Here is a 53350-nt window from a genome sequence, read left to right as displayed (position 1 = left end):
AGCTTTTATGGCACTAGACTGTAAAGCCATAAACTTCATACAATGATTTTGAGTAGCTGTGATATAACTTGTAAGTATATCAAGTGTAAAGCAACAGTAGTCAAGATCAGACAGTGATAGAGGTTGGCCTGAGTTGTGTACTTTGGCTTTGGGGCAAGGAGTCTTCATCTTTTCCTTATATTCCACACAAACGACTAAAGTCTGCGTCAGGTACGAAGTGGAGCATTCTGAGAGAATACTTTCTGGATTGGTAGAATTAGCTGCAACAATCTTAAAGCTCATTTATAAAACAAAACTTAAGTTTCCTTTAGTTATTAATAGAGAGACAATGAATTAGAGTCTCATCAATTAGCTCTTATATTTAGAACCGGAGGTAGTATATTGCAGAAATCACATCAGGAACTTTATCTGTATTTTTTGTTATAATCACGGCCCATTCAACAAGAAACTACGTCATTTGTTAACCATACGGCCGATACAACATAGGAGAAATGATTATGGTTTGCATGAGGTTCTTGCTGTGTATACTACGGTTTTGTTATTCTTTTCTGCTATAATTGCGCTCTGTCCCGACATTGTTTGAATAGTCCATCTGATGTTAGATTTCTAGTTGATCAGATTGTTTCCATGCCTCATAGATTCTAATCACACCCAGAACAGAGGATTGATGAGTCTGTGATTTATTATTGTCTGTGTGAAAATCTTTTTATAAATACATAATAATTTAATTCTTTTCACTGGCCAATGGCTAGATTACACCACCCCCCCCCACTTTTTGACTGTGACTCGGTCGTCACGCGTCTTGCATGGTTGTTAGCTTTATTGGTTGCTGGCCACCGACCATATGCTGTGTTTTTTTAATCCTCAGTCTGAGTCATTTCTCCACAAATGAGTCAACTCGTGTACTGTTTTGGAACTCAGAGAGCAATAATTGAGTCTCCTTCCGGCCTATATATATGGATAGAGAGGACGTAATGGAAGACATATAGGCAAACAGGGAAGCTAATTAAGCATACTCAAAAATGGGGGTATCATTCAGTGAGATCAGAAGACGTGTGGTGCGTGATGGCCATAATCATGTTCATATTCTTGGGGTTTAGTGGAGAAAGTGAGGGGTGCTTGAAAGAAGAAAGAGAAGCCCTTCTGAAATTGAAAGAAGCTTTCAATTATCCAAATGGCTCTTCTCTTCCTTCTTGGAATAACCAAACCTTCTCTGCAGATTGCTGCACTTGGGAGGCTGTGAAGTGTGACAACTCCACTCATAGAGTCATAAGCCTTTATCTGAACAATACAAGACCTTATGAGTTGAGACACATCAAATGGTCACTCAATGCTTCTTCTTTTCTCCCCTTCATCCAGCTTCAAGTGTTGTATTTGGATGGGAATTACTTGTCAGGTCACCCTCTTTCTTTTAACTATTCTATCATTCATGCATACATATATGTATACACACACACACAGTACATAGACATACATTGCTAATTAAGACCGACATTTTTATAAGCATTTCGAACTGTGATTTTTGAAGATGTAAAGGCACATCGGTTACAGTAAAAAATTAGGTAAAAATGATTATGATCATATCATTCATTGCCTTTTATCTCGTTCATTTTTGTCGGTTTCCTCTTTTAGGCCGCTGATTTGCCAGGGTAAGAGTCCATTCTAGTTCTAGCTAAATATTGTGGATAATTTCTGATTGGAATAATGAAACTTTCGTCCCTCAAATTTGCTTCACTTATTGATTTGGTCCATGAAATTTAATTAATTGTTATAAATCAAGTCCTAAAGTTTTGTAATCATACAAAATTAGTCATTATGGTTTGAAGATATATAATCCTAAACGCACATGTGCTATCACTAACCATTAATTCAAGGATGATAACCCTCACTTTGCTTTATTTATGAAATTTGAACCAATTTTTTATATTTTCTCCCAATAATTATATGTTATATCACTTCATTTATTCTCTCTCATACTTATCTTTTTCTTACTCAATTTCTCTCTCATTCACCATTTTATTATTTTTGGAAAAAAATACATTTTTACATATTTATTGCCTTTAAGCAATTTCAACAAACTATATAATCTACATAATTTAATCATTTATATCTTAATTATAGATAGCAACAGAGGGAGTAAAATTGCGTATGAAACTTTAAGAACTTGATTGATAAAAATTAAACTTCACAAACCAAATTGATAACGGAGACAAATTAAATTTGAGTACCAAAAGTTTTATTACTCTTTTTTTTAAAAAAAAAAATCAAGTAAGATATTTTAGAAAATGTTTGAGATACTAAACGTCTTGATTCGTGTTGTAAATATTTTTTTAAAATAAATTAGAGGCAAGATGTTTTCTTGGATATATAGAGGGGCCCAAAACAAGGTTAATAAAAACTACATTATCAAACTTTCACTTCATGTTAAATTATGAAGAGGATGATGATATTAATTATATGAATTATTTTTTATAATTCTTTATACCCACTAACATTCATAGTAACTGATCACATGTTGTTTGTGGAGCAGGGCTGCTTGGCGATATCAGGCTGGGGAACTTGGAATTGTTGAACTTACAATTCAATATGTTGAGAGAATTCCCATATTTCGGTGCTAAATCTTTGTCTTCTCTATTATAGTATATTTTGAGGGACATATGTAGTTACTGAAACGTGCATCAAATTAAAGCATATCTATTTTTAGAAAAAAGATTACCGGGCCATCATTTTAAGAAAAATGCTAAAAGGAATATATAGACAACGTCTTCTCCATTAAATATATGAAAGTTTCGATTTTTTTGTTCTTGATTTTGTTGGGAAGTCGAATTATTTACCTTTGCCACATAATGATCTCACCTGAACAATTTATATGCCTTTATTTAATTGAGAGAATTGAATGAAATGTCAAAAGTAAGAGATAAGATGACGTTTTCTTACTTAGCAGATTCATTAGCAATAAATTTTAACAACACTTACACACAAACACACAAATTAATTTGAAGGAGTTGTGGCTTAACGCACACATGTCCATTTGGCATTTGACAGACCTTTCTCATTCACGTAATCTGAAGGAGCTGTGGCTTGATGCTAATTACTTGGAGGGCAGTATTCCAGAATCTATTACGTCTCTTACTTCCCTCACCACATTGACATTAGACAATAACAACCTGACTGGATCATTGCCACAAGAAGGTATGCATCATATTTTATACATCAAATTTGCTGATAACAAATTTTTATTTTAATTAAACAGTCAAATTTTCCTTGTTCCTGCAAATTGAGTCGACTGTTCAATGAAATCGATTTCCAATCCATCTCCTAACTGGCATGCGGCAATAGTTTAAAATAATGTAGTCAAAACAAATAATAGTTGACATAATAATAGTAATAATGATAATAATAAGAAGAAGAAGATGGAACTGTATTTACACACATGGACAGGCTAAAACTAATAAAAGGAAATGGCTTAATCATTTATTTTCACTTATATTTTTGGGCTCAATATTGAGGTTTTTCCTGGGGCCCAACTTCTTAATTCGTACATACCCACAAATTAATTTAGCCCACGTAAACCCTTTTTGGAAAAATATAGTATAATTTCATATCCATTTGGATAAGAAGAAAAGTTGAAAGGAGAAAAAATAGAGAGAAGAAAAAATTAGGAAGAAAATATTATCATTCCTCTTACTTGGATAGATGAGAGAAAATAGAGAGGAAAGAAAAACTAAAATATCCTTATCAAAATATATCATATTTAAAATTGAACCAAATTAAATATTGCAGTAGAAAAATTATACTAATATTAGCATCATCAAATCATTTAAAATCAAATTATTTGGTTTATATATTTTCAAATTATTATATTTTAAAACCAACTTATTTAATAAAAATATTATTTTGAGATACAAAATAAAAAGCGAATCCTTTTTTAAATATAATAAAAGAAAATAAATATAGAGAGGGAGAACTAAAGAAGGAGGAAGGTAGTCACGTAAATCTTGTTTTTCTTTCCAAATCTCTCCAGATATGGAGAGAAAATTTGGAGAGAAAATGAGACATAGGGCTTACCTCATTTTTTCCCCCCACTTTTTCTTCCTCTCATATTTTCTCTCCTACCAACTTGGACAAAACTCATTTCTCCTCCCATTTTTCTTTCTAGTTTTCTTTTCTTCATAATTTTCTCTCAATCTAAGTAGGAGGTTAAGCTATTACTTCTAGTTGTATAAATTTTTTAATTAATGGACTAATTAAATAATTTTAATGAATAAAAATGGTATGTTGCAGGAGGCTTGTGCAATCTGAAGAATCTTTCCCTATTGAATCTTGCGTCAATGAATTTGAGGGGCAACTTCCTGCATGCCTTGGCAATTTGACGTCTCTACGTACGCTTTATCTTAATAAAAATCGTTTTGAAGGAACATTTCCTTCCTCACTTTTTCATGCTCTGAGGTCCCTAACAGCAATTTTTCTTTCTGATGACAATTTTAGTGGTTCCTTTTCACTCTCTTCACTTGCCAACCACTCCAACCTTAAAGTCTTTAGCATCTCTTGCTCTAACGCCCATCTAAAGCTTGAAACTGAGAATCCCCCATTTATTCCTTCCTTCCAGTTGAGGCTTTTTAGAATCCACAAATGCTCTCTAAATGAAGCGAACAATAAGACAATGCCTACCTTTCTTCTTCATCAATATGACTTGCTGGCTCTAGAACTTAGCCACTTGAACATTTCTGGGACCTTCCCGTCATGGCTTTTGACAAACAACACGAGATTAAGTTATTTCAATCTGACGCACAACTTGTTCACTACTCCCTTTAAACTCAATCCTGCCTCAAAACTGCTTCAAATGGAGTCCTTTGATATTTCCTCTAACCCCATCAGAGATGAAATGCCATCTCATATTGGATACATTTTTCCCAACTTGATTTCTCTTAATATGTCATCAACTTCATTGCGAGGTTATTTTCCAGCTTCAATAGGTGAAATGAGACAATTGAATGATCTTGACTTGTCAAATAATAATTTATTTGGCTCTTTGCCTCAAGAATTTGGTCAAGGGAACAATGAATTGAGATTTTTGAAGTTGTCAAACAACAACCTGAGTGGCTCATGTCTTCCCATAGGATCAAATTTCACACATTTGTTGTCTCTTGATCTCAACAACAATAACTTCAAAGGAAAATTTCAAGGTGGCTTCATGAACAGTACTGGATTGATAATGTTGGATTTAAGTGCCAATCAACTATTTCGTGAAATACCTAGCTGGATTGGAAAATTTCAAGATTTGAGTTACCTCATTTTGTCACAGAATTCTTTAACACGTTCACTTCCAGAAAGCTTTTGCAACTTGACCAAACTTTCATATTTAGACCTTTCTCACAATACATTAAGTGGTTCTTTGCTAAGTTGCCTGAACATGCCATTGTTGATGTATCTACATTTGCAGGGCAATCATTTCATGGGATCTCTACCTTCTACTTTGGCTAATTCTTCCTCATTGTTGACTTTCGATTTGATGCATAACAAATTTTCAGGTCGAATTCCAAGATGGATTAGCTCATTCTCTAGTTTAAGGGTTCTCATGTTAAAAGAAAACAAACTTGAAGGCTCTATTCCGACACATTTATGTGAGCTCAAGAATATTAGATTGTTAGATCTTTCTCAAAATAAGCTTTCTGGAGGCATACCATATTGCTTGAATAACATCGGATTTGGAAACATGGATGCAGCAAGTGAAATCGAAATAGGAAGTTTTATTGTGTCCTGGACTACAAGATCGTCTCATTACCGTTTTGACAGTATTACCGGTAAAGTTTTTGTACCAAAAGAAAAACAAAATGTTACATTGTGTAAAGTGCAAGAAGTAGATTTTACAACAAAAAGCAGGTATGAATCTTACAAGGGAAGCATTTTAAATTTCATGTCTGGGTTGGATCTCTCTAGCAATCAATTGAGAGGTAAAATTCCTTCAAACCTTGGATACTTAAGCACTGTCCATGCTTTAAATTTGTCAAACAATCAATTGGAAGGGCCTATTCCAGAAACGTTTTCCAGCCTCAAGCAGATAGAAAGCCTTGATCTTTCACACAACAAATTGACAAGCCACATTCCTACACAACTAACTCAGTTGTACTTCTTGTCTTTCTTCTCAGTTGCTCATAATAATCTATCTGGAATGACACCTGATATGAAAAATCAATTTGCAACTTTTGGCTCAGCCAGTTATGAAGGGAACCTTTTTCTATGCGGTCCCCCTTTGCCGCAAAATTGCTCAATAGGAGGGAGAAACAGGCAACCTCATCATTTGGATACAGATGATTTTCGAGATGCTTTCTTATGGAGTTTTGTTGGAGCATTTGGGGTCTTTTTTATAAGTGTCATTACAGTTATTTATTTGAATCCTTACATTTTCAATTACAAACTACTTGTATTAGAGAGAGTTATAACAAGTTATTTGTATGAGTGATGGCAAAAAGGAAAAAGGCTTTACTTAGAGTTCAATTAGAGTTCATAAGATTTTGATCATGTAATCGATGGCCTGCTGATCTTTTCTAGAATTACAATAACCAAAAGATTGCTGGTTTCAAGTCTTCTCAGGATCAGAAAGGAAACTTAATTGAAATATTCGAATCATTACTTCTCATGTGTGTGTACAGCTTAGCAATCTCTTTCTCAAAATCCTTCATTGTCATCTCTGTTTCGTCTCTGTCTCTTTGTTCCTATTGTTCATAAGATGATCAACCTAACCTCATCAATATTTTTTAACCATGAATTGCTACCATCCAGAAGAACCTCCTGCTATTTTTACTGTTATACATATATCACAGGCGATTTGTGATCAAAATACTGTGTCGGCAAATGCAGTTTAAGTGATGATTCCTTCAAGCTTCTTCACAGTTTGCCCTGTATCTGACCATTAACTATAATTATTATTGTATATGTCTCTGTAGCTGCATGAGATTAACAATACTAATCAGTGGTGTTATGCTTACCGGTGGTTTCATATTCACCACCAATGGGGTATCCCTCCAGTGATGCTTCTTCTGGGAGGGACGGTGAGATCACAAGTCATCATCAAAATCTCTCTCTTTTTAACTTGCTTTTATGAACTCTTATTGCTTTCTTAATTTCTCTTGCGATCAGTTCCTAATACGTGCATTGTTCTGTCTCGTTTTTTGCTTTTCTCAATTGCAGTTGTGCAACTCTGTGCTGCTCTTTTTTTTTTTTTTGGGATTATTGCTATGTTGAGTCCCACAATATTAATTAGTGATGCAAAAGTAACAAAAAATTCGATGCGAAGTATTATGTTTACTGCCATAGGATACAATTGGTTAGCTGATATTTCAAAATCTAATGTTGGTTCATTCCAACTATACAAACAAATTCCAAGAACTTTTATTGATGAAGAATGGATTATTTCATCTCAATTCCGTGGTTACAAAATGAATTTGTAACGAAACACTTGGATGTAAAAGTACTTTCATAGAAGTTTCTTTTTTTTGAAACAGAGAGCAGTATTTTTGGTAAAAAAAAAAACAGAAAGCAGTACTTTGCGTGTGCATTTAGTGAGGACGTGTCAGTTTTATCGCCTGTGCACAACTAACTACAATTGATTGTACTACCTCCGGTGTGCAATATAAGAACTAGTTTAATTTTTAATTTGATTCTCAATATAAGAGCACAATCTATTTTGTCTTTTATATTTATTCATTTTTTTCAAAATAATCCTTGTAATAGTTACACATGTTAAATATTCTATTAAATGGTAGTTCTAGTAATACACATAATTAGTAAGGTATTTTAAGGAAGACAATACCTATTTATTTCAAATAACTAATTTAACAAACTTCCTTAATTTACTCAAATTAGTTAATTAGCTCTTATATTAAGGACTGGAGGTAGTATATAGTTAGGTGTTTTATCTGTCTAAAAATTTTTAATTAGTGGGAACAAAGGATTTTTCAAGTTTAAAATTATGAAAAACATCGACCTGCTCCACCACAGAATCATCAGGATTCAGTATAGGTTAATTCAATTAACATATATACCTTGTTCTTGTCTTAAAAGGTTGTGAATGTTGATTAAACAAATCGATCATAAATATGTCAATTACCTTGAGCAGAGGAATCCCATATAACATCATCAAGACATGTTACAGCTGTATTTCTAACTTTATGACGAAACTATCTCATTGCTTGGCCAAACACCACCTAAAACTGATAGTTTCTAAACAAGTACGTACGCGATTTATTATTTCAGGCTTAAATCTGATCCTTTCTGTTGTTTCTTTCTTTCTTGGTTTTCTACAAATTCTCTTTAGAACCTCAAATTCTTCGTTCATCCTTGTGGGAGCCATCGTTTGTTTATTCTTTTCTCTCCATTGAGACTATATAAATTACACTATAAAGTAGATCTTATATTTAGGCAGAAGGTAGTATATAATTACCCCTCTCTCTTTTCTCTTTCTTTCTCATCTCGTGCATAACCTGCAACAGATACTATGAGTCAACTAAACCGAGTTTCTGGTTTTTGTAGAATTATATTATTATTCAACATGTTTTAGTTTCGGCACAACAATCTCAATCTACATGATGGAGCTTAGTTTGTTTGATTCTGCAGAAATGTCAAAAGCACAGGCATTGACTTTAAGTGGTTAAGAATATAAAACTTACTGTGTGGTGAACATTGGTAGCAACTGTCTGGATCAATCACAAATTGAGAGGTCACGTACGTTAAGCCCAGTCATGTATTATGGGGCAACGAATCTTCATCTTTTTCTCGTCTTTTACATTATGTTAAAAATGTTGAACCTCATTCATAAAACAAAACTCAAGTTTTTTTTTTTAATTGAAGAAATGACATGTATGGGATATCATATATGCTTCACATGCTCCTATCTCATCATCAGCAACTTTATCATTTATGTTTTGTTATAATCATGACTCGTTCAATACACAAGTTTTGACAAAATAGACAATTACCATAGGATGGCACATAAATTCTCTGTGCACGCAATGCCAGGAACTGAGCTTAGCTTATTGAAGCAGATTTTTGAACTAGATATGCCTCATGCCTACGAGAAATTGATATGTACCCGAGCCTCCAGCTACATTTGGTTTTGCTGTATACTATGGTTTTGTTAAATTTTTTCTGGTGAAATTTCACTTTGTCCCAGATTTGTTTGAATAATACATCAGATGTCAGATTTCTAGTGGATCAGAGCTGTCTCTATGTGTCATAGATTCTAATCACACCCAGAACAGAGGATAGATAAATCTTTGGCTTCTTATTTTTTAACTTCTGAATGAAATTCATTTCATGAATACATATTAAATTTATTCTTGCATTACTTCTGGGGATCACCGGCCATTGACTATATTTCTCCCCTGTTTGTTTGGTTGTGACTCAGTTTTCAAGTATTGGTTGGCTTTACTGAGACAATCGTGATGTGTTTATTAATTTGCCCTAGTTGTTACGCTTTTCTCGGTCTGAGTCATTTCTGCTGCACAAATAAGTCAACTTGTGTTTTGAAACACCGTGGGCAGCTAGAGTCTTCTTGCCGCTATATATATAGATAGAGAGGACGTAAAGGAAGACATACGCAAGCAGGGAAGCATATACTGAAATATGGGGTATTCAGTGAGAGAAGATGTGTGGTGGGTTTAATGGAGAAAGTGAGGAGTGCTTGAAAGAAGAGAGAGAAGCTCTTATGAAATTGAAAGAGGCATTTAATTACCAAATAGCTCTTCTCTTCCTTCTTGGAATAACCTTACCTTCTCTGATTGCTGCACCTGGGGGGCTATAAAGTGTGACAACTCTACTAAGAGAGTCAAAAGCTTTCATCTAAGCAATACAAGACCCTCTGAGTAGAGACACATCAAATGGTCACTCAATGCCTCTTCTTTTCTCCCTTTCCACCCCCTTGAACAGTTGTATTTGGATGGGAATTACTTGTCAGGTCACCCTCTTTCTTTTAACTATTTTATCCTATATAGACACGCATTGTTAATTAAGACTAATATTTTTACCTGCATTTCAAACAGATATTTTAATCACAAAACATAATTTAACGATATTAGTTACAATAATTCATGTATTAATAAAAAAATTAGGTCAAAAAATTATGATCGTATCGTTTGGCATACCGTACTTTTTCATTCCTTTCTTATCTGCTATAACGTAAAACCATTCTGACTAAATACTTGTGGATAGTTTTTGATTGGTATAATGATAATTTTGATTGTCAAGTTTGTTTCAGTTATCGATTTGGTCTTTAAAGTTTACTCAAGTTCCTAATGTTTCATAACTTTTTGTAATTAGTCTTTATAATTTGAAGATATATAATCCTAAACACATATGTGATGTAACCATTAACTCACGGGTGATAACCTCTTCACGGAATGTAGAAAAAATTATTGGTCTGATGAAATCAAATAAAAATATGAAGTTGTGTACGTATGAAGAGAATATTGATGATGTTAATTATACATATGATTTTTTTTTTATAATTCTTTTTACACAGTAACATGTTCATAGTAAATGAGCACATGTTGTTTGTGGAGCAGGGCTGTTTGGTGATATTAGGCTGGCCAACTTGGAAGACTTGGATTTAGAAGATAATAAGCTCACAAAAGTCCCATCATTCGGTGCAAAATCTCTATCTTCTAGATTCTTTTAAATGTCATATGTTAATTGCTGAATCGAGCATAGAAAGTTTATCTACTTTTAGGCAACTTTTCTCAAGTACATTCACGAAAGTTTCTATTTTTAATTGCTTGGCTTTGTTCCGAAGTCAATTGGTATCATATTTACTAATTTACTCATCCACATATTTGCCGTCATATAATCATCTCAAGTTCTCAACCAATGAATTTACGTATCTTTATTTAGAGAATTGAACGGTTAGTCAAACTTTAGAGATTCTTGAGAATATTGAGAGGTGAATGAGATGACGATTTTCTTATGGACACATGACTAAACATGCAAGGAGATAAATGGCCAATAAATTTTGACAATGTATAAAGACTAAGAAATAGCAGAAAAATTTATTAAAACATTTTATTTAGATTAAATGATCCATCCAAATAGCTTCTTCAACATGCCATGATGTGTGTCCATATATATTGTTAGAAACTTGCTCAACGTACATTTCATTTGGCATTTGACATATCTTTCTCATTCACTTAATTTAGTCTCTGGTGCGTGCTTTAGATAACTTGGAGGGTAGTCTTCCAGAATAATCTATTATGTCTCTTGGTTCCCTCACCCACTTGTCAATAGGCTTTGAAAACCTGACTGGATCACTGCCACAACAAGGTACGAATCATATTTTGTTCATGAAATTCTTAGTTGAAATGTGGTCAAAGTAGATAAGGGTAAATTTAGCCCATAGAAACCAGTTTTAAAAAAATGTCAGTTAATCTCAAAATTGAAAGCTTTAAGATCACTTCAAAGTTTTATCAATTTTTTTATTGATGAACTGATTGAATGATTTTAATAAATAAAAATGGTATGTTTTGCAGAAGGCTTGTGCAATCTAAAGAATCTTATAGCATTGGATCTTTCCTACAATGAATTTGAGGGGCAACTTCCTATGTGCATTAGCAATTTGACGCCTCTACGTGAACTTCGTCTTGTTAAAAATCATTTTGAAGGAACCTTTCCTTTCTCACTCTTTCTTTTTCTGAGGTCCCTAGAAGCAATTTTTCTTTCTGATGACAATTTCAGTGGTTCATTCTCGTTCTCTTTGCTTGCTAATCACTCCAACCTTAAGATCTTTGGCATTTCAGGCTGTAACACCAATCTCAAGCTTGAAACAGAGAATCCCCCATTTATCCCTTTCTTCAAATTGAGACTTTTCAGCATCTGCAATTGTAGTCTGAGTGAAGCATGCCTACCTTTCTTCTTCATCAATATGACTTGCGACTTCTACACCTGAGAGACCTGAATATTTCAGCAGCTTTCCCATCCTGGCTTTTGGCAAACAACTCAAAACTAAATTATTTCAATTTGACTCACAACTTATTCACTGGTGCCTTTGAACTCAATTCCACCTCAAGATTGATTCACGTGGAATCTTTTGATATTTCATCTAACCCCGTAGAGATGAACTGCCTTCTCATATTGGCTTCATTTTTCCCAACTTGATTTCTCTTAATATGTCTTCAACTTCATTGCAAGGTCGATTCCCAGCTTCAATATGTGAAATGAGACCACTGAATGATCTTGATTTGTTAAATAATAATTTGTTTGGTTACTTGCCTCAAGAATTTGGTCAGGATAACAATGAATTGAGGTTTCTGAAGTTGTCAAATAACAACTTGAGTGGCCCATATCTACCCATAAGATCAAATTTCACATATTTATTGTTCAGTAACAATAACTTCAAAGGAAAATTTTCAAGTGCTGGGATAATTAATAGTTCTAAATTAAGAAGTTGGATATTAGTGCCAACCAATTATTTGGTGAAATACCTAACTGGATTGGAAGGTTTCACCATTTGAGTTACGTCATTTTGTCTAAGAATTCCTTAACAAGTTCATTACCAGAATGCTTTTTCAACCTAACTATACTTACATATTGAGACCTTTCTCAAACTAAATTCATTGGCTCTTTGTCAAGCTATTTGAACATGCCATCATTGAAGTACTTGCATTTGCAAAGCAACCATTTCATGGGACCTCTACCTTCTACTTTGGCCAATTCCCCCTTGTTGTCGACTTTGGATGTGATGAAGAATAATTTTTCAAGTCCAGTCCCAAGATTGTTGAGTTCATTTTTGAATTTAAGGGTTCTCATCTTGAAAGAAAACAAACTTGAAGGTTCTATTCCTATATATTTATGTAAGTTCAAGAAGATAAGCATATTAGATCTTTCCCAAAATAAGCTTTTTGGAAGAATACCATATTGCTTAAATAACATAATATTTGGAAGGACGCACAGACTTGGGGGACCAAATAGGAAAGTTTAGTGTGTCCTGGACTACAAGGGAGTTTAGCTATATGTTTCACATGACAAATGGTGATGAATTTATAAATGGAGATCACAAACAAGATGTTATATTGTATAGAGACCAAGAAATAGATTTCATAAAAAAGAAGGTATGAATCTTACAAAAGAAGAATTTTACATTTCACGTCTCGTTTGGATTTCTCAGGTAATCAATTGATAGGTGAAATTCCTTCACAAATTGGATGCTTAATACTATTCATACATTAAATTTGTCAAACAATCATTTGAAAGGGCTTATTCTAGAAATATTTTCCAACCTTAAGCAGATAGAGAGCCTAGATCTTTCACACAACAAATTGAGGGGCCACATTCCTACACAAGTAACTCAATTATACTCTTTCTCTGTCTTTTTTGTGGCTCATAATAGTCCATCTAGAATGACACATGACATGAAAAATCAATTTTCAACTTTTGGATCAAGTAGTTATGAAGGGAATTCTTTTCTATGTGCTCCTCCCCTACAGAAGAATTGCTCATCCAGTGATAAATCAATAGAAGGGAGAAACAACCAACCTCATCATTTGGAAGCAGAAAATTTTCAAGAGGCCTTCTTATGAAGTTTTGCTGGAGGATTTGGCGTCTTTTTCTAGGTGTCATTATAGTTCTTTATTCAAACCCTTACATTCGCAATTACAAACTACTCATATCAGAGAGAGTTATAACAAGTTATTTCTATTAGTGGAGGCAAAAATGAAAAGCCTTTTGGTTGTAGTTCATAAGATTTCGATCATGTAATATATGGTGATCAACTGTCTAGAATCATAATAACAAAAAGATTGCCAATTTGAAGTCTCCTCATGATTTGAAAGGAAATTAATAACTTGATATGTTTGAACCATTTCTTTATCTTTCTCTACGTTGAAGTTGATTTTAATTATTAGACTTGTAATGAAGCATTTATAGTTGTTGACCATACGATGAATGGTCCAAGATGAATATGAAGCTTCTGAACTCTGCAACCTTTTTTGGACAAAGGAAGAAATAATCTGAAAAGACTTTCTAATGGACTATGGCGGCTGATCCCTCTCTTGTTTATATATTTGGCTTTCATTTCAAATGGTAAAGCAAAGTAGATAGTATTGTCAACTTTTAGAGGGAAACGCAGAGCATTAAGCAACCTTGGACATGGAAAGTTCGACCCCTTCCCCGAATCAGCCTTCTCCCACGCGCTTTCACACAGTTCATAGCCGCCCAGCATTCACCCACCTATACCGATACACACACACACACACATATGCATTATATTATATAGCATCTCAATCTCATCTCATCTCATTTTCGGGTCTACCTGCATCTTCATATAGTTCAGAAGAGCATCGCATTCAACAACCATGAATCATCATTACAACCAACAAGATCCTCCCGGTAAGTTTTCTCTTCCACAAAATGCTACTAATCTACTATATCATTCTATTGTGTTTGTAAATGGGATTAACATTATTAATTAATGAGATTACATGTTATATGATGAATTTGCAGTGTCATATTCTTCATCGGTGATGGCATATCCGCCTCTGCCGCCTGTGAGTGCTCCTCCACCAATGGGATATCCTTCAAAGGATGATGTTTCTTGGGACCCAAAACAGAGTGTTCGACAGAAGACCACGAGTAGGGGTGATGGCTTCTGGGAGGGATGGTGAGTTGGCAAAATATCTCTGTTTTTTTTTAATGAGTTTTTATTGGTTTCTTCATTTCTATTTAAATTTAGTACCTAATATTAACTTTGTTCTCTCTCTTTTTCTTTTCTTCATTGCAGTTGCGCTGCTCTCTGCTGCTGCTGTGTTTTGGATTGCTGCTTTTAATTGCTTTCTCTGTTATTTGTTCTTGTCAGTCCCTTTTGGTTTCATATTTTTTCTCGTACAATTTTGTACTTCTTGGATGTGTCCCTTGTAATAGGTACTCATCTAGTCATAATTAACTAATTTGATTATATTAAGGATGTTAGTTAAATTAGTTAATATAAACTTTTTTTTCCTAAAACACACAAACATTTTTCGTAATTCCCTATTAATAGAGAAATATCAATAAGGTTAATTTTAAAAAAAATTAATAAACATTTAAAATAGGTCTTATATATAAGACTAACATAAACTCTTAAATTAGGTCATATATTAAGAATTGGAAGAATATTATATTCACATTCTTGGAACTATATTCAAGTTATGAAATTATCAAACTCAGTTTTGCGCTGTTTTCCAAGAGTTCAAGGATGAGAAACAGACAATCTCTTTCAGGTCCAAAACAGAAAATGGTTAACGATTTAATTATAAAAATATATAATATCACAGTTCTCTAAATGAGAAAAGCGTTCAATCTAGATAGTTCATATCAATAGTCACCTTCCATATATCTATATATGTCCCTTAAGAATTCAAGTTCGAACTGTACATTAATATGGCAGTGATATATGCAGCAAACTAGCACCACATGCAAAAGTAAATGTGATATTTTTTAGAGTTAAGGTGTAATTTTGCCTCTCATTTTTTTAGTGATGCAATTTTGACCCTGATCTTTTTTTATGCAATTTAAATATTAGAAAAAAAATTGCACCTAAAAAATAAAAGATAAAGAGCAAAATTACACTTCAAAAATAAGATCAAGGACAAAATTGCACTATTGAAATATCAGGGATAAAATTACTCGTTAAAAATAAGATCAGGGGTAAACATTGCACCTTAACCCTATTTTTTAGCGGCAAAGTAAAATTGGCATATATAAGTTAGTCTTTGTTAAAAATGTTGTAATGAAGTAGCGTTTCGTGTCTTGTGACTTGCTGGTAGCAAAATCAATTGGTCAAGTTTGGCCGCTTCATAAATGCCTAAACTTTACTGCTTTCTCACGTCCAAGTAATTCCCCCAAATACTCTATTACTACTTCCTTGATCTTATAACTGATCCCCCCTAATGGGACGAAATAATTTGTTGTTTTTATAAATGGAGGGAGTAACTGAGTTGTCTTTGGTCATCATCATTAATGTTTTTTTCCCTTCTTCTCATGGTCTGCCTCCTCATCTTTTTTGTGTCCTTTGGGCAAATAAATACAGGGAAACAGAGCAAGAAGCAGCCTTATAAAGGCTATTCACATTCGTATTTCTTCACGCGCTTTCACAATATCATTTGAACCTTCCATTAAGCTACCTTAGCCGCCACCTCCAGCCCATATGTATTTGTGTGCGTGTAACTTAGCAATCTCCTCTCTGTTCCTATCATCAATATTTATTTAAGAACACTGCTTTTCGGATTTATTTATAAGGCCTAAATCACCAAAGTGGGTTGAAGTTGCATTTGGTGGACCCCGGCGAATAAAGCTACTCACAGAATGATTCCTCTCTTGTCTTTGGGTCTCGTTTCAAACGGTAAAGGCACAATTGATAATATTGTCAACTTTGAGAGGGAAATTCAGAGCATTAAGCAGCCTTTGACCTGTAAAGGTCGATCCCTTCCCCAAATCTGCCTTTCCCTCGCGCTTTCGCACTGTTCATAGCTGCCCATGTATGCCTATATGTGTGTGGGTGCATTCTATATAGCATCTCAATCTCAACTTATTTTCAGGTCTGCCTGTATCTTCATATAGTTCATAAGATCATCACACTTCAATATTATTTAGCAACCATGAATCATCATTACAATCAGCAAGATCCTCCGGGTAAGTTTTCTCTTTCACAACAAGCTACCACGGTGCTATATCATTATATTGTGTTTGTGAATGGGATTAACATTATTAATTAATGTGATTATATATGTTATATGATGAATTTGCAGGGTCATATCCTTCACCGATGATGGCATATCCGTTGCCGCCGACTGTGAGTGCTCCCCCGCCAATGGGGTATCCTTCCAAGGATAATGTTTCTTGGGATCCAAAACGGAGTGTTCCGCAATAGACCACGAGTAGGGGTGATGGTTTTTGGGAGGGATGGTGAGTTCCCAAAATATCTGTGTTTTTAAAAAATTTTTAAATGAATCTTCATTTCTTTTCCAATTGATCATTACCTGATATTAACTTTGTTTTGTCTCCTTTTCTTTTTTTCACTGTAGTTGTGCTGCTCTCTGCTGTTGTTGCGTCTTGGATTGCTGCTTTTGATTGCTTTGTTCTTGTTAACCCTTTTTGGTTTCATATTTTTTCTCATACAATTTTTGTGCTCCTCAAAATAATAATGTAAAGGGACGCATTTCTTCGCAATAAGTATTATATTTACATTCTTGGAACTGAATTCAATGTATGAGTTATGAAATTACCAAAACCAGCGCTTTTTCTCGAGAGTTCAAGGATAAGGAAGAAACAATCTCTTTCAGGTTCAAAAAGAAAAGGTGTTAACAATCTAATTATCAAAATATATGATACCAAAATTTTCTAAATGGAAAAAGGGATAAATCTAGATAGTTCATATCAATGGACACTTTTCATATGTATTCCCTTGAGAAGATTTATAGTCCGAAATGTACATTAAGGTAGCAGCGATATATGCAGCAAACTAGCACCACTGGCAAAAGTAAATTTAACATTTTTTGCCAGAAAAGTAAATATAATTAAGGGTCTTAAATATAATACTCATATTTCAATTCACTTTATCCTCCAAATTTATAATGTGTTATCAAAATATCCCTATTGATTATAAGGTATTTCCACTCATGGGTAATTCCAATATATATTATTGAATATGGATAATTTAAAAAAGTCGACATATATTTGTTACAAATAATTAAGTTAACTAATTTTCTTAATCTCCCCAAGTTAGTTATCTCACTTCCCCAACCTCTATGTGTAAAGCGTCTACGTAGCTAAGGTCACCTAATGAGATGAACCTTGTTGTCTTCGATCATCGTCTTCAATCCTTTTTTTTTTTTTTTTTTAACACAGGGAACAGAGCAGAGCATGAAGCAGCCTTATAAAGGCTATTCACATTCATCTATTTCATCACTGCCTCTCTGTTCCAATCGTTCAGAAGATAATGAACTTAACTTCATCAATATTTATGAACCATGAATCACTACCACCCACAAGAACCTCCTGCTATGTTTACTGTTGTATGTATACCATATACGGTCTGTGATCAAAATACTGTCTTTCCAAACGTACGTAGTTCAAGTGGTTCCTTCAAGCTACTTCACAGTTTGCCCTGTATCCAGCCATTACCTACAATTATTATCATATATGAGATTAACAATACTAATCAGCGATGCAAAAGTAGCAAACAAATTCAATGCGAGGTACTATGTTTACTGCCATAGGATACAATTTATTAACTGACATTTCAAAATCTACTGTTGGTTCATTCCAGCCATATGAACCAATGCCTAGAACTTTTATTGATGAAAAATGTATTATTCCATCGCTTACTTCAAGTCCAAAGAGGTTGTGAACGTTGATTAAACAAATATAATTAAATACAGGAGTCAATTATCTTGAGCAAACGATTTTTAGCATCATCAATAAATATTAGGGCTATATTTCTAGCTTTATGATAAAACTGGCTCATTGCTTTACCAAATATACCGCCTAAAACTAAGAGTTTTTGGCCAACTATAGATATCCTTTTCTGTTGTTTCTTTCTCGGCTTTCTGCAAATTCTTCGCCCAGGATCCATGTGGGACCCTTTCATTGAAATTATCTACAAAAAAATTACAGCTAATTATAGCCCTTGGTTTATTCTCCTTCTGTTTATTCTTTTCGTCTCCATTGAGATTGAGACCATATATGCAAATATCATTACCCCTCTCTTTTCTCTCTCTCTCTCAGTCTAGTGCGTAACCTGCAACAGATACTATGAGTCAACTCAACTAATATAGCCAACCACTATATGATGGCACATAAATTGTCTGTGTATTCAATGCCTGGAACTGAGCTTATTGACGCAGATTTTTGAACTATATATCCCTCATGCCTAAAATTTCCGAGAATTTACTACGTACCCAACAGAGCTTAGGTTCTGGTGATCTGCGGCTACATTTGGTTTTGCTCTATACTATGGTTTTGTTAAATGTTTTCTGCTAAAACTGCGCTTTGTCCCAGATTTGTTTGAATAATACATGAGATGTCAGATTTATAATAGATCAGAGTTGTCCCTATGGGTCATAAATTCTATTCACACCCAGAATAGAGGATTGATAAGTGTCTGATTTCTCAGTTTTTAATTGTTTAAAGAGATTCATTTCATACATATTAATTTTATTCTTGGGGATCACCGGCCATTGACTATATTGCCCCACTGTTTGTGTGGTTGTGACTTGGTTTTCAGGTCTTGATTGGCTTTACTGAGACCATCATGCTATGTTATTCTTTACGATGAATATGTCTGAAAAAAAGATCCACACGAACATCATAATCATGATCTCTTATCGAAAATATGGATGCAATGGACGGGAATAGCAATTGTATTATGGGAAATTTGGTGACAAATCCATGTTTGAAAATTTAATTGGCTAAAAAAATCTAAATTTAAATACATGCAAATATGATCTATGAGTGTAACATATCTTTTAATGTATGCAAATGATTTTCGTATTGATGATTGTTCCACATTATTGATGATATGTTGCACTCACTCAAATTTAAGTTTTTTTTAGCTAATTAAATTTTTAAACAACGACCTTTAATCAAATTTTTCTTGTATTATTAATATTCAACTCAGCATATACACACACACAGTAACTATATTGCATCTGAAGCTACCATATCCAAATAACAACATTCGACAGCAAACAAAAAAGGGAGGGGCCAAACTAGCCACCTCTGTTTCACTCACTTCCGCGTTTTGTGGTGCAACCTCGGAAACAAGGACTTGGATCCCCTCCGTGGAAAAAAATTAGTCATTTGGATTATGGTGAAGAAAGCATGATTTTGTATGGAAAGAACATGACTGAGGATTGGTATAGCTGTATGGCAAACTTAGTTGATTAGATTAATTCCCGGAGATTTCCTTGAATGGGCATTCATTTGGATGCCAAAGCGCGAGCATTGTTTTGAGCAGTTATGGCTGTCAGATCAGAGATATAGACACGTCACCGTGTATTATGGGCCATTCTATTATATCGGGGCACGGGGGAGAATTCTTCAGATCCTACATATGAAGGAAAAGTGACCTGGGCTACATTTATCATCAATCATCAATCTATACACACACACACACACACACACACACACACACACACACACACACACGAACGTAGGGTAGCCATTTTGTCAACACGTGTCCAGCCACATAACTAACAATGTGCTCCATTAAAATAATAAAAATTAGAAATACTAGTTCATTTTGTTAGCAGGCTATTTATATCTTATAATTAGGCTTTCCCCTATGAATATATTCTCATAAAAGTAGAATATCCAACAACTTTTCTTTCGACACGTGTCCAACCACTCAACTAACGGATTCTTCTATTAAAATACTACCTCCGGTCCTAATTATAAGAGCCAGTTGACTAATTTGAAGAGATTAAGAAAGTAAGTTGAGTTATTATTTGTCCTAAATAGGTGTTATCTTTCCTAAAATATCCTTGTTAATCAAGTGTATTGACTAAAACTATTATTTTAGAATGGCTATTTTGAAGAAAAAAAAGTATAAATATGAGAGACAAAGTGGATTGGAGTCTTATATTTAGGACCAAAATAAAAGTCAAACATAATCTTATATTATTAAGGACCGGAGGTAGTATTAAAAATTAAATTAGAAATATTAGATTATATTGTTATTAGGCTATTTATATCATATAATTAAATTTTTCTCCATGAACACCTTCCCAATAGCATCTTCCAAAAATTTTGCAAAAATTTCATTTTGCCAAAATGACATGATTTTCGCAATTATAGAAGTTATATCATTTCATTTTAAATCTAAAATGTAAAATAAATAATAAATATTTTTCTTATAAAGATAATAATACATTTTTAAATATTAAATCTTCAAATATTTTAGTTATAAGACTGAAATGTAAAATAATTTCATTAAATAAGAAAAATGAGTTATTTATTCGAATTTAAACAACTTAAATAAATATATCGAGAAATTCAATGTTATATCTTTTTATTTTATATCCAGCCGCACACAACTAACCGTTTCTCTAATTAGAATATTAGATTATGTTGTTATTAGGCTATTTATATCATATAATTAAATTTTTTTTCCACAAACATGTTTCTAACAACACCCTTAAAAAATTCCACCAAAAAGAGATTTTTCATTTTCTTGAAAAATCATATGGTCACTCCTAATTGTTTTATTATAATTAAGAAAAATATTAAATGTCATTAACTCTATTAAAATGTAGAGTTAATATCATCTTTAATCCTTGAAATTCAACTTCATTTTGACTTTAATTCCTAAAATTTGAAACTAGTAGTTTTAATTCATAAAATTTGATCTCATTTTGATTTTGATTCCTGAATCTTAACATCAATGGTTTTGGTTCATAAAATTTGATTCTTATTTTAGAGACCAAAATTATTTAGGCTGATCAAAATGAAGTTAAATTTCATGGACTAAAAGTATTGGTTTTGAATTTTAAGAACTAAAATCAAAATAAAATCAAATTTAAAAGATCAAAATTAAAATAGGATCAAATTTTAAAAATTAAAATCTCACTTTTTAATGACTTTTTAATTTTACTCATCTTTAATATGTGCGGATAACAATTCAAACAAACTTGTAAATTCCAAATACGAGGTGATGCGCGAGAGGAGACAGTAGCATGCGTTGGCTAAAAACACGTTTATCCATTAAACATGGGACAAATTAAAAAAGTTCCACTGTACGCCTTCCGGCCGTCGACTTGGGAATTTCATTAAATGAGTAAATAGTATAACACTAAAAGGGTGATTGGATGGAAACCAAACCATAGTTTCAAAAGTATTTTTACGGTTTACGAAGGAAATATGTGAAGGAGTTTGTCTCGTTTTGCGGAAAAGTCATTCTAAGAAGCACTTTTGAGGGTTGTCAAACACCCCCTAAGGGCATTTTGGAACATAAAATCAATTTACAACACAATTAAGGAAGCATAATGAGAAAAGAGTAAAATATTCAACGAGAGAATAGGTGCGGTGGGCCAGTGGCAGTTGTCACCCTCGTCCTTATGACTATTTTATCATTCATGCATATAATGCACACATTGTTAATTTTTTTAAGCTGCAAAAATATATACATTGTTGATTAAGATTTGGGAAAATTCTAATTAAATCCTCTTAAAATATTAAAATTCAAATTAAGACCTACATTTTTAACAAATTTTTAATTAGGCTAAGAGGCTTTATTAGGAATTTTTGAATGTTATCAAAAGAATAAAATGTCCTTTCATAATTTAAAATAATATTTTTTTTGAAAACAAAAAATTAAACCATGAAAACTTGACATTATGTAGTATTTATTTATAAAAAAAAGTCTCACATAAGAAAATTTGAAAATACTAAGATTAGAAAATCGACAATGGGTAATATAACATTTTATACTAACTCTAATATATTGATGAGAGATTTATGGGAACATGGACATACTAACTCTAATATATTGATGAGAAATTTATGGGAACATGGACTTTTTTTTTTCCATAATGGGAAAAAGAACCTTTTAGTTGCCTGATTCCAACTCCATTAAATTAATAATTTTTTGAAGAAATTTTTTTTTATAGTTAAAAAAATCAGAATCTCAATGTATTAATAGATTTTAGCATCAAATTTGTCGTTTCTTTCTTAATTACTTTTCTATATCTATCATATAAACGTTCTTATGATGTTATATCTTATAATCTCATTACTAAAATTCATACCAATAATTAATATGAACTTGTACTAAAGATCTAGATAATTTTTCCAAGATTTGATAGGACAAATGAAATAATATGAACTTCTTAACATAAATTTATAGAAAAAAAAAGATACATTTTAGCCTTTTAACAATATACGGTCATCACTGCAAGAACACAGGAAGCTGATACATCATCTGACAGCATCTCAAACAAAAAAAAGAAACTAGGTCATAAATTAATTGGTGCAATTACCAATTTGCTAATTTAAAGGGGCATTTTATTCTTTTAAAAATATTTAAAAAAATTTAATAAGACTTCTAGGCCTAATTAGAGATTTGTTAAAAGTGCATGCCTTAACTTGAATTTTGATATTTCAATTAGATTTAATTAGGATTCCCCCTTAAGATTTTTAGATCGTTATAACTATGATATTTTAATCACAAAAACATTAATTAGAAGATATAGATTTTGGGAGTGATTTTGAACATAATATATTTTGCCATAGAGATTAGAGTGTTTTAGTCGTTAACATATTTATTCTTCTTTTTTTTTTTTAATTTTCTCTCCTCCATCTAAACAAGGGGGTTATAATATCTTTCCTTCCTCTAACTTTCTTTCCTCCTATTTTTTTTCCATCCAAACACGGCATAAACATGTTTGAAATTTTAATCATTTTTGTAATTTGTTCCCTCATTAATTATATTATTGCGTTTATTATCTCTCACACACCTCTTTTTTCTGCTCATTCACCCCCTCTCTCCATAAGTATGAATAGTTTTTTCAAAATCGAAATAAATTTTTTACACATTTATTACTTTAAACCAATTTTAACTAATTTTTTACCCTCATGTTTTAGTTATTCGTATCAGAATTTAGAAATTTAATTGATAAAAATTAGACTTTGTCTACTAAATTGATAACTGAAGGACTGAATGAAGATGATTTTTTTTTTAATTTGAAGTGGCTTTGGTATGCGTCTCTCCCCCTGTTGTTTTTTAACACATGTGAAATAAATCTCATATATAAAGCTAATATTAACTCTTTAATGACGTTTTCTATTAAAGACCAGAAAAGTATAATCTTTTTAAGACTCCCCTGTTCGCATGTTCAACCCAATATGCATGTCACCCCTTTTTTTTTTTTTTTAATGAACCCAGTCATTATATTATTCTTGGTACGTACATAGGAGACTTTGGCAAGCTCAAAACCTCAAATTCGCGTTTTATTAGATAAATTCAATTCAATGAATTATTATCCTGATTAGTCATAACTGAGTGAATAAAACTCAATTTTAATGCAAAATAGTAGATGCGGAGCCCTTGTAACCTTATGGTACGAAAGACCTCCCGTAAGTGGAAGGTTGTAAATTTGATTTCACTTGTAATCTCATATTATTGCTGTTCACCCCCTAATATTGTGCAGTGATTATTGCCGGTAACTGTCAGGGTCACTCTTAAATTGAGAGGCTACGTTAAGCCCAATTATGTATTTTTGGGGCAACGTAACGTATCTTCATCTTTTTCTATTCTTTCTGACTAAACGACTCCAAGTCTGGGTCAATTATGACAACGCTGAACCTTGCTTATGAAGCAAAATTGTAGTTTTCTTCAATTGAAGAAATGACATGTATGATATATATATATATATGTACGTATGTATGTATGTATGTATATGCCATTCACATCCTCTTTGCTCATCAGCAACTTTGTAACTTGTCTTCATCATGACTGATTCAACACGGAAACTACTTTAAATTCCACTCACAATTATAACTTTCTGGTAAATAATATTCTTGTGGATTAGAAATTAGCATGTGAGGGTGATAGACGTTGTCGGGATCATCAGAAATGGAGAGCCTAAGCCCTATCGTGCATTTTGGGAGAGCATATCTTGACCTCTTCCTAGTTTTCCAGATTAATTAAACTGGTTAATAGTCCATGTCAGATTATTTTGGGATTTAATTTTCTAATGTTACTTATATTTAATATATATACCCATAATTTCTAAGAAATAAAATTATATATTCGTGTAAAAAATTTAATTGTGTTCCTTATAAATAAAATAAAATGAAATCTTTTCTTTTTAACTCATAAATAGAACCACACACGAGTATGCATTTCTTAGTTATTTATATCTTATATACAGAATTAAAAAATTTAATTGATAGAAATTAAACTTCATATACTAAATTGATAACCGAAGCAATAAATGGAAATAATTTCTTTCTATTTGAAGTGGTTTCGATATGCATCTTACTTTTCTTTCTTTCTTTCTTGTTTTGTTATCTTACTGCGATTCCCCTGTTTGTATGTTCGACCACTTCAAAGTTGATTGTGGTTAATTCCTTACCCTCCGGCCGTACAAGGACCAACCATTATTGCCTACATGAGGCCATGTACTATGGGTTGGTTAAATATTTTCCACTAAAATTGTGCTTTAATTTGTCTCAACGTTGTTTAAATAATTCATCAGATATTTCAGATTTATTTGTTTCATTATTCCATGACATTCATTTTATAAATGTATATTAATTTTAACCTTTACAAGTCTTGGGCATCACCGACCATTGACTATATTGCCCCCCCGCACCACAGTCGTGTTTTTTCGGTTACTGCCCAACTCGATCGTTACGTTTTTCTGAGTCTGAGTGCTTTCTCGCCAAATTAAAGACAACTAGTGAGCAACATGAACCTCCTTCTGGCCTATATATATAGAGATATAGAGGACGTAATGGAAGACGTAGGCAAACAAGGAAGCATATGCCGAAAAATGGGGTATTCTGTGAGAGAAGATGTGTGGTGGGGGAGGGCCATAACCATATTCATATTACTATTAGGGTTTAATGGAGAAAGTGAGGGGTGCTTGAAAGAAGAGAGAGAAGCTCTTCTGAAATTGAAAGAAGCTTTCAATTATCCAAATGGCTCTTCTCTTCCTTCTTGGAATAACCAAACCTTCTCTGCAGATTGCTGCACTTGGGAGGCTGTGAAGTGTGACAACTCCACTCATAGAGTCATAAGCCTTTATCTGAACAATACAAGACCTTATAAGTTGAGACACGTCAACGGGTCACTCAATGCTTCTTCTTTTCTTCCTTTCAACCAACTTCAACAATTGCATCTGTCTGGAAACTACTTGTCAGGTCACGCTCTTTCTTTTTAACTATTTTATCATTCATACATGTATATACACAGTATATTACATAGACACATATTGCTAATTAAGACTTTCATTTTTATAAGCGTTTCGAATAGTGATTTTTGAAGATGTAAAAGCACATTAGTTGCAATAAAAAAATTATGATCATATCATTCATGTCTGTTACCTCGTTCTTTTTCCTTGGTTTCCTCTTTTGCCTGGGTAAGACCATTTCTAGCCAAATATTTGTGGATAATTTCTGATTGGAATAATGAAACTTTGGGTCCCTCAAATTTGCTACCCTTAATTGATTTGGACCATGAAGTTTAATTAATTGTGTTATCAATCAAGTCCCTAAACTTTCCTAACCCTACGTGTAGTGCGTTCTTATGGTTTGAAGACATATAATCCTAAAATACGTACATGTGCTCTCTTAGGTTGACTAATAAGGTGAATTGCAGAAAAAATTGTCGCTCTAATAATGAGAACAAATAAGAATGTACTCCATTTGCTCCAATTTATAAAATACAGTTTTTGGAGGTGAATTTGTCCTATTTATGAAATAAAATATAATTAAAGGATGTCTGAAATTGTAACCTGACAAACTCAATTATTTTTATATATTTTGGTATCTTTTATATGAGTTTTGTCAGCTTAATTAGTCCTTTTTTTTGCCTTAATTGATTTATTTTGTTTTATTTTGAATTATTATTTTATAGGGGCAAAATTGTCATGTTTTGATTTAATTATGATTAATTGATTTTTAAGGACAATTAATGCTACCTTATCCTTGAATTTTACTTGCAGGTTCTTGGAAGATTCAAAAATAAAAAAATAAATTAAAAAAAAAAAGAAAAAAAATTAAATTAAAAGAAAAAAAATAATAATAATAAGTTGGGGGCAAAACGTTGCGTTTTGCCCAACCTAATAATCATCATCTCCAGCGAACGGGGAGAGCGCGCCGAACACACACACACGAAACAGAGCAAGCTTTGGGCGGCCGAAAAAAAAACAGAGAAGGCGCACGCGAAGGAGGGGACCGGCGCTGAGGTCCAGAGAGCCGACGGCGCAACACGAAGAACCATTCATCATCTTCTCCGTTGAACCTTCCTGGTGGCAGGGGGCGCTCGACGGAGACACACACACACACTGGGAAGCGCGGCTGGAGGAATACACGCAGAAACGGAGAACAGAGCTGGAGGCGGCGGCTGAGAGAAGGAAATAACGGAGAGAGACGCACACACGAAGCTGAACACGACGTCGAGCGAGCTGGAGGCAGACACACGGGCTGGACGAAACAGAGAGGAGACCCGGAAGCTACACACGCGGACGCCAAAGGAGGATAAAACGAAACAGAGACCTGGACAGCGCGAGCTTGACGACGGAGGAAAGGATTCACGCTGTTGTTCTTCCATGGCTGACTGCAAAATTCTGAATATGACATTTTTTATGGCAAACCGAGGCTAGAATTTATAATTCTCTAATTCAACAATAATGGCAGGAGCTTGGATCATCAAAGGGGAGTTTTAGTTGCTTTAATTTCCTATTCAATAATTGTTTAACAATTCCTAGGTCTTAGGATAGTTTTTCTGATTATTGGGATAATTGTATTGCTTAATCTGTTTATTATTTGGGGATTATTGTGACTGAATTATTACTTGGTATTTGACATTGGGCTGTTTATAGTTTTGATCTCAATTATAATGTTGTGGTTATGACATTTGTATTGATTTTGGAATTAATATATTGTGATTTTCTAAGGTGGCTTAGAATTTTGGATCATATAGTCTCTTGCTAGCTTTAATTCTATTATTTTGGATTTAAGAGTTCTAATTAAGCATTGGTTTTTAGCATCCTTAATCCCATTTTACTATTCTGGTTGCAGTTAGTAAATTGGGATTTTAGGAAAATATTTTGTGGCAACTCGAGGTGGCTCGGTTGTTGGATCAAAAGCTTAATTATAATTCTTAATTCATTGTTTTTAACTCCCACATCTTTTAGAGTGATGATTGCCTGCGTTGTTGAATTGGAGGATTGATTTTTATCAGTGTTATTTGTGTGTCTCATTTTCATTTCTTTAATCTCCATTCATTTTAATCACTTTTTATAAAAACAAAAAAAAAAGTATTTTAATTTCAATTTGATTCGTAGTATTTAATTAACAGCTTTTCAAAATCAAAAATCTCTTTTTATAGTTTAGGTTACTTGCATTCATTTACTAAGGTTTAATTTCGTTTTCGGCTCCTCAAAGTGAAACGACCCGAGTTGTGCACTATATTGCATTAATTCGGTTAATTTTTGGAGTAACCCCAAAGCGACAATTAAGGGCAGTTCAACTTCATAACCATTTTTTTAAAAATATTTTTGCCCCATTAGTTACATGTTATATCACTTCATAAATTATCTCTCAACACACACTTTTTCTACTCTTTCTCTCTCACACACCCTTTCTCTCCATAAACATAAGCATTATTTTTGAAAAATAAAATGTATTTTTACACATTCATAACTTTTAATAAAATTTAATCAATTTTTTAATTCACATAATTTGATTATTTGTATCTTATACTACTTTTGGTCCTAATTATAAGGTCTTATTTATAGTCTATAAATGATGTCTTATAATTAAGATTAAAGATAGTAGATAACATGGTAAGGAGTAAAATTGTGCGTGAAACTCTAGGGATTTGATTGATAAAAATTAAACTTCAGAGACTGAACCAATAATTGAGACAAACTTGAGTACCAAAAGTTTCATTATTCATTTTTAAAATATAATGAAGATATTTTAGAATGCGTGACACTAGATGCTTTGATTTGTGTTTTAATTTTTTTTTTAAAGAAATTTAAATTATTAAGAACCATATATTCTTGGATATATATATATATATGGGGGCCCAAAGGCCCAAAACGAACATAGTAAACGCTATATCAACTTTCACTCCATGTCAGAGATTGATGATATTAATTATATGAATTATTTTTATAACTACTTTTACCCACTAACATTCACAATAACTGATCACGCGTTAATTGTGGGACAGGGCTGTTTGGCGATATCAGACTGGCGAACCTGGAAGTGTTGGCTTTACACACGAATATGCTCACAGAATTCCCATATCTTGGTACTAAATCTCTGTCCTTTGTATTCTTTTAGCTCTCGTAACATATCAAGCATTAAAAATGAGGGATAAGAATTATGATTGTAATTAAAAAAAATTAAAAAAGTATTTTGTATGAGTAATTATTTGTTACATGGAATTAGGCAAACTCATAAAAGTAGGATTGGAGAATACCACTTCTCTCATAGTATTCTTTAATCCCACATACATAGGTTTGTTTAATCCCATGTAACAAGCAATCTCTTATGCTAAATATTATTTTTTCAATATCAATCCCAATCTTAATCATTAATTTTCAATGCTTCGTATAAAACAGTAGGTGACATATGTAATTACTGGATGTACATCAAAAGTATATATACTTTTAGAGAAGGATTACGGGGCCATGATTTAAGGAAAAAAATGCTAAAAGAAATATATAGATAACAATTCACTTTGTCTCTCATATTTATTCATTTTTTAAGGTAGTTTTTGTAATAATAATAGTTTTAGTCAATACACTTGATTGATAAGGATATTTTAGGAAAGATAACACCTATTTATTATAAATAACTAACTTAACTTATTTCTTTAATTTTCTCAAATTAGTCAACTAGATCTTACATTGAGGAGCAGAGATAGTATATGAAAGTTTCTATTTTAATTTTTCTTGATTTTGTTGGGAAGTCAATTGATATTATTAGGTTAACTAACTTACTCATATACTACTTCCGTTCTTAATATAAGAGCTAATTGACTAATTTAAATAGATTAAAAAAAATAAGTTAAATTAGTTATTTGTAATAAATATATGTTATTTTCTCTCGAATACTCTCGCTAATTATGTGTATTAGCGAGAACTACCATTTAATAGAATTTTTTACATGTGCAACTATTATAAGTACTATTTTTTAAAAAAATTAAATACTCCTCCGGTCCTAAATATAAGACCCCTTTTGTAGGACCGGAGGGAGTATAAGAAACAAGTGGATTGAGATGTTATATTTAGAACTAAATTAAAACTCAAACTATTGTGGACGGGAGGTAGCATTTACCTTATGATATTGTCACCTCACCGGAAGAATTTGTGTCTTTTGTTTGGAGAATTGAATGATGGTTTGTCAAACTTGAGAGATAAAATGAAGTTTTCTTACTTGGCAGATACGAGATCAACAAAGTTTAACAGTGCATAAAAACTAAAAGTAATAGCGGGACAATTCGTTAAAAACATTTTATATAAATAAATGATCCATCCAAATGGCTATTACTACTTACGCCCCATGTATGTGTCTGGGCATGTTATTAGGCACTTACTTAATCTGCACACATCCAATTGGCATTTGACAGATCTTTATCGTCCACGCCATTTGAAGGGGCTGTGGCTTTCCTTCAATTTCTTGGAGGGCAGTATTCCGGAATCTATTTTGTCTCTTACTTCTCTCACCGAATTGGCATTAGGCGCAAACAACCTGACCGGATCATTGCCACAACAAGGTACGAATCATATTTTATACCTTCTGCAGTGAAATAAACATAATTCGTTAATTGAGTATTCCACCAATAACATCAAATTTCTTGAGAAAAAAATTTTACTTAAAATCTATCGCATGATTTATTCATGAAACTAGTGGGCTTAAAATGGGGTCAAAGCATTCAGCTCGAAAAAAAAAGGGGGGTTCAAAGCAGATAACTGTTGACAAAATAATGATAAGATCGAGCTGTATTACACAAGTAATATGAGTTGCACTTTCAGGCACTGGCTAAATAAAACTAATAAAAGAAAATGACTTTATTATTCTTTTTCTTTTTGCATTATCTATATTTATTTATTTAATTTTAACACTTGGTGATAATATACCCTATTAGTTTACTTATATTCTTGGGCTCAATGTTCGGGCTTCTGGGGCCCAATATTAATTTAAATGCATTTGTTAAGCCGAACATGCTCGCAAAATTAATTTAGACCACAGAAACCAATTTTTGAAAAAATATCGTCGAATCTTAAAGTTTAAAGGATTAACCTTTTTTTTTTTGGCCGGCAAAGTATTAAGCTGTTATTTTAAGTTTTATAAATTTTCTTTATATTGATGGACTGATTAAATAAATTTAATAAAGGAAAACGCTATGTTGTAGGAGGCCTTTGTAATATGAAGAATCTTACATTATTGGATCTTTCCCACAATGAACTGGAGGGTCAACTCCCTGCATGCCTTGGCAATTTGATGTCTCTACGTACACTTGATCTTCAACAAAATCGTTTTGAAGGAACCTTTCCATCCTTACTCTTCCATTCTTCGAGGTCCCTAACAGCAATTACTCTTTCTGACGACAATTTCAGTGGGTCATTTTCATTGTCTTTGCTTGCCAACCACTCCAGCCTCAAAATATTTAGAGTCATATGCTTTAATACCAACCTCAGGCTTGAAATTGAGAATCCCCCATTTATCCCTTCCTTCCAGTTGAGATCTTTCGTAATCCGCAACTGCACTCTGAATGAAGCCAGCAATAAAACAATGCCTACTTTTCTTCTTTATCAATATGACTTGCTATTTCTAGAACTTAGTCACTTGAACATTTCAGGAACTTTCCCTTCATGGCTTTTAACAAACAACACGGGATTAAATGATTTAAATCTGACGCACAACTTGTTCACCGGTCCCTTTCAACTTAATTCCTCCTCAAAATTGCTTCACATGGAGTCATTTGATATTTCCTCTAACCCTATTAGAGATGAAATACCTTCTCATATTGGCTTCATTTTTCCCAACTTGATCTCTCTTGACATGTCTTCAACTTTGTTGCGAGGTAGATTTCCAGCTTCAATAGGTGAAATGAGACAATTGAATGATCTTGACTTGTCAAATAATAATTTATCTGGTTATTTGCCCCAAAAATTTGGTGAGGGTAACAATGAGTTGAGATTTTTGAAGTTGTCAAACAACAACCTGAGTGGCCCGTGTTTGCCCATAGGATCAAATTTCACATATTTGTTGTTTTTGGATCTCAACAACAATAACTTCGGACGAAAGCTAGAAGGTGGGGTCATGAATAGTACTGAATTAAGAATGTTGGATATAAGTGCCAACCAATTATTTGGTCAAATGCCTAGCTGGATCAGAAATTTTCAACATTTGAGCTACCTCATATTGTCAAAGAATTCTTTAACAGGTCCACTACCAAAAAGCTTTTGCAACTTGACTGAACTTACATATCTAGACCTTTCTTACAATAAATTCAATGGCTCTTTGCCAAGTTGTCCAAATACGCCATTGTTGAAGTATTTGCATTTGCAGGGCAACCATTTCATGGGACCTCTGCCTTTGGCTAATTCTCCCTCACTGTTGATTTTGGATTTGACAAATAACAATTTTTTGGTCAAATTCCAAGACTGATTAGCTCATTTTTGAGTTTAAGGGTCCTCATGTTAAAGGGAAACAAACTTGAAGGCTCTATTCCAGTGCATTTATGCGAGCTCAAGAATATAAGCTTATTAGATCTTTCTGAAAATAAGCTTTCTGGAGGCATACCATATTGCTTGAATAACATCACATTTGGGAAGGTAGATGCACCAAGGGAAACTGAAATATGACATTTTATTGTGTCATGGGCTACGAGATTGTCAATGTATTTATTTAACCCTTTGACTGGTGAAGTTTCTATACCAGAAGAAAAACAAAATGTTACATTGTATAAGGACTAAGAAGTAGATTTTACAACAAAAAGCAGGTATGAATCTTACAAAGGAAGCATTTTAGATTTCATGTCTGGGTTGGATATCTCGAGTAATCAATTGATAGGTGAGATTCCCGCACAAATTGGATACTTAGGCACTATCCATGCATTGAATTTGTCAAACAATCAATTGAAAGGGCGTATTCCGGATACGTTTTCAAACCTCAAGCAGATAGAAAGCCTTGATCTTTCACACAACAAATTATCAGGCTACATTCCTGCACAACTAACTCAGTTGTACTCCTTGTCTTTCTTCTCAGTGGCTCATAATAATCTATCTGGAACAACACCTGACATGAAAAATCAATTTTCAACTTTTGATTCTGCTAGTTATGAAGGAAACCCTTTTCTATGCGGTCCCCCTTTGCAGCAAAATTGCTCAATAGCACGGAGAAACAGGCAACCTCATCATTTGGCATCTGATGATTTTCGAGATGCTTTCTTATGGAGTTTTGCCGGAGCATTTGCAGTATTTTTTATAGGTGTCATTACAGTTCTTTATTTGAACCCTTACATTTGCAATTACAAACTACTCGTATTAGAGAGAGATATAACAAGTTATATGTATGAGTGGTGGCAAAAAAGAAAACAGTTTTAATTATAGTTCATGAGATTTTGATTATGTAACAGATGGCTTGGTGATCTTTTCGAGAATTACAATAACCAAAAGACTGCTGGTTTCGAGTCTTCTCAGGATCAGAAAGGAAACTTAATTGGAATATTCGAATCATTACTTCTCATGTGTGTGCACAGCTTGGCAATCTCTTTCGCAAAATCCGTTATTATCATCTCTATTTCGTCTCTGCCTCTCTGTTCCTATCGTTCATAAGATAATCAACTTAACTTCATCAATATTTTTTTAACAATGAATTACTACCATCCACAAGAACCTCCTACTATGTTTATTGTTATAGGTATAACGTATACAGTTTGTGATGAAAATACTATGTTGCCAAACGTAGTTTAAGTGATGATTCCTTCAAGCTTCTTCACAGTTTGCCCTGTATCTGACCATTAACTATAGATGCATGAGATTAACAATACTAATTAGTGATGTTATGTTTACCAGTGATTTTATATTCACCACCAATGGGGTATCCCTCCAATGATGCTTCTTCTGTTAAAGAAGGTGAGATCACAAGTCATCATCAAAAGCTCTGTTTTTAATTTGCTATGTTGAGTCCCACAGTATTTTTTTATCAACTCTGTGCTGCTTTCATATCTTGCTGTTCTTCCCCTTACATATGTTATTCCCATTTTGGGAGAGAATAAAAAAACATGAGACACGACTCTTCAAAAAATACTGTAATTCTTTCATATCTTTAAACAAGTACAGGCTCGCATAAAATTTAATGACAACTAAAATGTTTAAAGATACCTTACAGCAACTTTTGTCGCACTGTCCATGATTAAACTATAAAATTAAGAATAAACGGAGTCCAAAACCAATGAACAAGACCAAAAAAAAAAAATTGAGTGGATATAATTTTTTATTTGGCTAGCCGTTCGCACGTTCGACCTCACATATCAACTATATATTTTCCCAACTTTTTTTTGGGTAATATTATTCTTGGTGCATAGGAGTCTTTGGCTAATCAAATTCAAAACCACCAATTCGGTTTAGATTAATCCAATGAGTTATTATGCTAATAATTAACAATAACTGATTGACTAAGACTCAATTTTGGTGCTGAACACAGATAAATAGATAGAAAACTTTAGAGTTTAGATGCATAGTTTACTTGCTGCGCAGCAACCTCAGTCTACCATAGATTCTGGCTTTCCAGGTTCCCTTTGACGGATGGGGGCATATTTTGTTTGATTGTGCAGAAATGTCAAAAGCACATGCACTGAGATTTGGAATATAAAGCTTATTTGTGCTGTGAACATTAATTGTTAGCGACCGTGTATTTTGTGGGCAACGAATCTTCATCTTTTTGTAATCTTTTATGACTAAAAGGCTCCAAGTCTGCGTCAGTTATGAAGTGCAGCACTTGGGAGAATACTTCTCGGATCGTGTTGATCAATAGAAACTTGAGACAAAAACCTACATAAATCAAATCCAAACCAATACTTAACCACAGATGAAACTGCATGTTTGGACTTTATGTGAAAATATATTTCAAAACTTATACAAAGATATCAAACAATCACACGTGCACAAAATGTATAAATTATTAGTTGTTAACAACGCTGAAGCTCACAACAAAACTGAAGAAATGACACGTGTGATATATATACATATATATATGCCATTCACATCCTCCCTGCTCATCAGTAAGTTATTATCTGATTGCTGCACTTGGGAGTCTAGAGTGTGACAACTCCACTAAGAGAGTCATAAGCCGCCTTTTGAAGGATACAAGACCTTCTGAGTTGGCAGACATCAACTGGTCACTCAAGGCTTCTTCTTTTCTCCCTTTCCACCACCTTCAAACATTGGATTTAAACGGCAAGTGCTTATCAGGTCACCTTCTTTCTTTTAACTATTTTATCATTCATGCATATACACACACACAGCCAGCATATTACATAGACATGCATTGTTAATTAAGACTGATATTTTCATAAGCCTATCAAACTGTGATATTTTAATCACAAAAAATTAATTAAAAGATGTAAAAGCACATTAGTTACAATGCAAAATTATTAAAAAATTAAGACCGTATCAATAACTGTCTCTTATCTTCTTCTCTTTTCTTAGGTTCCTCTTTTGGCCAGCGGATCTGCCGAGGTATAAGACCATATGTTACTTAAATATAGATAATTTTCTTTTGTCTCGTTCAATAATTGGACTTATAACATAGCGTTGCATAGTACTTGACTATAAGTTGAATGGTCAAATAAAATAACTTATTAAATGAAACAGCAAATGTTGACGTGAAAGTACATTCGCTCATAAACTTGCAATGACAAATTTTTATTAATGAGCTTGCTCTTGTTGTGTCCTTTGAGTATATAAATAGAGAGAAACAGAGCAAGAAGCAGCCTTATATAAAGGCTATTCACATTCATCTTTCTTCACCACGTGCTTTCATAATGTTATTCGAACCTTCCATTAAGCTACCGTGGCTGCCGCTGCCTCCAACCTATATGTGTACGTATAACTTAGCAATCTCCTTCTCAAAATCCTTCATTATTATATATCTATTTCGTCTCTGCCTCTCTGTTCCTATCATCAATATTTATTTATGAGCATTGCTTCTCGGATTTACTTTTAACGCCTAAATCCCCATAGCATGTTGAAGTTGATTCATACGTTTAAGCATGTCTCCACGTACAGTGCAATCAAATCCAATTTTAGCACCTAACATACGACAGACTGTAAATGATAATGCAAATCTTCCAAGATTCAGCAAAAATATGGGTCGGTCTTACTCGCAAAAATTAACTGCTTTTTTTTTTTGGTTTATCTTTTTTCTTTTTGTTCTTCATTTCTTTATTATTTTTTAAATAATCCCTACAAAGTCACAGCCAAAAATATGACTCGATCGATCAAAACATTATCGCATTCATTGGGCACAGTTGATAATATTGTCAGCTTTGAGAGGGAAGCACAGAGCATTAAGCAACCTTAGCAATGGAAAGGTCGATCCCTTCCCCGAAACTGCCTACTCCCAGGCGCTTTCATGCTGTCTTAGCCGCCCACCATTCGCGCACCTATACCATATATATATATGCGTCCTACATAGCATCTCAATCTCATCTCATTTTCGGGTCTACCCGTATCTTCATATAGTTCATAAGATCATTGTCAACTTCAATATTATTTGGTAATCATGAATCATCATTACAATCAGCTTGATCCTCCCGGTAAGTTTTCTCTTCCACAACAAGCTACTACTCTGTTATATCATTATATTGTGTTAGTAAATGCAATTAACAATATTAATTAATGAGATTATATATGATATATGATGAATTTGCAGTGTCGTATCCTTCACCGGTAATAGCATATCCGCCGCCGCCGCCGACCGTGAGTGCGCCTCCACCAATGGGGTATCCTTCAAAGGATGATGTTTCTTGGGACCCAAAACAGAGTGTTCTGCAGAAGACCACGAGTAGGGGTGATGGTTTCTTGGGAATGATCGTGAGTTCCCATAATATCTCTGTTTTTAAAAATTTTTTAAATGAATCTTCATTTCTCTTTCAATTGATTATTACCTGATATTAACTTTGTTTTGTCTCTTTTTCTTTTCTTCATTGTAGTTGTGCTGCTCTCTGTTGCTGCTACGTTTTGGATTGCTACTTTTGATTGCTTTCTGTGTTAGCTCCTTTTGGTTTCATATTTTTTCTCACACAATTTTTGTACTCCTCATAGTAACGTAAAGGGGCATGTTTTTTTGTAATGAGTATTATATTCACATTCTTGGAACTAAATTCAACTTATACATTATGAAATTACTAAGCTCAGTTCTGCGCTTGTTCTCAAGAGTTCAAGAGGGGTTCTGCGCTTGTTTTCAAGAGTTCAAGGAGGGGGAACAAACAATCTCCTTGAGGTCCAAAACAAAAAGCTGCTAACAATCTAATTATCAAAATTATCTCAGTGGAAAAAAGGGTTAAATCTGTATAGTTCATATCAATAGACGCTTTCCATATATATTCCCTTGAGAAGAATTATAGTCCAAAATGTACATTAAGGTAGCAGCGATATACGCAGCAAACTAGTACCACAGGCAAAAAGTAATGCAATATTTTTTTACGTAGTGCAGATGGTTCCTTCAAGCTACTTCACAGTTTGCCCTGTATCTGGCCATTAACTATAATTATTATCATATATGAGATTAACAATACCAATCAGTGATGCAAAAGTAACAAACAAATTCAATGCAAGGTACTATGTTTATTGCCATAGGATACAATTTATTAACTGATATTTCAAAATCTAATGTTAGTTCATTCCAGCCATATGAACCAATGCCAAGAACTTTTATTGATGAAAAATGTATTATTCCATCGCTTACTTCTAGTCCAAAGAGGTTGTCAACGTTGATTAAACAGATATAATTAAACACAAGCATAAATTATCTTGAGCAAACGATTCTTAACATCATCAATAAATATTAGAGCTATATTTCTAGCTTTATGATAAAACTGGCTCATTGCTTTACCAAATATACGACCTAAAACTGATAGCTTTTAGCCAAATATAGATTTCTTTTTCTGTTGTTTGTTTCTCCGCTTTCTGCAAATTCTTCGCCCAATATCCATGTGGGAGCCTTTCATTAAAATCATCTACAAAAAAATTACAAGTAATTATAGCCCTTGGTTTATTCTCCTTTTGCTCATTCTTTTCGTCTCCATCGAGATCGAGACTATATATACATATCATTGCCCCTCCCTTTTTCTTTCTCAGTCTAGTGCATAAACTGCAACAGATGCTATGAGTCAACTCAACTACTATAGCCAACTGCTATAGGATGGCACATAAATTCTCCGTGCACGCAATGCCTGGAACTGAGCTTATTGAAGCGGATTTTTTAACTATATATGCCGCATGCCTACAATTTTCGAGAATTTACTACGTACCCAACAGAGCTTGGTTCTGATGATCTCCGGCTACATTTGGTTTTGCAGTATACTATGGTTTCGTTAAATGTTTTCTGCTAAAACTGCGCTTTGTCCCAGGTTTGTTTGAATAATACATGAGATGTCAGATTTATAACAGATCAGAGTTGTTGTCTCTATGGGTCATAAATTCTAATCACACCCAGAATAGAGAGAATTGATAAGTGTTTGATTTCTTATTTTTTAATTGTTTTTAAAGAGATTCATTCATACATAATAATTCTATTCTTGGAGATCACCGGCCATTGACTATATTGCTCCACTGTTTGTATGGTTGTGACTCGGTTTTCAGGTCTTGGTTGGCTTTATTGAGACAATCGTGTTGTGTTTATTCTTTACGAAGAATATGTTTGTGAAAATAACATCCACACGAATGTCGTAATCATGATCTCCTATTGAAAATATATATGCAATAGATGGGAATACCAATTGTACTATGGGAAATTTAGTTAAAAAAATCCATGTTTAAAAATTTAATTAGCTAACAAGACCTAAATTTTATTGAGACTTTTTAATAATAATTTTTTTAGAACTTTATTGTAATTCTCCTTTCATTAAATGAGTAAATATTATAATACTGAGGACATTCTAGAACATAAAATCAATTTACAAGACAATTAAGGAAACATAATTGGAAAAGGGTAAAATATACAGTGAGAGGATAGGTGCGGGGGGTGCGGTGGTAGTTGTGACCCTTGTCCTTGTAACTATTTATCATTCATACATATAATACATACATTGTTAATTGTTTTTTCACTAGAAAATATACACATTGTTGCTTAAGATTTGTATTAGCGTTAAAACTGTGGTATTTTAATCACAAAAATTTAATTATAAGAGATAGATTTTGGGAATGATTTTAAACCTAATATATTTTGACATGGAGATAAAAGTGTTTTAGTCATTAACATATTTACTCATTTTCTTTTTTTCTTTTAATTTTCTCCCCTCCATTCAAGTAAGAGAGATGATAATATTTTATCTTTTCTTAATATTTTTTCCTCCTATTTTTTTGTCCCAACTTTTATTCCGATCCAAACAAAGCAAAAAGGTGTTTGAAATTTTAATCAATTTTTTAATTATTTCCCTCATTAATTATATCATCGTGTTCATCTCTTTTTTTCTGCTCATTCACTCCCTCTCTCCATAAGTATGAAATTCTTTTAAAAACAAAATCAATTTTTTATACATTTATTACTGTAAACCAATTTTTACTAATTTTTTACCCTCATAATTTAGTTATTCGTATCAGAATTTAGAAATTTAATTGATAAAAATTGACCGTCGTCTACTAAATTGACAACCGAAGGAATGAATGGAGATAATTTTTTTTTAGTTGAAGTGGTTTTGGTATGACGTCTCTCCCTCTGTTGTTTTCTAATACGTATTGAATAATTTTTTTACATATATGGTTAATATTAATTTTTCAATTAGGTCTTACATTAAAAACTGTATGCATGTTCAACCCTATATGCATGTCACCTTTTTTTTTTTCCCGAACCCTGTCATAATATTATTCTTGGTACGTACACAGGAGACTTTGGCAGGTTCAAAACCACAACTTCACGGTTTAGCAGATCAATTCTATTCAATGAATTATTATCCTGATTAATCATAACTGAGTGAATAAAACTCAATTTTAGTGCAAAACGCAGATGCTAAGGCCTTATAACCTCTCAATGGGGAAAAAATAGTCATTTAGATTATGGTGAAGGAAGCGTGAGTTTGTATGGAACGAACGGGACTTAGAATTGGTATAACTGTTTGGCAAATTTAGTTGATTAGATTAATTCGCTGAGATTTCCTTGAATGGGCATTTATTTGGATGCCAAAGCGTGAGCATTGTTTTGAATAGTCATGGCTGTCAGATCAGAGATGTAGAGGAAAAATGACTTGGTCTACATTTCCTTTTCTTGAAACATCAGCGTCTTTACTCATATATAACTCAATTCTAGCATGTTTTATTATAATCATGAAAAATTTTAAATTTCATCAACTTTATATTACCTCTCGTCTTTGATATAAGGTTTACTTTTAAATTATAAATTAAATTTTATATTAAGAATGAGAAGTAGTATTAAAGTTTAATAATTTTCTAATTTTATTCATATTTAATGTGTATACACACACAATTTCTGAGAAATAATAATTCACACAATAATAAATAAAAGATAAAATTATATATTCATGTAAAAAATTTAATGATGTTACTTATAAATTAAAAAAAAAGGAAATCTTTTCTCTTGAACTTATAAATAGAACCACGTGAGTATGCATTTGTTAGTTATTTATATCTTATTTACAGAATTAAAAAATTTAATTGATAGAAATTAAACTTCATATACTAAATTGATAACTGAAGCAATAAATGGAAATGATTTCTTTTTATTTGAAGCGGTTTCGATATGCATCTTTCTTTTCTTTCTTTTTTTTTTTTTTTAATTATCTTACTATGATTCCCCTGTTCGTATGTTCGACCCCCCCCCCCCCCAAAAAAAAGAAAAAAACACGCACACATCAATCTTTTTCCCCCCCTAACTCTTTGTCACTGTATTATTCTTGATACGTGTATTGGAGACTCTTGGCAAGTTCAAAACTGCAAATTCAATGAATTATTATCCTAATTAATCATAACTGAGTGACTACAACTCAAGTGTGCTATACGGTCTCATAATCTAATGGTATGGAAGATTTCCTGTAAACAAACAAAAAGTTGTGTATAATCTCAGTTAATTACTGTCTGCCACTAATTCAAAAGTTTTTAAAAAAAAAAAGAAAGGAAAAAAAGCACTAAACACATATGAACACATAGTTTAATTTGTTGGATTGTGCAGAAATGTCAAAAGCAAAAGCACTGACTTTTGAACAGTTGTGATAAATAATATAAAACTTGTTAGGCGTGGCGAATATAGATCGCAATTGTCAAGATCAATCATAAATTGAGTGGATACTTTAAGCCCAATCGTGTATTTCGGGGCAATGATTCTTCATCATTTTCTAACCTTTCACACTAAACCACAGGAAGTCTGTGTCAGATATGATAACGTTGATGTTCACTTATGAAACAAAAATGTACTTTTCTTCAATTGAAGAAATGATTCGGTCTCTAATATAAGAGTTAATCAACTGATTTGAGTAGATTAAAAAAATTTGTTGAGCTAGTTATTTATAATAAATACCATTGCGATACAATTTTATTAGTTACAATTATTATTTGATAGAATGTTTAACATGAAGCAGCCTTATAAAGGCTATTCACATTCATCTATTTCATCTCGGCCTCTCTGTTCCAGTCGTTCAGAAGATAACGAACTTAACTTCATCAATATTTATTAACCATAAATCTCTACCATCAACAAGAGCCTCCTGCTATATTTCCTGTTATATGTACATCAGATACGGTTTGTGATTAAAATACCATCTTGCCAAACGTACATAGTTTAAGTGGTTCCTTCAAGCTACTTCATAGTTTGCCCTGCATCTAACCATTAACTATAATTATTATTCTTTCGGTCTTTAATATAAGATATATTAAATTAATTTGATTAAATTATAAAAATTAGGTAAATTAGTTAATTATAAGAAATATATATGATTACCCTTCTCTTTTCTCTCGTTCTTTCTCAGTCTAGTGCAAAACCTGCGACAGATACTATGAGTCAACACAACCAAGTTTCAGGTTTTTGTAGAATTATTCAACTTAATTAATCATTTTCTTGCTGTATTATTGTTTATTTGATATATGTCAGATTGGATGATATGATTATGCACATGCAGAGGCTTATCAGCTATCAACACCAGTGATGGCTTATCCTCCACCGGGTCAGGCTTATCACCACCACCAAACACCGCCACCTGGATATCCCACCACCGTGCGAGCTGTTCAAGATTCATCACAGATCCCAGCTGACACCAAATGTAAGGGCGAAGGCTTCTGGAAAGGATGGTGGGTTCCTCTCTCATCACTTTCTCATCTCACATCTTTTCCCACACAGAACACAATTAATCCAACTTAATTTGTAATTTATTGCATATACTACCCCCGATCCTTAATATAAGACCCTGTTTGACCTTTATTTTGGTCTTAAATATAAGACCCCAATCCACTTTGTCTCTCATATTTATATATTTTTTTTCCAAAGTAGCCCTTCTAACAATGATAGTTCTAGTCAATACACTTGATTAGTAAGGATATTTTAGGAAAAACAACACCTATTTAGGATAAATAACTAACTCAACTTACTTCCTTAATCTCCTCAAATTAGTCAACTGGCTCTTATAATTAGGACAGGAGGTAGTACTATTTTTTTTTCCCATTAGATTGTAGATTATATATATAAAAGGTCAACTAATTAATTGGTATGTTTTGTTTGACTACGTTGTTTTGCTGTGCAGTGTTGCTGCGTTATACTGCTGCTAGGCCCTGGAATTTAGCTGTGGATATTGATTATTGAGAGTTCATTATTATTATTTCTTTATGTGAAATAATGATACTTTTTCCCTTTCATTTTAGTTCCTGTGTACTTTGTATGGGAGTTAATTAAGATATTAAAAGAAAAAAAAATGATCTAATCAATTTTGATTTATAATCTGCCCTTGTAAATGTCTACTCTTTGAGAGAGACAAGCTGATGAGCAGGGCATCCTTATTATATATGCATCAATAATCAATAGGGATAGTAATAAAAGGTTGAGCTTCAAATTTATTTAGGCAAGCAGAATCTGATTTTAGTTAATTATATATCTAGCATGATGTTACATTTCAGAATTTATATAAAATAATCAAGGTTTAAGATTTACAGCGACTCGAGAATAGTAAATCAAAAGGAGGGAGAATCAAGCAAACTCATCATTTCGAAGCAGATGATTTTTGAGACGCCTTCTTATGAACTTTTGCAGGAGCATGTGGGGTCTTTTTTCTAGGTGTCATTATCGTTCTTTATTTGAAACCTTACATTTTCAATTACAAACTAGTCATATTAGAGAGAGCGGTGACAAGTTATTTCATGGGTGGAGGCAAAAAAGAATAGCCTTTTAGTAGTTCATAAAATTTTGATCATGTAACAGACGATCACAATAACCAAAAGATTGTCAGTTTTGTGGAAAGATTTTGAGCCAAGTTTCGCACAGAGATGTCGAAACTGACATCATCAATTATCAAAGTGGAAAGAGTTTCCGTGGGACTGTGGTTTTGATCCCTCTCTCGTCTTGTCTGTATCTTTGGCTATCATTTCAAATTCTGCATTTTTTCCACATTCACAGTTATAATTCTCATATTACGTGCTAATTAAACCCAACATATATATTAAACCTTAAAGCTCATTTATAAAACAAAACTCAAGTTTTCTTAAATTATGTTGCGGAAATGACATCAGCAACTTTAATTTATCTCTATGTTTTGTTATAATCACGACCCATTCAGCGAGAAACTACATCATTTGTCATAACCATATGGCCGTTACAATATATATAGGAAAAATGATTATTATCTGCAAGAGGTTCTTGCAGTGTATACTATGGTTTTGTTAGATATTTTCTGCTAAAATTGCGCTGTGTCCCAACGTTGTTTGAACAATCCATCATAGATCAGATCTGTTTCTATGTGTCATAGATTCTAATCACACCCAAAATAGCAGACTGATAAGTCTGTGATTTATATTTAATGAAATTCTTTTTATAAAAATACATTTTAATTTTATTATTTTATAAGTCTGTGGGATCTCTGGCCATTGACTATATTAACACCCCCCCCAAAACCGGGGTTAGACTGTGGCTTGGTTTTCAAGTCTTGGTTGTTAGCTTTGTTGGTTGTGACTTACTTTTCAAGTCTTGCATGGTTGTTAGCTTTATTGGTTGTTTGCCACAAAGCAAGTGCTGTGTTTTTTTTCAATTTGGCAAAATGTTACGTTTCTCTCAGTTGAATTTTGCTGTGGATGTTGATTATCAAGATTTCATTACTGTTATCAGTTTATGTGAAACAATGATACTTTTTTCCCTTTCATTTTACTTTCCGTGTACTATTGTATGGTAGTTAATTAAGATGTTAAGAGAAAAAAAATCTTTTTGACTTTCCCCAAATTATAATCTGATCAATTTTCATTTATAATCTACTCCTATAAATGTCTACTCTGAGAGAGACAAGCTGAACAGGAGACTCTTATTATACGCATCAATAATCAACAGGTATAGTAGTAAAAGGTTAGGCTTTAAATTTATTTAGGCAAGCAGAATCTGATTTTAGTTAATTATATATATAGCATGATGTTACATTTTGGAATTATATAAAATAATCAAGATTAAGATTTACAGCAACTCGGCCATAGTAATTAAAAGATTTGATTCTTGTTGAAACACACTTAAATTGTAATATTATAGAACGTACGTAATTTTTGCTATAGCCTAATTAAACTTTATATATAAAACACGACAATTAACATAAAAATTCATTAAAATATATAGAAGTGTTTTATGTGCATAAACATGCCATATCTCAGACTCACACTGAGGAATCTTAGGCAGGCGCAAAAAAAAAAACAAAAACAAAAAAAAACAAAACAAAACAAAAAGAAACACTGCTCTTAGGAAAATACTATAAATCTTTAAAAACAAATGTGCATGATTAAAATGTAAGATCAAGAATAAACAGAGTCTAAAACCAATGAACACGACCCAAAAACAAGCAGAGATTAGCGGAAATAATTTTTTATTTGGCAAACCAACTCACCTATTACTACTTTGGTTCTCATTATAAGATCTCATTTGTAGACTACAAATAAAGTCTTATAATTAGGACTGTAAGTAGTATATTTTTTCTATCTTTTTGTTGTTTGTATAATTACCAGTCTTTGGCTAATCAAGTTCAAACCGGAAAATCCAGTTTAGATTAATTCTATAAGTTTTTATCCTAATAATTAGCCCTAACTGAGTGCCTAGGAGTCAATTTTAGTGCTAAACACAGATAAACGTAAAGAAATAAACTTCAGAGTTTAGACGTATAGTTTACTTTCTGCGCAAAAATCTCAGTCTACCATATACAGTCTGGCTTTCCAAACTCCCTTTGATGGGGCAAAGTTTGTTTGATAAGAATACACACACACATAGATATAAAGCTTATTTGTGTGGTGAACATTGTTAACAACTGTGAGGATCAATCATAAGTCGTCGAGAGGTCACGTCAAGCCCCATCGTGTATTTTGGGGGCAAGGAATCTTTCATCTTTTTCTAATCTTTCTGACTAACGACTCCAAATTTGTGTCAGTTATGAAGGGGAGCACTTGAGAGAATACTTCTTGGATCGGGTTGATCCATGGAAACTTGAGACAAAGGCCTACATAAATCAACCAAAACAATACTTAATTGCAAATGAAACTGCATATTTAGACTTTGTGTGAAGATATATCTCAAATTTTACAAAGAGATATCACAGAATCACGCATGCAGGAAGCATATAGGGGTGTGTGTGTGTGTGTGTGTTAACAACGTTGAAGAACCTCACTTGTGAAACAAAACTGTAGTTTTCTTTGATCGAAGAGATGACACGAATGAGATTTATATGTCATTCACATCCTGCTCATCAGCAACTTCATAACTTGTCATAATCACGACCCGGATTCAACAAGGAAACTATACGTTAAATTCCTCTCAGAACTTGACTCCTTGTAACTTTATGATAAATGTCATTCTTGCTGGTAGGTTTGATTTGAAATTAGTGTGAATGCGTACAGATATCTAGCCATCCAAGACGTGAGATGTGGGATGGCAGTTGGTCAATGACGGCCCAATGTGATGCGCGTTGTAGGGTATATTTTGCAGAATGTTGAGGCACACGCACTGACTTTTATTAGTCATGATAAGAATACAAATGAAATTATTGCAAGATACTCTTCGAAATTTCCAATTTTAAATTACCAAGTTGGTTCTTATTAGTCTCTCACCAAATTTTTAGAGAACACTATCAGTTGATCAACGTAGGAAGATGGGATGAGTTAGATGTTGAAGTGGCTAAAATAAGATGTGACGTGATTTTATAAGGTGTCCTAAGCGGATAAAGTTACATCCCAGGTGGTGCGTCCAAGTTGGCGTCCTACATGTTGATCAAGCCTTTCATGGCAACATGCATGTGACATTCAACATTACATTTAACAAGTGAACCCAAAGCCAAATCATCTAAGGTGAGGAATACCTAAATGAAGAGATTTATCTTCAAGAGTCTACAATATGCATTGAGAGCCCAAATCACCATATATTAAAGGCCTAATATATAAATATACACTTGGAGGAGACAAATTAAGTCATAATCTTCTAAATTTATGCCCAAATGCATATCCTAACTAATGTATCATAGAAATTCATGACTGTAAATAGTCGCATGGTGCATAATAAAGCTTTCGATGTATATATGTATAATTTACTTCGTGCTTCGTGGCACCGTCAACCTTGTCTACCTGACAATCTGGCGTTTAAGATTCCCGTTAATACGTTGTACAGAAATGGCCACTCGCACTGATTTTGAATAAATAGTGATAAGAATAGAACAATTTGTGCAATACACATTGTTAGCAATTAATTGTCAAGACCATGAATTGAGAGGTCAAGTCAATATAATCCTGTCTTTCGGCGAAGGAATCTTAATCTCCCCTCCCAAAAAAAAATTTTCGGACTAGATGAATATGTCAGATATGAAGTGGAGCTTTATTTTTTGCCTCTGCCCCATCTGAGTCTTCCAGGCAAAGATAGGGCCTCTATATATAGATGAACAACACGCAGTTGAAGACATGCATTGAGAAAAATGGGGTATTCAGTGAGAGAAGAGGTGCGGTGGGTGATGGCCATAATCATATTCATATTATTAGGGTTTAATGGAGAAGCTGAGGGGTGCTTGAAAGAAGAGAGAGAAGCTCTTCTGAAATTGAAAGAAGCTTTCAATTACCCAAATGGCTCTTCTCTTCCTTCTTGGAATAACCAAACCTTCTCTGATTGCTGCACTTGGGAGTCTGTACAGTGTGACAACTCTACTCACAGAGTGATAGTAATTGATTTGAGTGACAAAAGAGCTGAAGAGTTGGGACACATCAAATGGTCACTCAATGCTTCTTCTTTTCTCCCCTTCATCCAGCTTCAAGTGTTGCGTTTGCGTGGGAATTACTTGTCAGGTCACCCTCTTTCTTTTAACTATTCTATCATTCATGCATACATATACATACACACACAGTACATAAACATACATTTTTAATTAAGACCGACATTTTTATAAGTATTTCGACCTGTGATTTTTGAAGATGTAAAAGCACATCAGTTACGGTAAAAAAATAGTTAATAATGATTATGATCATATCATTCATTGCCTTTTATCTCGTTCTTTTTTGTTGGTTTCCTCTTTTAGCCTACTGATTTGCCGGCGTAAGAGTCCATTCTAGTTCTAGCTAATATGTGTGGATGATTTCTGATTGGAACAATGAAACTTTCCGTCCCTCAAATTTGCTTCACTTATTGATTTGGTCCATGAAATTTAATTAATTGTTATAAATCAAGTCCCTAAAGTTTCGTAATCATACAAAATTAGTCATTATGGTTTGAAGATATATAATCCTAAACGCACATTTGCTACCGCTAACCATTAATTCAAGGATGATAAACCCCACTTTGCTTTATTTATGAAATTTGAACCAATTTTTTTATATTTTCTCCCAATAATTATATGTTATATCACTTCATTTATTCTCTCTCATACTTATCTTTTTCTTACTCAATTTCTCTCTCATTTACCATTTTTATTATTTTTGGAAAAAAAATATTTCTACGTATTTATTACCTTTCAGTTATTTCAACAAACTATATAATCTACATAATTTAATCATTATATCTTATAGATAGCATCAGAGGGAATAAAATTGCGTATGAAACTTTAGGAACTTGATTGATAAAAATTAAACCTCACAGACCAAATTGATAACGGAGACAAATTAAATTTGAGTACCAAAAGTTTATTAGTCATTTTTTTAAAAAATATAATCAAGTAAGATATTTTAGAAAATGTTTGAGATACTAAACGTTTTGATTCATGTTGTAAATATTTTTTTAAAAATAAATTACTAGGCAAGATGTTTTCTTGGATATATAGAGGGGCCCAAAACAAGCTTAATAAACACTACATTATCAAACTTTCACTTCATGTTAAATTATGAAGAGGATGATGATATTAACTGTATGAATTATTTTTTATAATTCTTTATACCTACTAACATTCATAGTAACCGATCACATGTTGTTTGTGGGACAGGGCTGCTTGGCGATATCAGGCTCGTGAACTTGGAAGTGTTGAACTTACAATACAATATGCTCATAGAATTCCCATATTTCGGTGCTAAATCTTTGTCTTCTATATTATCCTATATTTTGAATGACATATGTAGTTACTGAAACGTGTATCAAAAGTATATCTTTTTTTAGAAAAAAGATTACCGGGCCATCATTTTAAGAAAAATGCTAAAAGGATTATATAGACAAGGTTTTCTCCATTAAATATATGAAAGTTTCTATTTCTTTTTATCTTGATTTTGTTGGGAAGTCAAATTATTCACCTTTGCCGCATAATCATCTCAACCGAACAATTTATGTGCCTTTATTTAATTGAGAGAATTGAATGAAATGTCAAAAGTAAGAGATAAGATGACGTTTTCTTACTTAGCAGATTCATTATCAATAAATTTTAACAAACACACACATGTATATACACACTAATTAATTTGAAGGGGCTGTGGCTTAACGCACACATGTCCATTTGGCATTTGACAGACCTTTCTCATTCACGTAATCTGGAGGCGCTGTGGCTTGGTGCTAATTACTTGGAGGGCAGCATTCCAGAATCTATTACGTCTCTTACTTCCCTCACCGTATTGACGTTAAGCAATAACAACCTCAATGGATCATTGCCACAACAAGGTACGCATCATATTTTATAGCATCTCCGATGGAAAGAACATAATCCATTAATTGAGTATTTGCCAATAAACATCAAATTTGCTGATAAAAATTTTTATTTTAATCAAACACTCAAATTTTCCTTGTTCGTGCAAATTGAGTTGACTATTCTGTCAAACCGATTTCCAATCTATCTCCTAACTGGCATGCGGCAGTAGTTTGAAATAACGTAGTCAAAACAAATAACAGTTGACAAAACAATAACAACAAGAAGATAGAGCCGTATTTAGACACATGGACAAGCTAAAACTAATAAAAGGAAATGGCTTAATAATTTATTTTTACTCATATTTTTGGGCTCAATGTTGAGGCTTTTTTCCTGGGCCCAATATTAATTTAAATACATTGTTCTGATGAAATAAGTTTAATGAAGAAAAATGGTGTATGTTGCAGGAGGCCTGTGCAATTTGAAGAATCTTTCATTATTGGATCTTAGCGACAATGAATTGGAGGGGCAACTCCCTCCATGTCTTGGCAATTTGACATCCTTAAATACGCTTTATCTTTCACGAAATCGTTTTGAAGGAACTTTTCCTTCCTCACTCTTTCATTCTTTGAGGTCTCTAACAGCTCTTTTGCTTACTGATGACAATTTCAACGGCTTATTTTCACTCTCTTCACTTGCCAACAACTCCAACCTCAAAGTCTTTTCCATTATATGCTCTCACACCAACCTGAGGCTTGAAACAGAGAATCCCCCATTTATCCCTTCCTTCCAATTGAGGTCTTTCAAAATCCGCAACTGTACTCTGAATGAAGCCAATGCTAAAAGAATGCCTACCTTTCTTCTTCATCAATATGACTTGCTACATCTAGAACTTACCAACACAAACATTTCAGGGGCCTTCCCGTCCTGGCTTTTGGCAAACAACACAAAATTGACTTATTTCAATCTGAGCCGCAGCTTGTTCACTGGTCCTTTTGAATTCAATTCCACCTCAAAACTGCTTCAAATGGAGTCTTTTGATATTTCATCAAACCCCATTAGAGATGAAATCCCTTCTCATGTTGGCTTCATTTTTCCCAACTTGATCTCTCTTAACATGTCTTCAACTTCATTGCGAGGTTGCTTCCCAGCTTCAATAGGTGAAATGAGACAACTGAATGATCTCGACTTGTCAGATAATAATTTATCTGGTTACTTGCCCCAAGAATTTGGTCAAGGTAACAATGAATTGAGGTTTTTGAAGTTGTCAAACAACCACCTCAGCGGCCCATGTCTTCCCATAGGATCAAATTTCACATCTTTGTTGTTATTAGATCTCAACAACAATAACTTCAAAGGAAAGCTTGAAGGTGCGGTCATGAATAGTACTGAATTAAGAATGTTGGATATTAGTGCCAACCAACTATCTGGTGAATTACCTAGCTGGATTGGAAACCTTCAACATTTGAGTTACCTCATTTTGTCAAAGAATTCTTTAACAGGTTCACTACCAGAAAGCTTTTGCAACTTGACCGAACTTACATGTCTAGACCTTTCTAAAAATAAATTCAATGGCTCTTTGCCAATTTGTCTAAATTTTTCAAAGTTGAAGTACTTGCATTTGGAGAGCAACCATTTCATGGGACTTCTACCTTCCACTATAGCCAATTTCCCTTTATTGTTGACTTTAAATTTGATGAATAACAATTTTTCCGGTCAACTTTCAAGATTGAATGGCTCATTTTTGAGTTTAAGGGTCCTCATGTTAAAAGGAAACAAACTTGAAGGCTCTATTCCTACCCGTTTATGCGAGCTCAAGAACATCAGGTTATTAGATCTTTCTCAAAATAAGCTTTCTGGAGGCATCCCATATTGCTTGAATAACATCACATTTGGAAAGATAGATGCACCAAGGGAAAAGGAAATAGGACATTTTACTGTGTCATGGACTACAAGATTTTCAAATTTTCAATTTAACTCTCTGACCGGTGAAGTTTCCATACCAAAAGAGAAAGAAAATTTTACACTGTATAAAGACCAAGAAGTAGATTTTACAACAAAAAGCAGGTATGAATCTTACAAAGGAAGCATTTTAAATTTCATGTCTGGGATGGATCTCTCAAGTAATCAATTGATAGGTGAGATTCCTTCACAAATTGGATACCTAGGCAGTATCCATGCATTAAATTTGTCAAACAATCGATTGAAAGGGCCCATTCCAGAAACATTTTCCCACCTCAAGCAGATAGAGAGCCTTGATCTTTCAAGCAACATATTGACAGGTCACATTCCTAAAGAACTAATTCAGTTGTACTCCTTGTCCGTCTTCTCGGTGGCTCATAACAATCTATCGGGAATGACACCTGACATGAAAAATCAATTTGCAACTTTTGATTCAACCAGTTATGAAGGGAACCCTTTTCTATGTGGTCCGCCTCTGCAGCAAAATTGCTTAAAAGCTGGAAGAAACAAGCAACCTCATGATCATTTGGAAGGGGATGACTTTCGAGATGCCTTCTTATGGAGTTTTGCTGGAGCATTTGGGGTCTTTTTTATAGGTATCATTATAGTTCTTTATTTGAACCCTTACATTTGCAATTACAGACTACTCATACTAGAGAGAGCTGTAACAAGTTATTTGTATGAGTGGTGGCAAAATAGGAAAACATTTTAATTTTAGTTCATAGGATTCTGATCATGTAAGAGATGGCCTGGTGATCATCTGTAGAATTACAATAACCAAGGGATTGCTAGTTTTAGGTCTTCTCGTGATCAAGAAGGAAACTAAATTGAAATATTCGAATCATTATTACTTTGTCTGTCTCCACGTGGTCGTTTAGTTCAACGATTGGACTTCTAACGCAGCCTTGTATAGTTGTTAACTATGTGACAAATAGTCGAATAAACTAACTCAGTAAATAAAACAGCAAATGTTAACATGAAAGTACATTTGCACGCACACTTACAATGACAAGTTTTTATTAATGTGCTTTTGTTGTGTCCTTTGGGTATATAAACAGAGAAACAGAGTATGAAGAAGCCTTATAAAGGCTATTCAAATTCACCTTTCTTCACACGCTTTCACAATATTATTCTTCTTTTTTTTAAACCAAAATTTCACAATATTATTCGAACCTTCCATTAAGCTACCTTAGCCGCTGCTGAAGCCAACCCATATTTATGTGTCGTGTGCGTATAACTTGGCAATCTCCTTCTCAAAATCCTTCAATATCATATATCTATTTCGTCTCTGCGTCTCTGTTCCTATCATCAATATTTATTTATGAACACTGCTTTCCAGATTTACTTATAACGCCTTAATCATAAAAGCATGTTGAAGTTGATTCATACGTTTAAGCATGTCTCTACAGTGCAATCGAATCAAACCCAATTTTAGCACCTAACACACAACAGACTGTAACTGATAATGCAAATCTTCGAAGATTCAGCAACAAGTACCATCCAGCTCGTATTTTATATACCCGTCTTTGAATGCGGGTACAATTTCTTTTAATCACTTTTAAGTGGACAATTTCCATCTATCCAGTTTTAGCAGTGTTGATAATATCAGCAGTAAGATTATGGGTCGGCCTTACCCAGAAAACTTAACTGCTTTAAAATTTCTTCGTTTCTTTTCTTTCTTTCTCTCTGTCTTTTTCTTCTTTTAAACAATCCTTGCAAAATCACATCCACAAAGAGATGGTCAATCAAAATATTATCGCATTGATTTGGTGGACCCCTACGAATAAAGCCACAGCCAGCTGCATGATTCTTTTTCTCATAACAGTAATATTTGTTTATTTATTTTAACATCTTCAGTTTGACTGATATTCATATTTGTAGAATTAGGTTGGATCAGCTTCGGATTTTGATGAGCCTGGTCTGTGAATTTCAGGTTTTAGGAATTATGAGTAATTAAGTATGGTCATTATGGAAAATTTGGTAATAAATATATCTCAAGTGAAAGATGCATTGACTCTCCATTTCTTGCCATTCTGGAAGGATCACTGAAGACTGAAGTGAAGATATTGATTTTTTTTTTTTGGTTTTGAAAATTTCTTGAAATAATCATGTTTAGATGAAGTAATCATGCATCCACAAAGTCATTCATTTGTTAGATGAAGTATTCCTCGCTCTGTAATGAGATCATGAAAGTTCAAAATA

At 33.2% G+C, this 53350-nt stretch overlaps 4 protein-coding genes and 1 long non-coding RNA gene across 5 annotated transcripts; all 5 read left to right on the top strand.

The window, feature by feature from the left end:
- The first annotated feature begins 1146 nt into the window (after positions 1-1146).
- Positions 1147-4330, top strand: LOC114733969 (uncharacterized). The gene is made up of 3 exons (XR_003739117.1): positions 1147-1396; positions 3046-3192; positions 4285-4330. It is a non-coding gene; the product is annotated as an uncharacterized LOC114733969 (long non-coding RNA).
- Positions 4331-5420: 1090 nt separating this feature from the next.
- LOC114733967 (receptor like protein 21-like) lies at positions 5421-6638 on the top strand. The gene is made up of 2 exons (XM_028921447.1): positions 5421-5954; positions 6150-6638. Exons 1-2 carry the CDS (start codon positions 5426-5428, stop codon positions 6461-6463), a joined length of 843 nt encoding a protein of 280 aa, XP_028777280.1. The 5' UTR covers positions 5421-5425; the 3' UTR covers positions 6464-6638.
- An 18876-nt stretch (positions 6639-25514) lies between these two features.
- Positions 25515-29037, top strand: LOC114733966 (receptor-like protein 9b). Its single transcript, XM_028921446.1, has 2 exons — positions 25515-25884; positions 28925-29037. Exons 1-2 carry the CDS (start codon positions 25515-25517, stop codon positions 29035-29037), a joined length of 483 nt encoding a protein of 160 aa, XP_028777279.1.
- Positions 29038-31155: 2118 nt separating this feature from the next.
- On the top strand, positions 31156-33453 carry LOC114733965 (receptor-like protein 56). Its single transcript, XM_028921445.1, has 3 exons — positions 31156-32355; positions 32545-32605; positions 32689-33453. The coding sequence occupies exons 1-3, from the start codon at positions 31204-31206 to the stop codon at positions 33309-33311; spliced, it is 1836 nt and encodes a 611-aa protein (XP_028777278.1). The 5' UTR covers positions 31156-31203; the 3' UTR covers positions 33312-33453.
- Positions 33454-35595: 2142 nt separating this feature from the next.
- On the top strand, positions 35596-51731 carry LOC114733970 (receptor like protein 21-like; the record flags this gene model as incomplete). The annotated part of the gene is made up of 2 exons (XM_028921448.1): positions 35596-35599; positions 50550-51731. A coding segment is annotated over exon 2 (1167 nt), but the record flags the coding sequence as incomplete, so codon positions are not given.
- Between the last annotated feature and the right edge of the window lie 1619 nt (positions 51732-53350).

Source organism: Neltuma alba, unplaced genomic scaffold, assembly GCF_004799145.2.
Source record: "Neltuma alba isolate B1F8T4 unplaced genomic scaffold, ASM479914v2 tig00013051_pilon, whole genome shotgun sequence".
Lineage (NCBI taxonomy): Eukaryota > Viridiplantae > Streptophyta > Magnoliopsida > Fabales > Fabaceae > Neltuma > Neltuma alba.
Note: the sequence above shows the minus strand (reverse complement) of the source record. Positions and strands in the feature narration are given on the sequence as shown.

Bases quoted from the DNA above. Each gene is read 5' to 3' on its own strand.
- LOC114733967 (XM_028921447.1), top strand. From the start codon at position 5,426: ATGTATCTACATTTGCAGGGCAATCATTTCATGGGATCTCTACCTTCT. The intron at 5,955-6,149 runs GTAAAATTCCTT...CTTTCTTCTCAG, and splicing joins CTCTAGCAATCAATTGAGAG to TTGCTCATAATAATCTATCT.
- LOC114733966 (XM_028921446.1), top strand. From the start codon at position 25,515: ATGGGGTATTCTGTGAGAGAAGATGTGTGGTGGGGGAGGGCCATAACC. The intron at 25,885-28,924 runs GTCACGCTCTTT...ATTGTGGGACAG, and splicing joins GTCTGGAAACTACTTGTCAG to GGCTGTTTGGCGATATCAGA.
- LOC114733965 (XM_028921445.1), top strand. From the start codon at position 31,204: ATGTCTCTACGTACACTTGATCTTCAACAAAATCGTTTTGAAGGAACC. The intron at 32,356-32,544 runs GTCAAATTCCAA...TTGGGAAGGTAG, and splicing joins TGACAAATAACAATTTTTTG to ATGCACCAAGGGAAACTGAA. The intron at 32,606-32,688 runs GTATTTATTTAA...ACTAAGAAGTAG, and splicing joins TGGGCTACGAGATTGTCAAT to ATTTTACAACAAAAAGCAGG.